The 70966-nt window shown below is 36.1% G+C and overlaps 7 protein-coding genes across 11 annotated transcripts; 2 read left to right on the top strand and 5 right to left on the bottom strand.

Annotated features, from left to right (window-relative positions):
- Positions 1–3789: 3789 nt before the first annotated feature.
- LOC125217584 (60S ribosomal protein L19-1) lies at positions 3790–5474 on the top strand. Its single transcript, XM_048119104.1, has 5 exons — positions 3790–3957; positions 4397–4519; positions 4658–4971; positions 5052–5116; positions 5199–5474. The coding sequence occupies exons 1-5, from the start codon at positions 3846–3848 to the stop codon at positions 5221–5223; spliced, it is 639 nt and encodes a 212-aa protein (XP_047975061.1). The 5' UTR covers positions 3790–3845; the 3' UTR covers positions 5224–5474.
- A 715-nt stretch (positions 5475–6189) lies between these two features.
- Positions 6190–9292, bottom strand: LOC125217583 (probable ethylene response sensor 1). 2 transcript variants are annotated; one of them, XM_048119103.1, is made up of 5 exons: positions 9139–9292; positions 7674–8591; positions 7239–7607; positions 6615–6991; positions 6190–6546 (listed from the first exon to the last, which is right to left on the bottom strand). In XM_048119103.1, exons 2-5 carry the CDS (start codon positions 8571–8573, stop codon positions 6336–6338), a joined length of 1857 nt encoding a protein of 618 aa, XP_047975060.1. In that variant the 5' UTR covers positions 8574–8591; positions 9139–9292; the 3' UTR covers positions 6190–6335. The 2 variants fall into 2 exon arrangements, with proteins under 2 accessions (XP_047975060.1, XP_047975059.1); XM_048119102.1 differs by having other exon boundaries at positions 7674–8582; positions 9139–9290.
- A 12378-nt stretch (positions 9293–21670) lies between these two features.
- Positions 21671–24974, top strand: LOC125219441 (probable polygalacturonase). 2 transcript variants are annotated; one of them, XM_048121418.1, is made up of 6 exons: positions 21671–21905; positions 22722–23020; positions 23236–23356; positions 23460–23631; positions 23721–23791; positions 24081–24974. In XM_048121418.1, the coding sequence occupies exons 1-6, from the start codon at positions 21890–21892 to the stop codon at positions 24752–24754; spliced, it is 1353 nt and encodes a 450-aa protein (XP_047977375.1). In that variant the 5' UTR covers positions 21671–21889; the 3' UTR covers positions 24755–24974. The 2 variants fall into 2 exon arrangements, with proteins under 2 accessions (XP_047977375.1, XP_047977374.1); XM_048121417.1 differs by having other exon boundaries at positions 21672–21901; positions 22718–23020.
- Positions 24975–29857: 4883 nt separating this feature from the next.
- LOC125219803 (nicotinamide adenine dinucleotide transporter 1, chloroplastic-like) lies at positions 29858–33611 on the bottom strand. 2 transcript variants are annotated; one of them, XM_048121881.1, is made up of 10 exons: positions 33507–33611; positions 33088–33412; positions 32741–32836; positions 32452–32558; positions 32306–32354; positions 32047–32159; positions 31094–31188; positions 30879–30967; positions 30668–30762; positions 29858–30438 (listed from the first exon to the last, which is right to left on the bottom strand). In XM_048121881.1, exons 2-10 carry the CDS (start codon positions 33155–33157, stop codon positions 30202–30204), a joined length of 951 nt encoding a protein of 316 aa, XP_047977838.1. In that variant the 5' UTR covers positions 33158–33412; positions 33507–33611; the 3' UTR covers positions 29858–30201. The 2 variants fall into 2 exon arrangements, with proteins under 2 accessions (XP_047977838.1, XP_047977837.1); XM_048121880.1 differs by having other exon boundaries at positions 33088–33598.
- Positions 33612–42230: 8619 nt separating this feature from the next.
- LOC125224069 (protein DEHYDRATION-INDUCED 19 homolog 7-like) lies at positions 42231–45619 on the bottom strand. Of its 2 annotated transcripts, XM_048127415.1 has the most exons (6): positions 45547–45619; positions 45357–45456; positions 45098–45276; positions 44421–44498; positions 44028–44287; positions 42231–42692 (listed from the first exon to the last, which is right to left on the bottom strand). In XM_048127415.1, the coding sequence occupies exons 2-6, from the start codon at positions 45418–45420 to the stop codon at positions 42593–42595; spliced, it is 681 nt and encodes a 226-aa protein (XP_047983372.1). In that variant the 5' UTR covers positions 45421–45456; positions 45547–45619; the 3' UTR covers positions 42231–42592. The 2 variants fall into 2 exon arrangements, with proteins under 2 accessions (XP_047983372.1, XP_047983371.1); XM_048127414.1 differs by having other exon boundaries at positions 45357–45580.
- Positions 45620–47264: 1645 nt separating this feature from the next.
- LOC125224067 (COBRA-like protein 7) lies at positions 47265–50172 on the bottom strand. The gene is made up of 2 exons (XM_048127413.1): positions 49624–50172; positions 47265–48858 (listed from the first exon to the last, which is right to left on the bottom strand). The coding sequence occupies exons 1-2, from the start codon at positions 50168–50170 to the stop codon at positions 47435–47437; spliced, it is 1971 nt and encodes a 656-aa protein (XP_047983370.1). The 5' UTR covers positions 50171–50172; the 3' UTR covers positions 47265–47434.
- A 6161-nt stretch (positions 50173–56333) lies between these two features.
- LOC125224352 lies at positions 56334–56980 on the bottom strand. The gene has a single exon (XM_048127737.1). The coding sequence runs from the start codon at positions 56876–56878 to the stop codon at positions 56447–56449; it is 432 nt and encodes a 143-aa protein (XP_047983694.1). The 5' UTR covers positions 56879–56980; the 3' UTR covers positions 56334–56446.
- Positions 56981–70966: the final 13986 nt, after the last annotated feature.

Raw genomic sequence — 70966 nt, 5'->3', positions numbered from 1 at the left:
CAAAGACATAATATATCAATACAACATGTAAATTTAAATATCAACACAAAGACATAAATTTATCAAATTCTATTGTGCTGATAAATTTATATCTTTATGTTGATAATTTTTACATACAAAATTGATATTAGTTATTAATTATTACTATAACTCAGTTGATAAGAGATATCGTAAAAAGTGGTATAAATCCCATAAATTGTTGAAAGAAAAGATGGTGTCAATATATGATTGTGAATGGCCTTATATAGAATGTACACTAAATTTAAAACAATTAACTTTTTTTTTCCACTTATTGCTCATTTGGAAAGGAAAAACAAAGTGTATATAAAATATATGTATGATTTCGATACATGTTTTGTCCATTATTAAGTGTTAGTGCTACTATGTCCATTATTAAATATTCATTTTTTTTAACTAAAAATGAAACGTTTTTTTATTGTTTTATTAAAAATGATAAATTTTTTTAGATAAAAGTATATTAAACTAATATTTTTTTAATCTATTTTTTTATTTTCTCTCCATTCGGATGTGACTGAATTAGTAGATAGAGACATTTAGAGTGCATTTAATGGCCCAATCAAGTGTTTGATTTGTTGGTTAAATTTTCTGTGTGGCCTGTTGAATTAAGGTTGAAAATGGTTGTGTTTATTATCATGAAATTTTAGTGATTATATTCTATGCAACACTATTTCAATTTTAAATTACTTGGAATTACTAATATAGCCCTCAGTCTTGGAATGTAGGAAAAATCAGTAGATAGTTTTGGAATTTCTTACTCCCTCTGTCCCGCGAATAGGAGGCCCGATTCACTTTTACCATAAACAGTAATAGTGTCCCACCTTCCACTAATTCATTACACACATATTTCATTTAAAACTAACATATATAAGTGATACCTCTATTCCACTAACTTTTTTCCTCCCACTTTTCTTAACATTTTTGGTTTTAAATAAACCAAACTTGTGTTATTAGAGCATCCACAATGGGGCGGAGGATGCGACAGACGATGCACCCTTCGTCCCTTAGTCTGCCACTGCAGCACCACGGACTATGCACATTTTATCCTCCGCGCCATAAGCATCGTCCGCGGACTATGACACGGACGATGCATCCTCCGGCATATCCTGTGTCCCTTAGTCCGCCATTGCAGGGGGTGTGGACTATAGGGCGGAGGATGCACACATTTTTATTTCTTCTAATATATATCACCAATTTTTTTACTTCATTTCACACCTTTCACTCCACTCTCTTCCTCATCTCAATTTCTCTCTAAATTCAATAATGACAATTTTTCATTTTTGCAAGCACAAAAAATAAAAAATAAAAGATAAATATTAACAATAGGATTTGCCTTTAGTGTTTTTATATTTATTCTTGCTAATTAATATGTTTGCAAACTTAAAAAATAAATGTTGTAGTGTTTAAATATTCAAATAATAAATAAAATACTTAGGGCGGGGCTTAAGCGAGCTATAGTCCGTCCCATTGCAGGTTGAAGGGGCGGAGGATAAAATACTGATGTGGCAGCGCATAGGGTGGGGCTTAGGGCGTCGCATCCTCCGCCTCACTGTGGATGCCCTTAGAGCATCTCCAAGGGGAGAAGATATATAGAAAAGATATATTATTATGTATTTACCTTCTTAAAAAGTGAAATATACCCTTCTAAAAAGTACTCCCTAGTCCCTCCATTTCGCCATAGTTGAGTCATTTTACCCTCTCTTACTTTATTCTCTCTACTTTATTCACTTTATACTTTATTCTCTCTACCTTTTTCTCTCTCTTACTTTTTTATCTATTTATTTAACACATCGAACATTCATTTCTAAAACCCCGTGCCCAAAAGTTCCGCCTCGACTATAGCGAAACGGAGGGAATAACACATTTCAAAGGGAAAAGGTATATAGAAAAGTAAATTATTTTTTTAAAATAAAATAACAGTACAAAATGCATTAAAAAAACGTAAAGTGTAATACCTTCTCAAAACCTTTCCCATTGGAAAATGATTTTTCATGAAAATAATGCAAATAAGATAGTTATAAGATTTTACCTCTCCATTGATGGGGAGTTAAAGGTATCTCTTCAAAATGGGAAAAAATATAATACCTTCTCAAATGCTCTCTCTTTGGAGAATGTTTTTTCATGCAAAAAGGTAAATGTGGTAGTTATATTAGTTTACCTCTCCATTTACCTCTCTCGTTGGAGATGCTCTTAAGGCCTATGGATAACATATAATTCATTTAAACACCACAAATAGTAGAAAACCAAGAAAAGCATTGCTGCAAAATGGTTGTATTCTTATCTAAATGAAAAATAAACTTCAATTCAAACACACCCTTAAACTACAAAACAAAACTACATAAAAGACCATAGCGAAAAGCAAACGTTTCATATTTAGACGAGAGAGTATTACATTTCATTTTTATTATTTTTAATAAATAGACTTTATATAGCAATAATTAATTTCATACACATATTACATACATAAAATATATTAGCAGAGCTACTATTTTATTAATTTTCTATTTATTTTTATATTTCATAAAAGTTGTGTTAATGTAATGTGAAATATTTACTGATTAGGAATTAAGGGGGTGTTCGGTTGGCAAGACTAAATCTCATAATTAAATATGTATCATGTTTGGTTCATAAGATTGACCCTCACAACTTAATCCTAGATGGGTAGTCTCATGATTATTAGTCATAGCCTCCCTCTCCAACTAAAATAATCCCATAATTTAATCTTAGATGGATAGTCTCATGATAATTAGTCATAGCAACCGAACGTCACCTAAGTGTAGGGATGTCAATTCAACCCGAAACCCGTGGGCCGGCCCAAACAACTCGGTAATATGAGCAGGTTAGGGCTTAATTTTATTACCCGAATACAAAACGGGCTAAATGGGTTGGCCCGAATGGGTTGACGGGTTAAACGGGTTGGCCCGAACGGGCTGCGGGTCGGCCCGATGGGTTGTGAGTTTTAATTATAAGAAATTAAGTTTTAGGGGTTTTTTTACATTTTTGAATCCTCAATCTTCATTCTACACAATCATCAGTCTTATTCAATCTTCATTCTACACTTTTCCACTCGATCCCACAATATCAGGCTTTCATGTTCCATCTCAACTCATTATTGCACCGACCCATCATCTGCCACTAGTGTCTTACCACCACCAAAGCCAATAAGACAAAATTAAGAACTAACCCATCAAAATCTTAATATATTTATCATTTTAATAATGATTCATGTAAGATATGATTTTTAATTTTCACAAAGAAATAGTTACGAACAATGTCATAATAATGACACGAACACAAGCTTTAATTTATATTGTAGTTGATCGAGATGAAAGGCTTCTTTTCAATGTATTATTGAAGAAAACTATGAAAATTTGAAGATTTTATATGATTCTAAACTAAAAATAAAAAAAGTATCTAAAATTTAAAATCATTTTATAGAAGAAAATTTTGATACAAGAGATTATTTTCGAAAGCTTTTAGGCCCGAATAGTCCGATGGGTTAGCCCAAAACCCGACGGGTTAGGGTTAGGGTTGAAAATTTATGACCCGAAAAATTCATAACCCGAATAGCCCGCACCTAAATAGCCCGACGATCCGAGTGGGCTGGCCCGAACCCAAACGGGTTAGCCCGATTGACATCCCTACCTAAGTGTATGTACGGTAGGATCAGTAATCTATGGAAGCCCAATCAATAAAAAGCCCAGGAAACAAGAAGCCCAATCTTAAAAAACCCTAGGCAACAATCCGTATAAATCTTATCGTCGTCGCCTCTCAATTCATTTCCCATCACATCCACCACCGGCGAAGAGGAGAGGAGAGGAGGAAAGATGGTGACGCTTAAGCTGCAAAAGCGGCTTTCCGCCAGCGTATTGAAGTGCGGCAAGGGGAAGGTTTGGCTCGATCCTAATGAAGTAAACGAAATCTCTATGGCCAACTCCCGTATGTTCTCCTTTCTCCTTTCAACTTTTTCAAGCTACATTAAAAAGGACAAAAATCGGGTGCTCATTGAGAAATTGGATTAATTTGTGTTTGAATAAACTAGTTTCAGATTTGTTTTACTTAGGGCTTGGTTAAGCATTTGTGTGTAATCAGGCCACCTAATTCTCCTAAATTGTTCTGGAATTAATTCTGATAATTGAAGTGATTTGACATAGCTCTGAACTCACTGTTCAATTACACGATTTAAATGTCTATAGCTTGCCTTGACTGTAGAATTTGTCGATAGTCAGAGCCGTGAGGTAGATGAAATACTTAATTTTAACTGTGTATATCACATATCCAGTTCATATATCATCATTATTATTTGTTTTGTTTTGTTTTATTATGTGAATACACTATTATACACATAATTAAATTATGGATATTCTTTTGGATGCAGGACAAAATATTAGGAAGTTGGTTAAGGATGGTTTCATTATCAGGAAGCCAACCAAGATCCACTCACGTTCCCGAGCCCGCCGAATGAAGGAGGCAAAGAGGAAGGGACGCCACTCTGGATATGGTACAGTTCTGCGTGATTTTGCTTTTATTCTGGTTTATTGGAGATAGTTATACGGCTAAGGGGTTTTAAATCTTTTGGTTGTTATTTTTCAATCATATCCTTACCTAGACCTAATTTATTTGTTTTTAATTATTGCAGGTAAGCGCAAGGGTACCAGGGAAGCAAGGTTGCCGACTAAGATTCTGTGGATGAGGAGGATGAGAGTATTGAGGCGTCTGCTGCGCAAGTATCGTGAGGCAAAGAAGATTGACAAACACATGTACCATGACATGTACATGAGGGTCAAAGGAAATGTGTTCAAGAACAAGCGTGTGTTGATGGAGAGCATTCACAAGTCCAAGGCTGAAAAGGCTAGGGAGAAGACCTTGTCCGACCAGTTTGAGGCCAAGAGAGCAAAGAACAAGGCTAGCAGGGAAAGGAAGTTTGCTAGGAGAGAAGAACGTCTTGCTCAGGTATAACTTCAAGACTCTTAAATTGTATAGTAATTTGTTGGATTTGTTAATCCCAACATCCTATTTCATAACCAATGTAGGGACCAGGAGAGAAGGTAGCTCCACCTGCAGCAGCTGCCCCTGCACAGACAGCTCAGCCAGCACAGTAAGTGTATTGCAATTGCACCTCAATTCACTGGCTGCGATTTGAAGTTTTATCATCTGATATTTGGTATATCTTGTTGTAGGCCAATTAAGAAGTCGAAGAAGTGATATACTTGACGAATAGTTTTCACCTACCGGCACTCGGCACCCTGTTTATGGTTTTGCTAGAACTGTACCCCACTTCTTTTACACCCTTAATTTTGAGTTGCTTTTATCATATAACTATGTTTAGTGAAAGGAGTATTGAAATTATTATGTTTCCATAAGTTGATTTATACTCCTATTTGATTTCTTATAAGTTGTGCATGTTCCTAAATGGGGTATAATTTCTGGTTTATCTCATAGTATCTTTGTTATCAGGTGTCTTGTTTTTAGATGTGTTATTTCCCTTGCTTGTAAATTTATTGTCTTGGCTTTAATGTTTTTCAGTTTTGATTATGTTGTCTCTTGGGAAAGTATAAACATTTAGTTTGGCACAGTTTTAATGTATAATTGGTCAAGAAAGTTAAGGGGTAATGTAAGTAGTGTTTATGGATTGTGGGCTCCAAATCATTAGTAGTGTAAGTTGTAAATAAAATTATGTGTAAGGTAATGTGTTGTTTAACTATTTTGAAATTAGTAAATTCATACTTTTCTGGTATGAATTAATAAGGAAACAATTCATACTTTTAAAGTATGTTGCATGTTTGTAGCTTCATTCAGATGTTTTATACTATCTTTAAAAAATGGGCTTTTACATGTATAAGGGATGGTTATGTTTCGAGGTATTTGAGTTGTATTTATATTTGTGGCTTTTCAAGGTATTTGATTCAATTCATTTTTTTAGCAAAAACTTTATTCTCATACTTTACTCTTTTCTTCGTTTTTTCTTACTTTATTCACTCTTGTTTTATTCTCTTCTTCACAACGTATCAATTTCTTAAATTCTGCTAAAAGAATTGCCTCAAGAAATTCTCTCTGCGGAGGGATTACTCTTTTTGGATAGCATGACTCCTCTAGTTGAAGTGATTTTTGATTGATTCATGTTAATACTTATATTTGGAATTAGTTGTGATGAATGAACAACCCAGTCAATATTCGAGGAGCCAACAACTTACATATCTTTATGTATAAATTCATAACAGATCTTTCCTTAAGATCTTTGCCACATGACTTGTCAACTGTATTTCAACATCAACTTTTTCTTTAACTTTTTAACATCACGTAAGTCATACAATCTCCTAAATAAGGCTTGTTGTCCCGTAATGTGAGGCCAATCTGGCGTCGTAGTTGATGAAAGCTTTCTGAATTGTGTTGTCTATGGTTGTAACAATGCAGCCGGCTTTGTTTGCTTTATCGTATTTCCCGAGCCTGACTACGAACGTAACAGTGCTGCCGTGCCCCAACCCTTCGCTTTCAACCCACATATGGCCTCCCATCAAGTTCACAAACCTGTTTACTTCATTGTTCAGTAAAACTGAAAATTGAGTAAAATTAAGTAGAAAAAGACTGATGTGTACCTTTTGCAAATTGGAAGGCCGAGACCGGTACAGGATCGGTTCCGCGTGGGTGAGTTTTGGGGATCGGCAAACTTGGTGAAGAGACGTGGGATGTCAGTTGGGCTGATGCCACAGCCAGAATCTCTCACCTGCACTCTCAAGTAAAAATGGATGTCTGTTGAAGGTGGCGAGCCCCTGATGTTTTCCGGCTTTGCAACGGAGGCCTCAATGGTGATATAGCCTTCCTTTGTGAACTTAACGGCGTTACCAACCACGATCAGTATGATCTGCATCAGCCGTTTCTCATCGCCGGTAGCGTACACAGGCAAGTCAAGACCCACTTTCAAAGTTAGGGACACTTTCTTCACTGATGCAATGGGCCTTATCAACTCCACAACCTGTGCTTCAACACAACAACTCCCAATCAAAAAAAGGCAAGCCACTTACTTAAATGACAACTATGTCAACAACTGTCAACACGAAGACATTTGTATGTCAACTAAATGCAGTTGACATCACATGTCAACGGAAGACATACGTATGTAACTACATTTAGTTAACAGTAGGTTGTTGACATAGTTGTCATTTATCAGTTTAAGATAGTTATCAACCGATCATATCCCTAAAAAAATATATATTCATCACCTCTCCAAAAGTTGCTTGAAGATTGAATAACTCTGATTCTAAATGGAGGCTGCCATCTTCCAGTTTTGAAAGGTCCAAGACGTCGTTGATGAGCGTTTCTAGCACGTTGCCACTCTTGAGTATGGTCTCGATCATGACCCTTTGGTCTGGACCTAGCTCCGCTTCTAAGAGCACTGAACATAGAGATAGGATAGCATGCATTGGTGTTCTCATTTCGTGGTTCATTACAGAAAGGAAGTCATTCCTAGCACGGATGGCCAGCTCTGCCTCTTGCCTAGCTAAATCCAGAGCTACGTTCTGCTGCACCAGCTGATCGTGAGACCTCATCGATTCTTCCAGAATCGCAGCATGAGAGAGCGCTACTGCCACCTAAACGTCGAACCAAGACAAGACAAAATCATTTCATTTCATTTCAAGACAAGAAAAAAAACGAACCTGATCAACGACGACTTCTACAAGCTCAAGCTCATGGTCGCGCCATTGCCTAATTCCGCTAAGAACAAGAACCATCACAGCGTAGCTTTTAGCCGACAGCTGAGGGCAGTTGTTGATATGGAAGTTCGAGAGGTCCAAGAGTGGTACACGAACCGCGACAGATTCAGGAGACATGTATCCACCACGGACAGGCTTAATATTTGCCAAAGGGCATGTGTGTGGAATATGGATTGCCTCAGCCCGACTAAAGATTTCGTTGACAATTGGAAGACTGGTGGGCACAGTGGATCCAACCGGTATCAGATTCGTCAAAGTGTGGGATAACTGCAGATTCAATCCTCGTTGAGACGGCATCCACAGGGCACATTCTTCCAAATCCAAGGTCCTCCCAAGCTCAACAAGAGTAGTTTTCAGAATAGTGTGTCTATCGAGTGTGCTTCTGATCTCGTGAGTTAGCATCCGGACATGCCTACTCGTCTCTTCCTGCTTTATGATAAGTCCCATCTCTCTGTCTAGCTCTTCGGCCTTGTTTTTCAGAAACGACTCCCGTGTTTTGACACTGAGCAGTTCGGGGATGATGTGAACGAGCATCAGTGCTGTGACACACGACACAGCAGCAGTGGAAACTTTTGCTATGGTCATTACAAGTGCAACGGTTTTCGAATGAAGAGTGAATGTCCAGAGATTGATTAGATGAGTTGCTCCACAGAGAATGATGAAAGCACCAAACTGTATCAGCACCCATCTGTATGGAAAGAATGAAGACTTCTGGACAAAGTAGATGAGCTCAAGAGGAATGGAGAAGTACGCAATTGCGATGAGGAAATCGGATATGTATTGATATTTCACCAGGACTCCATCAGCGGGCCAGTGACTCTCGACGCAGTCGCATGACTCCATTAGAGGAACCTATCCCAACTCCAATTACATTACAATTGCTTCAACATCATTAGCTTTTTGGGAAATTTCAAAAACAAACAATTTCAACAAAATCTTTCAGTTTCTTATTTCAGGTTTTTTAGTCTGTAGATTATAACTGATACTACCTTGCATTCATCCTAATAAAACATAGTAGTATCGATTTTTAACACAATATTGAAATCCAAATTAATGATCCATAAAATTGATTTATCAGATAACTAACTAAAAGTTGTTAGTTATTAATGAATAGCAATGAACCAGACATTCTTCACCACTTATACATTCATGTGCCTCTTCATAAAATTCCATTTTACTAACATCAATTGATCTTATTAAAATCAGCTTCTAATCCAACAATTCATCACACATTATTATTTCTATTATTGGAGCATTTGTTTAATAGATTAGCAAGAGGAGAAGAAGCCAAAAAAAAGTGACAAATTCTACTCATCCATTACCAAACAAGGTAGAGATCGGATCATACATAACTTACTTCAATCAAAAAAGCAACTTTTATTTAAATACAACAGTACTATAGTTTTACCTGATGAAGAAAATTACATGAAGCCAATCAATCCTAGAACATGGATTCAGTTGGCTAAGTCTGATTTGAGAAGGGAAAATGGTTGGATTGTTTTGAGGAAGAGAGTCATGAAAAAGTAAGGTGGAGGGAAAATAAAATGAAAAAACATTTATAGCTATGATTTGAGGCATCGCATTCACGGAGATGAAAGAGACTAGCAGAGCTGTGGTTCAATGAACTTGGGCACACGTGTGACAACTGCATTGGATCCATCCCCAGCTTGCACGTGTGACGCCCGCATTTTATTGGCCGGCCTAAATAACATAATAAAGGAGCTCTCTTTTCCCAAACCTAATTTATAAATCTATACTTGGAAATGGAAAATGATTCAAGCAGTGAGCAATTATTTTGTACAGATCCATTTAGTAATTGAATTCGAAATAATGATAATGATCACTTTGCTAGCGGTTAAGCGCATTCATAATAGGACGTATTAACCAATAGTCTATCACTAGAATAACTAAAAACGTCTCCTGCAACGTCACTAGGACATCTCACGGCCTGTCACATAAATTGAAAAATACGATTAATTCATTCTAATTGTTGGTGTTTATCAATTATTAAAAAATAAAGTGCAATAAGTTGTAAATATAGAGTATAAATAAAAAAAACTAAAAATAAAATAAAAAAATCGCCTAGCCTATCGGTGTCCACGCAATAGCGGACTAGCGATCGGCTAACGGTTTAAGTCCGCGGATGAGAGCTCGTCCTACTTTGGGACGTCCGTCGCGTTAGGCTAACGCAATAGTGAACATCCTCACGCCCTAACCGTTAGTCCGTGCTCTAGTCCACTATTCTAAGCATTTACATTTGGTGCTAGTGCCATATCTTTTGAAGTCTTTGAACTACTCCCTTAGTCACATTAAATGGATGTGACATATTCTTTTTGGGCACAAGTTTTTAGGTAGTGGTGTTCAGTGGTTAAATGAAAAGAGAATAAAGTAATAATGATAAAAAAAAGTAGAATAGATGAAAAAGTAAGAGAGATTGAGAGTTGTTTTTTTTGCTATAAAAGAAAATGTATCAGTTATAATGGGACAATCCAAAAAGGAATACGTCTCAGTTATATATTGGGATAAATGGACAAAGGGAGTATGTTGGTATTTTTAATTTATCGGAGTATTTTTTAATTTGAAAATCTAGTGGGTGAAGGGAAGAGGTATCCAGTGGGTGAACATTGGAACAATTGTGGATTCGCAAATTTCTATTTGGAATTGCAAGTAAACAAAGATAGGTATATGGCATACAATATATACATCAAATTGAGGACTGACCTAATATGGTTAGGCAAAACATATTTTATAATCTTGTTCAGAAATACTCTTCACGTCTCTCTATAAGTGAATCATTTTTCTTTTTGAGATGTCACACTCTAAATGATAAATTTCTAAAAATAAAAATATCCCTCTCTCTATTTTTTCCTTCTATCTTACTTTATTCTATCCACTTAACTCACAAAATAACACTATATAAAATCTGATATCAAAATAAAAATGTTCCATTTAAAGTGGGACGGAGGGAGTACGAGAGTTAGCAAAGAACGTAGAAGTATGACGATTGACGACATTGTTAGCCCACCGAAACATATTAAGCCATCAGCTGCATATTCACGTCTCAAAGGGTCAAATAATACAATCGTGGCAGACGTATTATCTGAATTTAATATTTAGGTTCCGAGCATCATGTTAGATAGTCCTCCACATCACATTATTTAGGTTTAAATGTACCAAAGAAAGAAGATGGTTGTGCATCATGTTAAACTACTAAATAAGGATACAACAATGTTCTAGGAAATAACAGAATAGGGAAAGAAGTGCAACATCAGAAGAAATCTCATACTCCTCCGTCCCAAGAAAGTTGAGTCGTAGTAAATTTTTTTGTTTGTCCCAATACAGTTGAGTCATTTCTTTTTTTGGTAAAAACTTTATTCCATCTCTTATTTTATTCTTTCTACATCTCTACTATTTTATTTTCTCTCTTACTTTCCTCTCTCCACTTTAACCTTTAACAAATCAATTTCTTAAATCTTGCTGGAGCCAAATCCGATGGGCTGATCCAAATAAGTCATCAAAATTGAAGGGTTAGGATTAAAAAATCAAACAATGTTAAAACTCTTAAATCTTGTCACACATCGACTTGATGATGATCCTAGCTCATCTATATAAGTATGGATAGTTACTCTCCCCCTTATAAGACCTTTTAAGAGGTGAGTGACTCATTTCTAATACCTTATAAAATAATCGGTTCATTCCAACGAGTTATAGCAAATAAGTGTTTTCAATTGATTGGCGATGCAACCCATTCGTGGAGCCTAAATTTCGAATTCTCAATATACTTGATTCACTAATTCACTCCATCCGTCCACAAAAAATAGGGCAATTGGTGTATGGCACAGGTTTCAAGAGAGAAGGAAAAAAGTAAGAGATGAGAAGAAAAAGTAAATGAGAAGTAGTGTTAGTGGAATGATGTGTAGGATTATTATTTGTTGAAAACTTTCCATAAATGAATGTGCTCTATTTTTTTTTGGACGCATTGAGTATTACTTTTAGTGTCACAATTAAGAAAGAAAATTAATACAGTACCTATTAGGAGAGTGTTATATTTCTAACTCAATACTTAATTGCTAACTACAATTAAACAATAGTCATTAGATATTCAAATCAAGGGCCTAGATCATCAGCTCCGGAATGACAATATTCAGTACGATAAAAAAAAAAGGTTACGTTCGGTTAACATGACAAAATAATATGGGGATTAAGTATGGGATAAATCTAGATTGAATATTGGATAAATAAAAAGTGTTCGGTTGATTTGACATTCTTCCTATGCTTTAAAATATATTTAATTTATATAATTACTTAACACGTATTTACTAAGATATCCCTTCATATCCCTCCGTCCATAAATTATTTCCGCACCAGCTTCTCCCTCACCGCCGGCTCAGCACGGCGGCACCACCAGCAAAAAACCATCCAAACCACCGCATGCTTTGATTGGAGAGCCCTCAATCATCCCAATCACGTCCCTCCCCCCTCCCCTCCCCGATTTGATTTGCGATCGAACAGCGATCTCAGCCACTCCATCACCTCAGTGTCTCCGCCGGCGAAAATCACCAATTTGCTGGTGCAGCACCGCCGTCACCGCCTGAGACATGGGAATCGATACAGTAATAGAGTTTTCCGAGGCGGCAAAATCTAGATCTGACCGGTGTAGTTGACGATGAAGGAGACGATAGGGGGGCAAAAATGGAACTAAAGTTTAATCATTCCCCATACTGTTTTTGTCGCAGGGGTACGGCTGCGACTCATAATGGGGAGATTATCCATCTAAGATAATATCATGGATTAATTAGTTGTCCAATTTTACTAACCGAACGTAGAATTAAATAGTGCACATTCTACGGTTGCACCAACCCACAAAGTGTATTAATGTCAATTTACAACAAATTAGTAATAACTAACTTTTGAAAAATATCTCATAACTTGAAAACGCATATAACTTTCTCGATTTAAATTATGTTTTTGCACAACATATATCAAATTAAAGATAATTTCATAAGGATTCTAACGAGATCTCACTTGCATATATTCCGATGTCAAAATTTGAAATTTTCTTTGAAATTTTGAAATTTTTTCGTACAGCAACAAATGTCAACATAGTATATAAAATATATCAATATAATACATGTAGAATGTCAATATAAGCAATGTGTTAACATTCTCAGAGCATTGTGTTGATATTTTTGAAACACTATGTTGGCATTTTCATTCAATACCCTAATTTGGTAGGATTTTTTTTTTTTTTTATCTTTTTGGATTTAATTAATAAAAACAAAAATTACACGCGGAAAATTTAAACTACAATATTTCTAAAATCCTATGGCCTTAAATTAGTTGTAGTTAGCAATTAAATGATGAGTGATGCACTTTTTACACTAAAACTACATGCAAGTATATAGGATAGATCTAGTATAGCTAAAGGTAAGTACCAGGATATTGAACACGGAGAATATAATTGCAACTGACTATTATATACTAAGTGTCAAATACTATCTAGAGAAACAAGAGAAACTTTGGGTTTAAATAAATAAAGCAAGTAAATTAGGCAGATAAACAACTAATTGCAATTAAATCACAAAGATAGAGTATGAGAGATAAGAGAATTCCCCGTGTGTTCACAATTTTGGTTATACGAATTCCAACTATAATACCCTAGCACAGTTTATATTTCGATAGAACGAGTCACCTAGCTTATGCTCATGCGTACAAATGTTGATTACTAACATTAGGGTTGTCAATCCTAACACGTAACTCCATAAAGCTCCTAAGACCCTTAAAAAGTCCCCACTCTCAATTAACAGTGTCGTTTTAAGGGAAGCTAATTGTAGTGTCTACTAAGTGGACCTAACTCGCTATAACTCTCTCACCGTTAAGAAACAAGTTATATTTGATCATGCACGATTGTGTCACTCAATCATGAAGCTTCCAGGACAACTTAGGGAAGAAACAAAGTAAAAACAAAACGGATATTAAATAGAAAAAGGAATTGTATAAACCAATAAAGTTACTAGCACATCCAAAAGAATCCTATGAATTTAGTTAAACATAATTGAATAAGCTAAAAACATAGATTGAAGTGAAGACAAATTGAACATAAGTGTTAAAGTAAATAAAATCCAAAGGTTGAATCCTTGTAGCTCTTTAATGATCTCTTGCTTCTTGCTTCAACCCCTTGCACAATGAAGAACTCTCATATTTATGCTATGGAATTAATTGATAAAAAGAAGATCTAGATGAATGAATAGGGTTGGAGGAGGATCCATGAAGGCTCCCCTTTTCGGGACTATGGAAGGGTGAATTCTATGAATTAGGTTATGAGGTATATATAGGCTTAAGAAAGATTTAAATTTGGTAAAAAGTCGCCTCCAAGCAATATGAAAAATGGAATTTTCGTTACCCATAGTAGAAGGAAAGATTAGGCTTCACAAGGTAATGACTTCTTTCCTACTTTCGCCGGACGCTACCTGAAGCTCCATATTTTCTACTTTCGCGTTTTGACACCCTTTTTAGGCTCAACTATGCACATTTATCACAAAACATGTCAAAATACCAAAATAGATAAAATATGCAAATATTGAACATGTAATGCAACTTTAACATTAAAGATGGACCAAATAATGGGTTTAAAATAGTGCAAAATTCGAGCGTATCCATGAGTTAGCAATTGATCACTCCTCATACATATTATTTATGTAAGGATCATTATTGAGGACTTCATATTATTTTTTGCAAATATTTTTTTTATAAATTTCAGTAATACTCAAATCCTTTTCAAACCAAATAAAGTTAAAATGCACCATAATATATTCTGCACCCATTATGCAATATTTCCTGCAGCTTAAATATACATCATCGACTGATTAATCATATATATACAACATAACGAATTTATATTGGATTCAAAATATTTCAATCACAATTCATGCTTTTAAGCTATTTTTTTGTCTAAAATTTACGAGGATTTTAATATTTTATTGCCCAATTTCTAGACATTAACTTAAATTCACAATATTAATGTTATTGCTTTTCACAAATCCTACTAAATGTGAATCATATATTTCAAATTCTTATATTTAATTTATTCTAAAGGTTTTTAGAATACGTACTTCTCCTTCTCACTAAAAACAGGGGAGCTCCTTCCACCAAATTTATATTAAAAGAAAATTTGGAATTATATAATTTCAAATATCTATAAATGTATATAGTTAGTGGGGAGTGTTATATTGATAACTAAATATTTAATTGCTCACTACAATTAAATAATAGCAATTAGATATTAAAATCAAGGGCTTAAATCATCAGCCTGGAATGTCAATACGATCAACAAAAAACTGCTAAAGTCCAGGCGAAAGAGAAGGCGACAACGTCTGCATCATCTGCACCGCAAGGTCTGCTCGTGGCCGAAGCGCTCCAGGAGTTCAGTGGCTTTCGTCAGAGTTACGACATGAAGTTGCTACTTGACATGACCACCGCCCGTGACAACTCCTCTGACCCGACCACACGACAAATGTACGAAAATATGATTGAGAGGGTGAAGAAGAATTTAGGTTTTGATTAGAGTAGTATAGGTGTGTTTTAAATTTAGTAATGTAGGTTTTTTTAATTAAGTAATGTACTTAAAATTAAGTAATATAGGTTTTTTGTTTAAATTTGCTGTGTATAATATATTATATTTTGGTTTTATTAATTGAAAATAAAAAAAAATAAAAAAAAAATATAAAATTGGCACTAGTCAAGCAACTAGTCCGCAACACTGCAGGAGACTAGTCCGGACTAAGAATTATTAATGTTGCGGACTATAATTCGGCCACTAGTCCGCACCTTGTGGATGCTCTAAATGGTTGTAACCCAACAATCACTTCTCCCTCTATCCTAGACAACTTGTCACATTTTTTCATTTCCGTCCGTTGCACAAAGTTTGTCGAATTTTATTTTTTACCTTTTTTTATAGTCGACCTTATTTTCCACTATCTTATTCTCACTCACATTTTATTATAAAACTAATATATAAAAGTAGGACTCACATTCCACTAACTTTTTCAACTCATTTTTCATTACATTTCTTAAAACCCGTGTCCGGTCAAAATGTGACAAAATTTATGGGACGGAGGAAATAATAATCATTTATTTATTTGAAATACATGAAAACCTTAATGTTCAATCTATCTAATCTAAAACCATTAATTTTTCATTTGGTCCTTTAATATTGTTTATAGCATCATAATCCAAAACTAAGACTAAATCTACACCATTAGATTTTGAGATGAGTGGATGAAATTAAATCTTACAAATTTATATAAATAGTAGACAAAATATCAACAAAGGGGTAAGATCGTCATTCTGTTATCATATCATAATTTTCGTGGTTTTTTTTATATCAACATAGTGTATTACAAATATCAACACAATGACATGAGAATTTCAACACAAGTACACGAAAATATCAACACAGTTTTATTGATATTTTGCATGCATTATATTGAATTTTTTTTATGCATTTGTTGATATAAAAAAACTGGAACAAAAATTACTCCCTCCGTCCCACTCAAGATGGCTACATTCTTGAGTTGCATGAGATTTTAGGAAGTGTTGTTAGGTGGAATAAAGTAGAGAGGAAAAATGTAGTTGAATATTTAAAATTTTTAATGAGAGAGGAGATTATATCTAAAATTGGAAAGTGACTATCTTGATTGGGACAAAACAATAAAGGAAATGTGACCATCTTGAATGAGACGAAGGGAGTATTAAATTTCATCATTCGACGTTGTCAGAACATATGCAATTGAGATCTCGCTACAATTCTAATAAAATTACCTTTAAGTTGATATATTTTTTGAAAAAAGATAATTTAAATCAAAAGAATTATGTAATTTCAAGTTTTTATATAATTTTTGATGAAAGAGAAAATGGTTAAGCATTAATACTCTTTGAATTCATTTACTAATTATTTAAACTTTAATTATAATACACGTGGTCTTATTTCAAACCTCTAAATCTTTTAATATAATTAAAAAATGAGTCACAGTTTGAAATTGCTAACTAATGACAACTTAATTTTTATTATATTTATATTTATATGTTTTAGAGGTATGTGTGCTGCAAAAAATTATCCGCCGTAATTTATCCTTCCTCGTAAAAAATTTCAATAAAACAAAGGGAAATTGGTCTCTAAAACCATAAACTTTGCCTAAAATTTGGTATTTCTCATGAACTTTGAAATTGGTACATAATATCACGAACTTTGCATTTTGTTTGGTATTTCCCGAACTCACTCAAATAAGATATTTTCATCAAAATCTTATTTAACATAGGCAACCGTGATATGTTTTATAATATTTGAAATCACTTTTTAAGTTCATAACATGTAGCATAAAAAGTCACGTTGAAAATCACGTTGATTTAATTGTGTTAAGTATGATAAAAGCCTCGTAAGTTAGTCAAATATAGTAATAAACATGTCGTGGGAAATACCAAACAAAATGCAAAGTTCGTGATATTATATACCAATTTCAAAGTTCATGGGAAATACCAAACTTTAGGCAAAGTTCATGGTTTTAAAGACCAATTTCCCTAAAACAAAATAGGTGGAACTGTGATTTGGTGTCTGATCTGGCAAACATTGTGATGCGAGCCTAACTTTTACCATAAATAATATCCATTCCATATTAGTGGAGTTATTTTGTCATTTTGATAGATTCTATAATAATGAAGTTATTTTTCTTTTTAATAAAAGTTAACGCATTTCTTCTTAGTTACTTTACTCTCTTATTTTATTCTCTCTTCATCTCTCTACCTTTACATTTCCGACTTTATTTTTTCTTTATCTAATTCACTTAAATCGTGTGCTGAAAAAATATGTCTCCACTACTATAAAATGTAGAGAGTATATCCATATCCTCTAACCACATGCCAACCTTCCCATGCATAAATATTATTTTCTTCATGTCATATTTTGCTTTTTGTTTTATTCCATTAAAATGTCATATTTTTCATTTTATAATTTTTATTTTTAGGTATGGAACAGCAGAAACTCCTTGAGCCAGCTATCCTACCATTAAAATAGTAAAATTGGATAGAAGTAAAAAAAATATATTATAATATTATTAATGAAGAATGACACTCATCTCATAAAAAATAAAAAAAATTACTAAAAGTAAAAGAGGACTATTTTTGTTGGGCTGACTAAAATAAAAAAGAGTATTACTATTATTATAGGACGGATAGAGTATTTTCTTCGTTCTATGATATTTAAAAATGGTATTAAAAAAATTAAATAGAACGATAATGAAATAAAAAAATAAAAAGAAAATAGAATAAAAAAATAATGAAGAAAAAAAATGTTATTTTTGTAATAAAAGAAAATAACTTAGTTAGATTGTAAAAAAGAATATTTATGGTGGGATTAAAGGAATACAGTTTACATACAATTAAAAAAAAAACATAACATCAGTTTGTTGTTCCTTATATGCCTGTCAAATCGGGTATTCGCGGATATCCAATCTCAAATTTCTCAAATTTCCCAAAAATTGATATCCAATCTGAAACTGATTTTGAGTACCCGGATACCAGAGTCGGGTATCTCATCTCGATTTTGAATTTTTTTTTTCTTCAGAAAATTAAGTATAAACACATACTGGTAGTTCGAATTTGATACAAACTTGAAGTAGTTCGAATTTAAGAAAAAATAACTATACTAACTTTTGAAATACAAAAGTCTAATTGGAATTGGTCATGGACTCATTTAAAACACATATATATATATACAAGTAGGACCCATATTCCACTAATTTTTTTCTACTCACTTTTTTTAATATCTTTTAAAATCCGTGTCGTCAAGAAATGAAACTCCTAACGGCGGACGAAGGGAGTAGGTACTGAAGTCTAAATAAAGCAATTCTTGTTTATCCTTAACTTAAATAAATGTATCAACATGACAATACATTATAGCAACACGATATTGTCAATGTACTCCGGATTAAATTGGTTATGGACTCATGGAACTTTCTCCGTTCCATGGTAGTTGAGCCATTTCATTTTTTGCACTTATTTTAGAAAAATGATAATAAATAGTAAGTAAATATGGTAAAGTGAAAAAGAAAATTATGTAAAGAAGAGTCTTATCTACATTATCATCTCTCTTACTTTACTCTTTCAACACTTAAACTATTTATTACTCCCTCCGTCCGCGAATAAGAGTTTCGTTTTTTCATTTTAGTTCGTCCGTAAATAGGAGTCCCCGTTCACTTTTACCATAGATGGTAATAGAGTCTCACATTCCACTAACTCATCACACTCACATTTCATTTAAAACAATACATACAAGTGAGACTCGGGGCATCCACATCGCGGATCGTCGCCATCTCGATCTCGTCTCTCCGAGACGATAGCGTTGCAAGCTCCATCTCGTCCCGAAGTGACGAGCTAGCTCGTCGCGCTTCTCGCACGAACGCACACTCCATCGAGACAGCGCGCCACGCGCCTAAGCCATGTGGCGCACTCTGCGGCTAGGCGTGACGCCCACTCGCCGGCCCGCGAGGGGCGTCGTAATTATGACATCATAATTCTTTTTTTTTAAATAAAATTGATTTTTAGAAAATAAATAAATAAATAAAATTGTAAAACGGTAATATGACCGTTCAAAGATCGAATTTTTTTTTTATTCTATAAATACTCCTCTTTCCTCTTTCATTCTTCATTTTACACACAACACACATCTCCAAACCATCTCTCAAACCATCTCTCTTTCTTTCTTCTCCAATTTTTGAAAAAATGTCCGGTGATGGAAACTCCGGCGGGTTCGACTTGAACGCGTTTGGCGACTGGGGGGCATGTACAACGTTTTGGGTGGTACCGGTTTCGGTTCCGTTTCATCTCTCGGCACCGCAGGCTCGTCGACGCCGACGGCGTACCAACCACCACATTTTGATGTGGATGCATACTATCGTCCCTCTCCCCCAGAGGTACGGGCAAACGCAGGGATTGTTCCAAATTCGGGAGAATTTTCCGGTTGAATACCCTCAAGAAAACATTCTAATAGGAGGAGGACAAGGCAGCTCTGGCTCCGGCAGTCGCGACGTCGATGCCGAGGAAGGGGAGGAAGAGGGCGAGGAGGAGGAGGATCTAGGTCGTCATCTATACAGCCGCAAGGAGACCAAGGCTTTGTACGACGCTTGGATCAGCGTCTCGTACGATCCCATCGTCGGGAATCAACAAACCCGATTGTGTATTTGGGAAAAGGTCACCGAAGCTTACAACTCGACAAGGCCGACGTCCGCCGCCGCAACGTGGCGATGCTCTGCAGTCATTTTGACCGATGCGACAGAGATGTCAAAAAATTTTGCTCGATCTACAGGAATGAAGCGGTGAATTACCAAATCGGAGCCAATGGAGCCGACATTCTGAGAGCGGCGTTGCGAGTCTTTAAAGACGACACCAACAAAGATTTCAAACATGTCGATGTGTGATCGTCGGTTAAAGACCTTGAAAGGTGGGCTGGCGATGTCCCGTCTTGCACGGGGTCGAACTCGAAACGCACGAAGCACACGGCGGGTAGCCAATACTCGTCTAGCGAGGGGGGCGGATCAGGCAACACCTCACAAGAGGTTGAGGGAAGGGCCACCGATGCAGGGGGCTCCTCCGGTTTACGACGTCGGCCGCAAGGGACCAAGGCGGTGAAGGCGGCTAGAGGGAGGGGGAGGGGCCGAGGCGAATCAAGCCAGGCGGGTTCGGTCTCGGGCACGGGCTCTAACACCATAATGTCAATGTACCTGCTCGCCACGATGGCTGACACTTCCCGCATGACGCCTCCCCAATATGAAGCCCATCTTGACGGCATTGAGCATCTGAGAAGTCAACTTGGTATTCAGCCTCGATCTAACTTGGGTGCACCGCCACCGACTTCGGAGGATGATTCGCCTGCGGAGTAGTTTTTAAAATTTAAGTGTTTTTAATTTCTAGTATTCTAAATTATGTCTTTTTTATTTTATTTTTAGATGTTAGTTATGCATTTTTTTATTTTTTTAGGATTTTAAATTGTAATTTTATTTTATTTAATGAAGTGTGTTTTTATTAATTGAATTTGTTGGAAAGAAAAATAAAAAATGAAATTAAGATGAATAGTTAAGGGATGAGATGGTTAAGAGATGGATGATGCATGTGTTATCTCTTAGTTAAGAGATGGGGTGAAAACTACAGTGGGACCCATGAATAGTGAAGAGATGAGGTGGTTATGAGATGCATAAGAGATAGGGATGTGGATGGCCTCATATTCCACTCACTTTTTTCCATTCACTTTTCTTAACATTTCTTAAAACTCGTGTCATCAAGAAGTGAAACTTCTAATGATGGACGGATGAAGTATCATTTTTCTAAAACGAGTTTAGAAAATGAAATGATTCAACTGCCTTAAAACATAGGAATATATGATATCCCCATTTTAATTTTACATAACGTGAATTTTTTAAATTCTAAAAATCGCATGATATCCATTTTTAAATTTCAATTATAAGATATTCCCACTTCAATACTCTAGATTAATTATTTAACTTTTATAAATCAGAATAAATACATAATTTATTAAATTAAAAAATAGGTAATTCAGATATATCTTCGGATTTGGGTTACCCGATATCCATTTTGATATGGGTTACCCGATATCCATTTTGATAGGCATATTCTCTTCTTATTCAACTCGTTAGTTTATGTTTAAGCTTTCCTAATCATTCTTGTTACATTACTTTATTATGCCAGAAATGAAACAATATTAAGATAAATGAATTTCTTTTATTGTCGGCGGCAATACCAGTACAACAGAAAATCACGGAAGTGATTACTAATTCTTGAGATTAAAACGATTTCACCCTCCTTCAACCATCTTTTTTTCAATTTATATGGTTAAATAAGAGCTAGACGAATGAGTCTTTTTCTTATTCTGTGTGTTGTCCCTTTCATTTACCATCCATTTTTATTTTCATTTTTTTTTCTTGTTACGAAATTTGTTTCCTCCTTAATTGCCACTCATCAACATTCAATCACTCCCTTTTTTCTTGTTATTCTTGTTTTGCTCCCTTCTTCTTGGTTTTAGTTTTGTGTGAAGTCAAACTTATACACAAGAGGTGGATTCTTGACGTGAAATTGAAGAAGAAGAAGAAAACATGAAGAGGCTAGTAAGTACGTTTAATCACTTTTTTAATAATTTCATTGCTGTGATAAGTAGCTTAGCATTCTTGTTGGAACAAAATTGGGTGTTTTTCTTTCGTGGGCTTGCATAAAAATTGAATCTTTGATCGTAAGTACCATTGTTGTCACTTGTTTGAATGTTTGAGCTTCATTTCAGTCAAGATGTCTTTTTTGTCTTCTTTTTATTCTTGTTTAAGACAGTGATTTGTTGTTGTTGCAGGGGTTAAGTTTGATTTGATCTTTCATTTCTCACATTTGCCCACATTGTCTGATTATTCCAACTATTTTTCGGTTTGTAGATCTGAAATTATGATGTTTGAGTGTGAGAGTTTCAGTTAAAGTTTGAAGCTTTATTCTCTGTGCTAATGCTGGATTGTATCATTGGCTGTCTGGTTCAATAAGGCAAGTAGTAATAGAGATCTATTTTGTGCTTTATTTTATTATGTTAGTTTGAATGCTGTTTCTTTTTGGCAAAACAATTCGTTTTTCACTATAATCTCTCATCAATTTTGTTGCTAAACATCGTGTCCAAATGCACATGTTCATACTTTTGATCAGATTGAATAAGCTGTTTGTAGCAATTGGGATTTCTTTTCTTGTTGAGATTGTGAAATTTCCTTAAGATGCTGATTTAGTGCTAATTATGGAAAAAAGAGTTCATTTTTCACTATAAAATTGAAGAACATGCTAGTATAAATCGGATGTTTTCTCTTCTTGTTGAGACTTGAGAGTGAAAATTTGCATAACATTTAGTGTAATATGCATTTTTTTATAATGTGCTATACTTTTTCCTTATGTGCTAGGTAGTTTTTGTTTTGCTCGTTGCGTTGAGCAATGCTGAAGAGTACAATGGGGTGTGCGAGTCCAATTGGCCACTGACCCCTCGGCCTCACAGTGTGTCTGTCTCAGAATTTGGGGCGGTGGGAGATGGGAAAACATTGAATACCGTAGCATTTCAGAATGCAGTTTTCTATCTCAAGTCGTTTGCAGATAAGGGCGGAGCTCAGCTCTATGTTCCACCAGGCAAGTGGCTCACTGGGTGCATCACCCTTACCAGCCACCTCACGCTTTTCCTTGAAAAAGACGCTGTGATTCTCGGCTCTCAGGTACATGATGAAGCTCTATTCTGTTGATTTGAAGACTAAATGATTTCCATATTTTGTTTTCCCCTATATTCATTTCAAGAAAACGAAATTGACAGTTCTTGAATAGTTTACATTATTACTATTTATCATTCTGCAATATTAGACTTTCATCTTGAATGTTTATTGTTGTTCTGTCAAAACTCAATGCCAAATTCATATGAAATCTTATTATGCAGGATATTTTGCATTGGGATGTTGTCGATCCGTTACCTTCATATGGCCGCGGCCTTGAGGTGCCTGGTCGAAGATATCAGAGCTTAATCAATGGGGAAAACTTAACTGATGTTGTTGTCACAGGTAGGGACTTTTTTTAATATTTCGATTTTGTTAGTCCTCTTTCGTTCACTTATCTCACCCCCTTAAAATATTTCCTTATCGTGTAATTTTCGTTGTTGTGCAGGAAATAATGGAACTATTGATGGACAGGCTTCTATTTGGTGGGAACAATTTACGGATCATTCTTTAAATTACAGCAGACCGCATCTAGTCGAATTTCTGTGGTCGAACAACATTGTTGTGTCAAACTTCTTCTTAAATGCACCTGCGTGGAACATACACCCGGCCTACTGCAGGTGCTGTCTCATTATCTATTCGCAGTTTCTTCTCTTTGTTATCTATACAGCAGTATAGTAGTGTAACTTCATTTTCCTGTCGGTTGCAGTAAAATGCTTGTCCAGAACATAACGGCTTATGCTCCACCCGACTCCCCCAACACTAGTGGAATCGTCCCAGGTTTGTTGAAATTGGGATTTTTCGTAATATTATGTCTCAAGTTTGTTCTTCTGAATGATATCTAGCCGATATTTTGTGCTCGATGTTTTCTTCTACCCCCGGGGGTGGCCTAAATTCCCCTAGCGGCCGACTCTCGCCTCTAGGTTGAAATATTGCACTCTCCTATGTTAGTCGTGGCCGTGGATAAAAAGAATAAACACACTTGATTGTTTGTTGTCTTCGTAAATTAGGTTTATCATGCGATTCGTTCCATTTCGTCACTCTAAAGCTCGGACTCGTGTAATTTCAGATTCGTCAGAGTATGTTTGCATTGAAAACAGCAACATCAGCACGGGGTATGATGCTGTGGTGCTGAAAAGTGGTTGGGATGAATACGGGCTTAGCTACAACAAACCAACCAGCAAGGTCCACGTTAGGAAGACGCGGTTACAATCTTCTTCCGGTTCTGGACTTGCGTTCGGAAGTGAGATGTCTGGCGGGATGTCCGACGTGCTGGCCGAGCATCTTCATGTGTACAACTCGGTGAATGGCATCGAGCTGAAGACAGCGAAGGGGAGGGGCGCATACATCAAAGACATATTCCTATCGGATGTCTACATGGAAAACGTGCAGCGAGGAATCAAGGCAACTGGTCAGTTCACAAATCACCCTGATGATAAATATGACCCCAGTGTCCTCCCAGTCATCGCCGACATAAGCTTTAGTGATATCGTTGGCGTAAATATCACCAAAGCCGGGGTATTCTCCGGTATAGACAAGTCCCCGTTCGCATCCATATGCCTCTCCAACGTCTCCCTCACTGCTTCGTATGACCCACCCTCGTCTTGGATGTGCACTTATGTTGAGGGGTTGTCTGTAAATGTGTTGCCCGAGCCTTGCCCGGAGCTCCAAGTGTCGTGGTCTAGCCCCTCCTCCAATTGCTTCATCTTCTTGAATCCAAACAGCCAAGTTGCAGCCTTGTGAAATTCTTCTCATAGCCATTCTTTCATTGAATATCATCGTCCCGGGTGGTTGATTATGTGTACAGTATCAGTTCTTTCATTCATGTGTAAGAAAAGTTTTGGTAGTGTAGGATTCTTAAATGTATGTCTGTCTTGAAATTCGTTTCCATATTTATTTTTGGTCATTTTTTATTCACATTTATACATTCTTTTCAACTGAAGATTTGTGGGATTGCATTGCATTCATTATTGTTGGAAGTTGCAAATAAAATTTCACGCTTTGTGCATTATTTTCCTACCATATCTTTTTTGTCATTAAAATTTTTAAGGTAGCGTGACAACGAACTTGCTCGGAATACCTTTTAGTTTAGGTACTTTCTCCGTCCAAAAAAAATAGATTCATTTATGGGCACACGAGTTTTAATAAAAAATTACTAGTAAGGTATAAAAGAATGAGAAAAAGTGAGTAAAGATAGAGAGAAACAGAAAAAAATAGATAAATTATAAGAGTATCCTCATCCATGCTCTTGCCTGGACCCACTTTTATTCATTTTTTACTCCATGCTCTTTGGCAAGAGCACAACACCCTCATCCATGCTCAATGGTCCCACCATTCTATTATTCAATTTAAATAAAACATTTCCACAATATTAAAATGCATTAAAAATACACAAAATGCTATTACTAATTACTAAAAAATTAAAAATTACATAATTAAAATTCTAAAAATTAAAAATTACATAATTAAAATTAAAAATTAAAAATTACATAATAAAATTCATAAAATTAAAAAAAATCCAATACTCGTGGCCGAATTTTGGAAAAATGTGAATGAGAGATAATTTGATGTGAAAAATGGATGAATGAATGTGTGTATTTATAGATGATTTTGGGATTAAGATAATTTTTTTAAAAATCAATTAAAAACAAATAAGATCGAACACAAAAATTGTATGCACTTATACAAAACAAATAAATTCAATGCTGATATTATCATCACAAGAAAAAATGGAAGAGTAGACACAAGTTTTAGTCATTTAAAAGTGAAAACCCATTTAATGTTGAGCTTTAAAACAAAATATTTAATTCTTATATTCCGTCCCTTTAGTTAAACTTTTTCCCAAATAATTGACAACTATCTTAATTCCACGCATCGTGATTTTACTAATTGAATGCGTAGTTGATCTTGATGACGAATTTGTCTGTCTATACCAAAAATACATAAATTGGAGTTTGAAATTTAAATTTTACAAAATATGCATATTAATTGGCTCTTAATTTCACCAATCCTCCTCCAATCAATACAACCCAATGAAATAAATACAATCTTATTTTCTCTTCCTCCATCTTCCTCAATTCTCCTTCCTTAAGACCTTAACAGAGCTTTTGTACAACACTAATAAACAAATATTACTTACTTTGTATACTTTGTTTGTCGTTGATATTTACATGTCACCCCGGTCGCAGTCAATTTCCTCTCCGGAACGTCGCAAAATAATATTTTTGGCTCCTTGCTCGTGTTTTCATCGTTGCCGAAAAGCAGAAAGAGTCGGATAAAGAAAAATGAGAAGATTATAGTAGATGGGAGAGATATCCATAGGAGAAGGATGAAAGTTTATTCGATGTAGTTCCTTTTTTTTTCGTGTCTCAACATTACATGAAGTTGGCGATGCCCAATGTTGTCAAGTAGAACAACATCTTTTGGTACCACCTCTTGAAGTCAGCTCCTCTAAATTTAGGTGGTTTTTCGGCGGGTGGCATCATTCTTGGTGCCAAAGGTGCCGCACTTGGTCCTTGGAAGGAACCAATTCCGTTGCCCCCGAAGGAGCCAACAACATGGTTGGGCATAGAGCCCCCACCATTCATGTTGGGCGTAGAGCCCGCCATGGTCGCATTGGTCCCGAAGGAGCCAAAACCCGTGTTGAACCCGAAGGTTCCAACACTCGCATGAGACCCGAAGGCCCCAGCAGTCGCGTGAGACTCGAAGGTCCCCGCATTCGTGTGAGACCCGAAGGCCCCAACACTCGATCCATTAAAGGATCCGAAGGAACCACTAAAAGTGGAACCAACCGATCCACTAGAGGTGGATCCACCAGTGAGCCCCTGGGTATTAGTATGCACCCAAGGGGTTGTTGATGAAGATGGATAGAGCCCGGGGGTTGGCATCATCGTGGTGGATGCCATAGTGGAGGAAATGATGGCGGCGGTGGTGGCCGGAGTGGTGGCGGCGATGGTGTTGGACTCAGTCGACATCTCCAAGTAAAGGTATTAGGTTTCGAAAGGTTTAGTTTCAGTTTTAGATGTCCAAATTCCTTCAAAGGCAAGTTATATCTCGTCTTGCGATTATTGGAGATTTAATGGAAATTACAAGAGATAACCGGGCGTAATACAACCCAAGAGGGAATACAGAAAAAGAATTGAAACAAAAAATACAAACGGAAATCGAAACTGTAAACCGTAGAACAGGAAATAGCCGAGTCGAGGAGGCCTCTTTCCGCAAGACGAGATACGCCCCGGTAGTGCTCTTCGGATTGGCGTTTCGTCCCCAAAGATAAAACGGCTACGTCTGTGGTGAAGCGGCACCGCTATCAACAGAGCTCCGGCGAACTGGATGGAGGAGAGGGCAGAGCTTTCGACAGAAAAACAATGCAGAGAGGGAGAGAGCTTATGATGCAGAATGCTTTCTAGTGTTTGATGTGTATAGAATGCATGGAATGACTAGCCTATTTATAGGCTCAGTCCACTGCAGGGGTCAACACAGCCTTGATGGCTGTCATCAATGCTAGACCGTAACGGTCGTCGGTTACGAGGCGTTACAAGCCGTTACAGAGCTGAGAGTCTGAATCTAGAAGCTTCTAGATTCGTTCATGACGTGGACTGTCACGTGTCAGCCACGTTGGCTTACCGCGTCATACTGACGAGGTGTCATCCCGATTGGCTCGCTGACGTGGAAACGGTGGTGGTCTAAAAAGAAATAGACCCACTAGCCATGGGCCAAGCCCACAACTAGGCCCAAGCACCAAGCCCATGAACAAGCCCAAAGACCAATTGCCAAGATCCAGATCCAAGGACAAGGACAAGGACACGTGCACGTGCACGAGCACGAGCACGGGCGCGGGCCTCGAGGCTCGCGGCACGCGGCGGGGCGGGCGGCGCGCGCGTGTGGGCTCTTACAACCCATCTTAGTCCACTATAATTATTACATGTAATAATCCTTCTTATTAAATACTAGTTTAATAAGGTGGTAACTTTCAATGTGGGATAATTAACTCTCTTAATCATTCCATAAGCTTCTCTCATAGCTCATTAAGTTTGCAATTTTGCACAACTTTAATCAATTATTTCTCACTCACCAGGAATCGGATTTGAGAAAATAAATATACCACGATCATCTACTCCGAACGTAGATCGACGCTATATCATTTAATTTTACAAAATTAAATGTCTCGTTGAAATTATAATTGATCAAAGTTCATTGACCGGACATACATTCCAACAAATTTATGGTTTATGACTATGAAGTCTTTATTTCATTTTATTTTATTATAATATTCATAATGACAGTTTTCTCAATCGCGCATGGGGCGATTGGGAATCACCGCCCAATCAGGAGACTCCACTTTTAATCACATGTTTTTAGCTTTATACATTTTTAATTTAATATAATTTTTAAATTAAATGGCAATCCTGTAAATTTCCAAAACTCTCCTTTTATATATTGTATAGATGTGAGTGTAATAAGTTAGTAGAAAGTGAAGTTCACTTACCGAAAATGAAAAAAGTACTCCCTCCGTTTCATTCAAGATGTCCACTTTTTATATTTAGAAATAAATCTCTCTCTCTTCTTTCTATATTAAAATATTGAATTATTAAAATGTGGACATCTTGAATGGGACGGAGGAAGTAAATGTGAACATTATTTTATAGACGAACCAAATATACTAAGACAAGTATTTGTTGCACGCAAGGGTTCACCATGCACTAAGAGCACTCCCAATGGTGCCGGCTAAAAGTCGGCGTTTTTTCACCGTCTATCGCCAAGTTATCGCCAACCAATGGGAGAGGTCGGCGATAATTCGGCGATTTTTCCTCCCGTTTTATCGCCGGATTATTGCCGAATTATCGCCGACCACTGTGGACGATAATTCGGCGATAAATATATTTTTTGTTTTTTTTTTTTTTTAAATTTCCCCCCTATAAATACACACCTTCTCTTCATTCTCTCCCCATCCTCATCCCTTTTCTCTCTTCATTCTCTCCTCATCCTCATCCCTTTTACCCGTGTTTAATACAACGAACTTTATTACTATTATTTGTTTTGTCTTATAAATTAAATTAGCTAGCTTTATTATATACAAAAATAAAACAATTAAATTAGTGATGATGTAAAAATGAAATGTTGAGTTAGGGAGAAACCATTGGAGCAGTTGACTAAAAGTTGGCTAAAAATTGGGGATAAATTATGGTGCTGATGTGGTAGGAGTTAGGGAGAAATAAGGGAGGTTTTGTTGGGAATGCTCTTAAACCAATATAAGCAATTCAAGATATTTGCTAAGTGTATAAGTCACCATTATATAGGCTCAGTACAAGAACTCCTCAAATTCTCACACTAAGAAATAATCTCTTCGACTTATAAAAATATAGATTTTAGGAAAGACACGAGTTTTACTATGAAATTGGTAAGATATAAAAAGATAGAAAAAATATTAAAGTATTGTTAGTGAATGAATAAGGACCACCTTATAGGAGACAATAAATTACCTCTCAACTAATTTCGTAAGATGGATGGACTATTCATTTTAACTAAGATCATCACCAAATATTAAAACCTGAAACAGAGTATGCAAATAGTTCTAATAGCAGTGCAAAACATCTCATTTTTAGTTTTTTACACTTTTAGTTTTACACTCAAATTAATTCAAACCATTTTTTCTCAAATTTTGTTAGTATAAAAAGTGAGTGTATAAAGAATATTCTTTTAAATTTTAGTTTAATGTAACTAGTTGAAGTAAAATCACCATTTAATGTAACATTTACACTTAAATGAGTTTAAGTTTTATGTAAATGATAAGATTTTCTAACAGACAACATATACTATGAGTGAGAATGTATTTATTCAAATAACAACGTAGAAAAAACATTATATTTACAAGCGTCCAAGAATGAAATAAAATGAATTTGGTATGATACTTTTAAGACATACTACTATATAGGAGAAAAAATGTTTGTCTCACCATATCTAAAGATGTTACAATTCCCTAGAATTAAAATGGAAAAAATTAATAAGGTGTCCCTGTATCATAAGAATTTATCATCATCATCAATCACTCTCTTACCTAAAAACTAGAATTCGGCATGATTAGGAGAGAAGGGAGTTTATTATAAGGCAAGACAAACTCATGTATATGGCAGATTTGCCTTTTGGACCGTATAACTGCTTCTTGAAACCGGCTCAGTCAAGCTTCAACCTCACATCGCTTGATGGTGTGGGCTGGGAGGGAACACAGTGACAAGAAACCGATGAATCATTTCAAAACTGGTGAATGTGATTACGGCAGCTGGGGTAGTCCTCAGCAGGTTAGTGGCACAGCCACGATAAAAGCCAGGGACACCTTCGCTTTGATATACTTTCTTGACACAATCCACCACACCAGAATACCGTTTCTCTGAGTGGTGTCCTTGTTCTTGAAGCCTTGAACGCACAACCTGCATTACGTGGCCAGAAGTGCAATCGTGACGTTGTTTAGAATGGATTCCACAAACATAGAAAGGAATTATTATGATTTTGGCAATGCGTATTCATCCCGGCTGCATATCTAAAAGTACAAGACTGTATGTAGATCACATTGAATACTCCACTACTAAAAGAAGGTAAGTATTTATTTTGCATCAACAGATTACACAGAAAAAGAATTATCTGGCTTTTGCACCGTACCTCATGGGGATATGTCAAGGTGGAAGCAAATACTTTTGAAACTGAGGAAGCAAGAGCAACATCGCTAGCGCCGAGTTTATCTGTGGTGGTGTTATCTATCACAATTGCAAGAAGTTCGTATTATTTTATTTCAGAGTGGAAAATAAATCTCTGTAAGAAGAAACAAGAATAGGATTGATGCCACTTAAGGTGGAAATTAGTCACAACATACGTTGATCGGCAAAGTAACTTTTTATCTTCTCATATGTAGGAAACTGAATAGCAACATGACTGATACCAGCCAAAGCTGGCACAAGACCACTGAGCACCAAAAAAGAACATCAGAGAAAATATTAGAAATCAAACCTTCAACCAAAAATAAATGTATATATATTGACAGACTTATCCAAAATACACTATCTCCATGATTCTGAGAGAGAAAACAACCTATATAGTCCACGAATACCCTCCTCGAGTGCGATTCTTCTTAAGGCCGAAAATGTCCCTCTATAAGGAACCACCCCTGGTCTAATTCCTTGAGTCTGCAGAGAAGATAAAGCAAAACATCACTCTTAAATTTATACTACTGATTATGAGATGGCTATTTAACCACTTGTTACTATACACTCTTTACATCTAAAAGAGAATTAGTTTTTTAGTTCAATACCAAAAGTTTGGCAGTCCATAATTTAGGTAAAATGCTGCCAAAAGCTCACAAAAGTTGAGAGTGTCGGACAATTGGCAAATCTCATTTTTTTGGCCTTCTCTTGGCCAAAAATGAGCCGTTCTTGAGCCCTATTAATAGTTTATTTTTTGGTTTCTGCGAATATAACCGCTGATACTAAGTACATCAGTGACTAATTTATAATGCTCTAAATTGCTGAATATAACGACATACACAAGATATAATCTTGTCCATCCAAATTTGATCCAAAGGATTATTTTTGGTCTTTGTTATTCACTATACATATATTTACATTGCAGTAACTAAGACGTAAAATGGGCCAAAAAGAACCATATAAAACCAAGTTGATTCACTTCTTTGAGTCTAGCATCTAACAGCTTAATGCCTGTATATTTGGAAAGATCCTAAACTTGAAAAAACGAAAAATTAAAATTGAGTTGCTCTGCTTCTTAGAGCCAAGCATCAACAATTTCAATTCGTCTTCATACTCCATTTTAGACAGATCTGCATTCTCCCAGATTTTCCAGAGTTGGGCAGATTAGAAAAAAGATTAAGATGAAATCAGAGTAGCTTCACTTCTTTGAGTAAAGCATCTACAGAATTTAATCACCTAGATGGGCTGCATTTTACCCGCATTACGATTACATCAGATTCAGATAAAACAATATTTTCAAAGAGAATAGAAAATGTGACTATAGTTATAATATAAACATACTTGAAACCTTGTCTTGACAACCCATAGAGGATTAGTGACGATCGTAGTCGCAGCCCCAGCACCAGAAGCAGCAATCATGTTCGCACCAATTGAGAGCTGATGATGATTTACATCTACAATTTCCGGGAATATAATGCATGAAAGTAATATATGGAACTAACAAAAAGGTCCATTTGAACATTCATCTAAACTGAAACACCGAGAAGGTTCCTTATTCTTTGTTCAAAAGCCAACAGAGAAAAGCAAGTAATTAACTAACCATCAGCACCAAGCGAACTCTTTAATTGATCATAAATTGTAAAATACACCTGCAAAATGGTACTGTCAGTTACTTCTCACTAAACTTTCTAATGCAGCATCATGGTAAGAACCACAACAAAAAGTAAAGAAAGCATAATGACTTACTGCCCAATTTGGAAGCAACGCAAGCACAGTAGGCGAAAGCCCACGGTACATGCCACGCAACCCGTCCTTTCGAAATATCTGTTCTAAGCTGCCAAATATGACACTACCTAGATTTTAAAGATATAAATATCTGTAAATGTTACACAGAAAACAAAAACACTAGCTTAAACTTCACAACTCAGATATAAGATCTTTCAACTATGACAATAGTGAAAAAAGTTTAAACCATGTTCCGTTGTGTACTAAATTCACAAAACGATTACCAGTTCTGGGAAGAGGGTAATCTGACCTTTGATATTAGTATTAGTGAGCTGCGGCAGCCCATGGACCTGCAGCCTTGTCTTAATAACATCAAGTGGACACACAAAAGTAGCTGCAATCACTCCTGTCAAGAACATAAGAGTACACACATTTGGATTTTTGTTTACAGAACGAAATATATCTCATTAAGTGTATCAACAATTAACGCTATAAAACTCTGAAATCCAAAAACAGTTCATGTTCTTAAATTTTAGATAGCTATGAATATCCAAATTTCGCTTAACATTTGAATCATTTACGAAATTGAGCACGAAAGAAGGAGTTGAATCAATTTTTAAAAGCTGTACTCATAACAAGAAGTATCAACGGATTTACCAGCTGCGGCACCGGCGCCAGCATTGCACATCAGCCCCCTCGAGCTAGGCACGTGCGTATCAACGGTCATCGTGATATCTACAACAATCGGCTGATTCGAAAAAAAATAACACCTCGATAGGTGGCGGCGGCGATGGTGGTGGAGGAGTCCTCTCTCAAGAGGCCGATCATCGTCGCATGGCCAATCCAATCCGTACAGATCAAATCGTTCGATTCAACCGAATCAACGGAGAATTCAAATGTATCTCAGCAATCCAAGGGTTCAGGAATGTAATATAGCTCCGATTATTAATTTCAATTTTGAGCGCGAATGCGGCGACTTAATCTCAACAAAAGATTATACGGTGATCGGCAAAAGCAAAAAAAGAAAAACGCAGTATAGAGAGAGAGAGGAATATGAAGGGTCGAACAGAATTTACTTGATTATTAGGAGCGCAAATGCAAATTCGCAATCCGGGACCAACGATGCAACGGAAATTTGGAGTAATAACCAAAGGCATATTTGAAGTGGAATTATAATATTATTAACATTGTGATAAGAAAAATGGGTTTAGAATGTACCCAAAAAAAGGGTAAGATTTAGTCGACTGACTTTAGAATGTGAAAAGACGAATCGGTGATTGAAGCAGGCCCCAGTTGAAACGTTTTTAAACTCAAGCCAAGGATCAGGGCCATTTGAAACTTAGGCTAGGCCTCTGACCCGCCTAAATCCAAGATCATATCAACACATGACTCACAACTACTTATTCTATATTTGATCATAGAATAGTGATATAGGGCAAGTACCCATTAAGTACATAACTAGAGAACAAATCATCGCCACAAGATCAAGAAAATCAAGGGCTAGATAAAATAATCAAAGGTTATTTTTTACAGTTCATTGCATACACAATTTACTTCAACACATGGGTATTTACGTCATTTCATAATTAGGGTAAAAAATTAGAGTTCACATATTACAAAAAATCAACTCATTCACATTCCGCCTCCCCACCTCTTCTTCTCTCAAAACCTCTCTGAAAAAGCAATGATTCTTCATCTTCATTCATCATCTCCTATCGATTAAACTGAAATCGACGATAACCATCTCCGATTCAGTATCTAAATCTGCCGATTCAGCATCTTCATCTCCGCGGTACAGACATCGTTGCCGGCGTGAGGCGGCATGTGCTGCTACCAGACTCTCACGGCTGTCGCACCCCTTCAGCGTCGTCACCTCACCATAGCCGCTGTCGGTGTGCCATTGTTGCAGATTTGTCGCCGCGACCACTGTCGGTTTGCGCTCGGAGTTTTCTAACTCCACCGCTGCCTATGTCCGCTTGAAGCTACATCATCTTCATCTCCTTCGTGCTGCCTCTGCTCACCGTGTTTGTTTCTGCTGCCAAGTCACCACCTTGGACAGATGCGCCTTGCCATTGTTGCTGAGTGCAATTAACTCTTGAATACTGAATTGAAAACAATACTTGGTTAAAAAATGCGATGAGCAAGTGAGATTTGTGCGGAAAAGCTGATGCATTTTGTTTGATTACTCAATCCATTTGTTCAATAATTGGGGGTAGTTATGATTTTCTGAAGCTGAAGGCTCTTCCGTGGACACTGCAGAAATGAAGTACAATGTTAGAAGCATTTGAAGTCCTATTATTATGAAGTAAAAACATAGTCCAATGAAGTAATAATATTTTTGAATGAAGTAATTAATCTATTTGAATAAATTGAATTTTTACACTAAATAAAGTAAAAACCTTATTCAGTGAATTCGAATAAAACATGTGTTGAATTAATCTGAAAACCTACTGGAATGAACTAAAAACCTATTTGAATTAGGGATGGGTAAACGATTTTCGGTTATTCAGTTAACCGAGAACCAAACCGGAACCGGTCGGTTATCGGTTAACCGATAACCGAAATTTACGGTGTTCGGGTCGGTACCGGTTCTACATTTTGCTCCAAGTCGGTTATCGGTTATCGGTTACCGATAACTGAAATTAAATTAATTTTTATTTCAATTATATATTTATTTATTACTAGAAAAAATTGTAATTGATTCACTTGGATTTTACATGACTTTAGAGGGTTGTTTTACTTGGTTTTGATCATATATTGTGTACTTTGAGACATGGTTATAGCTACTCCTCTATTATGTTGGTATTTTGACCATTTTGTGAAGAATGTGTAGAAAAATGTACAAAATATGTGGATGTGCAGTTGCTCAATGTTTGAGGCAGCTTATCTAGAGATTTTGAAGTCTGATTCGTATATAATGCATACCATTCTCTTCGTCTTCGAAAGAGCTTCGCGTGGATATCTTAAACGTCTCAATCGGAGTTCGGTAGAAGAAGTTATGGTCATTTTACCAAGACTGCGCAGAGCAGTGACATAGCTGGCGACCCGCCAAGTTCGCATGCAAACGAACCTGGCGACCCGCCAGCAAAAAAATACCGTAAGCAGCTGGCGACTCGCCAGCTTCAACGCACACCCAACCTGGTGACCCGCCAGCTTCGTTCGACAGTTTATTTTGGGCCCAAAGTCAACCCTAGGTATATATATGCCTAGGAAACGCCTCCAAACAAAATTTACACGCCTCCAACCCCAAAAATACCACTTTTTCACCTAGAAAGAAGAGAAGAACGAGCAGAGGACGAGTATTCATCGCAAGATTGAAGACGAGGCCTCCAATCCGCCCAATCCAATTCTAGGAGTTTCTACTTTTAGTTTTATTCTTGTTCAAACAATGTTTTTGAATATTTCTTTGAATATTTCTTTGACTTTTGTGTTGAACATGAGTAGCTAAATACTTCGTAGAGTTCTACGGGGGAGATATAATGATTCTTATGTTTAATTGGTTTCCTTTTTCTATGCCTTGGCTCATGTGGTTATTTTGATTTCTTCTGTGCTTATACATTTATTTGACTGATCACCTTATAAATGCATGTGGATTTTACTAAAAGAATTGAGAAGTGAGTAGTTTAATTTGAAAGAGAAGAAATTGACGTCTTTGCCAATATAATCGACAGATTTGAGCCTTTGAATGAAGCTAAGTATCTTAGGAGCTTTTAGGAGTTGTTATCTTAGTTCTAGGAAGGACACTTCGGTTCTAGGTAGCAATCTACAAATTATATGCTTTGAGAAAAGATATAGTTTTACCTTAATGATAGCTTAATAACCCTTTAGACCCTTTGTTGGCATAGTTAAGAAGTTAGTTGAGCGTAGGATAGTTGTTATCGATCCCGTAGGATTCTACCCTTCTCATCCTTGATCTACATTTGTTTTCTTATTTGCTTTCAGTTCTCTAGTTGTTTTTAATTGTATTTATCTTGCTTTTAAGTAGATTTAGAAAACCCAAACTTTCCGATTCATCTAGATAGTAGTCGAGGTTGGTTCGTGGTAATTAGGTTGACACTGATTGTCTCTGTGGATACGATACTCTTTGCTTACTATTTGCTACATTAGCCCCCTACACTTGCGGGTATAATTGTGTTAAAATAAGTTGAGTCAGTAATTTACTTTCAAACTTTGTCACAATGGAAGAAATTGTAATTTGTATCTAAATGTTGTCAAAGTCTCGTATTGCAATGTCAAAAAAGTCCATTTTAATTTGTGTCATAATCAATTATAGTATTATATTTAAAAATTTATATCTCAAAGTCAATAATGCTCTTAAGCATTACTATTTTAAAAATAGAATATCCCTTCACTTCTTATTGGAGAAAAGTTTTTAAATTAAATATCATGTAAAGTTTAAGTGTTTTAAAATGCATAAACAATTTATGTATTACTTGTAAATAGGAGTATAATAATAATAATAATAATAATAATAATAATAATAATAATAATAATAATAATAATAATAATAAAAAAGTAGATGAAATGTTAAAAGTTAAAACCATAAACAATTTTAATTTCAATTATATTTTTAGTTAATAATAGAAGAAATTGTAATTTACTTTTAAACTTCGTCACAATAGAAAAATTTGTAATTTACTTCCAAATTTTGTGAAAGTCTCATACTGCAATGTCAAAAAAGTCTATTTTAATTTGTATCACTATTAGTTATACTTATACTATCTCAAAGTTTATAAAGTTTATAACTATTTTAAAAATAAGATCTCTCAAAGCCAATAAAGTGCTTAAGCATTACTACTATTTAAAAATAGGATAATCCTTTACTTATTATTGGATAAAAGTTTTTAAAAAATTTAGATCATTTAAAGTTTAACTCTTTTAAAGTGTCTAAACAATTTATTTATTATTTGTAAATAGAAATAATAATAATAATAATAATAATAATAATAATAATAATAATGATAATAATATTAATAGTACTCCCTCCGTCCCCCATTAGGAGTAGCACTTTGACCGGGCACGAGTTTTAAGAAATGTAAAGAAAAGTTGGTTGAAAAAGTTAGTAGAATGTGGGACCCACTTTTTTATATTGGTTTTATAATAAAATGTGAGTGAAGTGAGTTATTGGAATGTGGGACCTACTTACCATTTATGGTAAAAATGTAGTGCTACTCTTAATTGAGGACGGACCAAAATAGAAATAAGTACTCCCTCCGTCCCGGAGTATTAGACTCACTTCTTTTGGGCACATGATTTAAGGAATTGATATTTAAATAGTTAAAGTGGAGAGAGTAAAGTATGAGAGAGGGAAAAAGTAGGAGAGATAAGAGAGAAAAAAGTAGGTGGAGAATAAAATAAGATAAATGCTTTTTGCTAAAAAAGGAAACGAGTCTAATATGTTGGGACATCCCAAAAAGGAAAGTTGGTCTAATACCTTGGGACGGAGGGAGTAACTCTTATTCGGGGACGGAGGGAGTAATAAAGTTGATAAAGTTAAAACCATAAACAATTTTAATTTTAATTCGGTTAGTTCGGTTATAACCGATAACCGACCGATTCTAACCGAGTCGGTTAATTAAGTAACCGAACTTGAGATCGGGTCGGTTCCGGTTAGTTTTTTTATGAAATTTTGGGGTCGGTTAACCGACCGAATAACCACCCCTAATTTGAATGAAGTAACGACCCATTTGAATGAAGTAATAAACCTACTTGAATGAAGTAATACCTACTAGAATGAAGTAAAAATATATTTATTCGATGATTGATATATTGGAATGAAGTAACGACCCATTTGAATAAAATCTGATTTGGTTTCTAGTTTGGTCTTTAAAATTGGTTCGACATTGATCAAAACTCCCATTATATACAAATCCACCCCTTGGTGCAGAACTAGTGACCAAATTAGGGCCCTTAGATCTAGTTTTTTATTGATGAAATGAGAAAATTGAGTGAAAATTTCCATCCTTCATCAAATAGCCACATTACTTCACTGAGGGTCTTTTTTTGTCAAATTATATTAATAGTTTATTATTTCATTCTAGTAGGTTTATTACTTCATTACAGTAGTCAATTACTTCATTTTAGTATTTTAGTACTCCCTCCGTCCCAAGAAAGTTGATACAAAACTTTTGGATACGGAGATTAAGAAATTATATTAAATAAATAGGAGAAATGAAAAAAGTAGGAACGATAAGAGAGAGTAAAGTAAATGATGGAATAAAGTAAGAGTGATTAGATAAAGTAAATGATGGAATAAAGTAAGAGTGATTAGATGTTTTGTCTTTTGTTAAAAAAAGGAAATGACTCAACTTTGTTAGGACGGACTAAAAAAGAATACGACTCAACATTCTTGGGACGGAGGGAGTACTTCATTTTAGTAATAAACCCTACTGTATAAACAGAAAATTTATATTACTTCATTATCATAATTTATTACTTCATCTTATCAATTTACTACTTCATTAAAAAGAATATGTAGTTCATTTTGATGTTGAAAGAACACAACAGTTAATATAATGAGAGTTTATGAATTAAACCCATTAGTTTCTCTGTGAGGGTAATATTCTGCACTAGAGCCTTCAATTTCTTGTCCTCTGCATATAGCACAGTTTGTATGTTCATTCATATGTGCATTAACATGAATGAAGTAATAAAGTGTATGAATGAAGTAACATGAAACATGAACGAAGTAATAAAGTGTATGAATGAAGTAACAAGGAACATGAATGAAGTGATAAAGTGTATGAATGAAGTACTTGCCTAAGTAATTTGAGAGAGTTTCCAAAGAAATACTCGCATTCATCTTCTTTTTAGAGGAATTTTCATCTATACATAAGAATACAGAATAAATTTACAACATATCATATATAATTATAGATAGTTCACTTAGAATACTATGTTACTTCATTTAATGTGATTTTCACTTAAAGACACAACTAACTTCATTATATCAATTTACTACTTCATCAAAAAGAATATGTAGTTTATTTTAATGTGCAAACAACACAACAGTTAAAGATGTTACTTCATTTATTACTTCATTTTAGTAATAAAACCTACTGTATAAACAGATCATTTATATTACTTCATTATCATGACTTATAATTCATTATATGAATTCAATACTTCACAACAACTAGATTATAGTTAATAGGAAAACAGATCAGTTGCATTGCTTCATCACATAAAATATGTAGTTCATTTGAATAAAGCAGTTAAATAATTCACACCTATAGTGTACCCAAAATAAGTATACTATCCATTTTCTCCTACATTTTCTTCATTAGGAGCAGTCCTCACTTCGCCTCGTTACCCCAACAAACCTTTTGGAAGCCGTACAATGAAGACTCTAGGCCACTCTTTCACCTTGACACCAAAATTAATCATAACTATCGACGATGATGAAGACGACGACAAGCCAGAGCTACACCATCATAGCAAAGAGAAGATGGACGAACCTAACGTGGAACTCATCTCAGATATCCAAGGACCTCAACAGATGGGAACATCATCTTCCAATTGTGTCTATGTAATATTACACACACGGGTACAAGGTGAATACAGAATTCACCTCTCAGCTCAGAAATCAAAATAATCCTCCGACGATCGTATCGAAATTGAATCCATGTGATCAGGAAATTCGGATGTCACTGATCAATCACGCTGGAGAAATGAATCATGGCTGATCAATTGCAATGGAGGAATGAATTGTGATTAATGAATCAGAAAATATCGCGCTGGAGGAACAAATCGTGGGTGATCAATCGCGTTGGACGATTCACGATGAAGACGATCAGAAATCTGAAATAAAGTGAGATTAATCATCTAGGAATCATGCAATTTACGATGAAGAACAAATCTGGACGATTCATGATGAAGAACAATTTTGAATTTCATATTTTTGGAAGAAATCGTAAGTTGAATTTGTTTGAGATTGTACAAATTGCGCAGAAGACAATTCATGTTGATACATCTGAGATATCGAATTACCAAATGCCCTTGAACAAGTGTTTTTTCATAAAAATATGAAAATTTGTTTAAGTCATAGGATTAATTTGGTGTACCAATATGTATGGCTGAGATTTGTTGTCTAATTATATGCTTACAATTAGTTAGACCTAGATCACTTCTCTTTGATCATATCCACATATGACTCGCAACTACTTATTCTATATTATAAATATCTTTCACCTTATTTTAAAATACTTTTACTTATATTTATATTAAATTTATATATGAAATTATTTTTTAAAAAATTCATCTTTATAGTTGAATTTTGAAGAAATAGTTGTAATAAGATAAATTTGAACTATAATTAAAAATATACTTTCTCTGCCTCATAAAATAGAGACATTTAGGATAGTTGAGTATATTGCATAATTGGTAAAGTATGATACAAATAAGAAGAAAAAATTATTACATTGTATTAGTAGAGAATGAGACTCGCTTCACTAGAGGGAAAGAAGTTACCAAAAATAGTCCCGGATATTGAACTCAGGGAATAGTTTCACATACTGGCTACCATATACTGAATTTCATATACTATTCGGACAAACGGAATTTTGGTTTGAAAACACTAGTAAACTAATTAAAAGCAATTGAATAGCATAGCAGTTAAAAGCAGAGATTTGACTTGGGAGAAAACAGATGAGACAAGAGAATTTCAAAAATAAGATTTGATTACTTCAGTTTATTTAAACACAATTATGATATTCAAACAACCACTTGAGGGTTACTAGGGTGAGTCACCTAATTACCGCAGCTGACCTAACAATGTGGATTACTGCATTAAGAATGTGAATCTTAGCTAATAAATCTTTAAGCACAATTAGACTTTTGTAAAGCTCGCACTCTTAGAATTACCTTTTTTGGGATATCAAGTATAGTGTCGTCAATCTGAAACTAACATAGGAATCATTTCTCGATTCTCCCACGTGCTAATAAATCAACAAGATGTATCACTCAACTTGAAGCATTATAGAACAGAATTGAACAAAGTAACTATAAGTCTTGTATATCAAAAATAGGAATCAAATAAACATGAAGAGGTAACACAATCCAAAAAAAAACAAGAAAGCGTAAAAATTATCTATGACAAAACACGAGGGTAGAATCTTGATGGCTCTAGTCTTCTCTTTATCCTCTTGCTCCAACATCCAAGTGCAAAATGCTCATTGATTTCTCATAAATGAATCTGTTGGAGAGGAATTCTTGGAGAGCCATGATAATCTGGTACAATGAAAGTAGCCTAGTTGCTTCCCTTTTTGGATCTAGTTTTAAAGACTTTCTAGCTTTGCTTTTCCTTTGAATTTTGTTTTTCAATTTGATAGATTAACATCAACATTGGCAATCCTTGGAATAAAATGAAATCAAGCATTTATAGTTTCATATCATCACAATGAATCAAAATTCAGACTCTAATTTCAGAACCCAAATGTGACTCCAGTTTTGCGATTAGCGACTCTTGATTATTGACATATCAAACAGTAACTCTTTTTAGTTTCAAAGAATAGGATTATAGGAGTATAAAACAAATCAGTTTCCAAGTTCTAACAAATAAAGTTTGATCAATCAGAGTCCAAAACAACAGAGAAAGGAAGGGAAGTGGAATGGATGTTTAAGATACCGTTTGCGGATTTGATTTGGTGGTATTTGATGAAATTTGCTGTTTTTTTTTTAAAAAAAAAAAAAAAAAAAAAAAAAAAAACAAAACAGACAGAGAAAGGAAACTTTAGATTCCCAAACGCAAAAAATCAAAAGATTGCCAAATGCTTCTTTGATTATAAGATCAAACACTCGAGTGAACAAGAATACAAGACAATGCTTTATCAATAACACATGTCGATCACAAATTCGAAATTAACTTGTGAAAATGTATAATGATGAAGCAGGTAACATAGAATTGACCATGGTCTTGTCACAATACATTAGCTGCCTATATTTAACACTATACACTAACAGCTAAGGACAATTCCACCCGAGCGAATCAAATAAGGAGCGGCATGTAACTGATCACTGAAACTGTTGTCTCCGATCATGATCAATTGCACAGGAAAGATAGGGTTTAAATTATGAGCCGGGTCAGTGCACGAGTTCAACAATCGCCTCCTTTTGTCAATAATTAGGCATCAAAAAAGTGAAGCTTTGGGCATACCCGGCTGTTTTACAAGTCATCAAGTATGGTGGATAACAGCAAGCCCTGTACGAACTCAGACCTTCTGGCCATCTCGATGTTCCTGTCTGTTGACAGAGACGGTGGAAATCTGCAATGACAAGCACATAAGAAAATATGTTACGAGTTCTAAAATCAGAGTTCTTGCAGAATACGAGATGGGTATATAATATGCTAATGCTGATTGCAATATCCTCTTTGTTTATGGAAACAATGAAGGTGAACGGACTAATGAAAATTAAGTGAAGAGGACTGTTATAGCAACACTTTGTTCAATAGTTTAGATTTAAATAAGATATGCCCAATCCCACCACTACAGACCGACAAAACTTTGCCCTGCCCAACCATCATATGAAAATAACTTCACTACTATGACGAAATACACATAAATCTGTGATTAAAAGCAATAGAGAACAAAAAAGATGATCACGAATCAACTACATGCAAGTAGTTGCACCTACTGGCATGCTTTTAAACAAAAAAATAGGTTGCATGTCCCAACACGACAAGGATACTCATCAACACTAGTTCTCAAGCAAGACCAAGATAAGAAACTGTCAGCAACGGAGATAGAACTTAGTAGGTTTCTGGAGGCCATTTCACCAGTATCTTACTCTTCTATATATATTCATTTTATTGTCATAGAATTAGAGGGATAAAGGTCAATGAACAAAATTGTTTACATTCTCACTGAAGCAGGTAGATGGAATGGTGCAAAATACTACCTATGACCTATAATGCCAACTGCTCCTACTTCCCCTAGAAGTTTTACTACTTCGCATTAACAGAGAGCTTATTGATAGGATTACATTTTAAAATCCATACCTAACTATATGTAGAATATATTCAACACCACCAATCGCACACCTACTTTTCAAACTACAAATCCTTTTCGATTCAATCGCAGTCCCAATCTCATACAATGGCAAGATACTATCGCAAACAGATGAATTTGACAGCATCTTAAACATTATAAAACATACTCCCTCCGTCCAATAAAAATATGGACATTTGGGACGGCACGGGTTTTAATGCACAATTGGTATAGTAAGAGAGAGATAGAAAGAACAAGTAATTGCCAAAAACGGGCCCCACCTTATTAGAGAGTAAGAAGTTACCAAAAATAGAAGGGGCTATTTTTATGGGACTGCTCAAAATGGAAAAAGTCCATATTTTTATGGGACGGAAGGAGTATCAATTACTAATCAAGCATCATAAGCTCCATGTTCCACATTCCATTGTTTTATCAGTAAACACTAAACTGGGGATTTATGGATATCTAAGATCATATTCACATTTTATGGTATCAGCTTATGTCCCATTTAGTTGTTCTCATGTTATCCTCTTTCACGGGAAAAGAGCACATTGCTCATATGCATTGAGTTCACCAAAAAATATAAATTTGAGAGAGAGTGTATTGGCTTACCTCTCAGCAGAGTCATCATAAGAACTTTTTCCTGACAAGCTTGCTTCAGATGGAGTAGCAGCTTCAGTTATTTGGGGCCTGTAAGCTGGTTGAGGACTATTGACAAACGACAAAAGCATGGAATCAGCTGCTGCATTAGAGGACGAACCAACAGTGGGAGACTCCTTAACAGCGCGTAAATGTTTCTCCTGCAATTCCTTCCTCAGAAGATATATTGATGAACGGGAGCGAGTGCTACGATGCTTCTTATTGCAGAGAGCGTATAAGTAAGTTAAAGGTAAATCTTTTTTCATAATGAGTAAATCTTCATAAATAACACAACAAAAGACATTCAAGCGTGATAAAAAAGAAAAAAGAATGTAACTCATTCTTTAAAAAAAAATCAAAGGATATCTTCAATATACTCTCGTGATGAGTAATCACATGTGAAGCCATGTTTACCCGGACCTTCACAGCACAAACAGGGCAAATCTGGAAACAAAAGAAACAATATCTAAGATACAATAGAGATTCCTCTTAGCACTAAAAGGTAAAGACAGCAAACTTTGCATGACCCAAACTTCCAACTAATATTCAGCAAGCAAGAAACACACTTTCAACAAAAAAAAAGTGTTTTTTACATCTATCAACTATTTGTAAGAAGCCCCCTGTTCTCCGAAACAAAGAAATATCACGTACTTCCACCATTGGCAGCTAGAAAAAGCCACTGTGTCTATTAGCTCTCTTCCATCTCAAACTATCTGCTATCAATTCATCGAATTCAAACACCTTCCGACTGTCCTCCTCACCACTCAAATTAGAAACCAGCCTTATGATTAATCCTCAAAATATATATCCAACTCAAAAAAACACACACCACTAAGCCAACTAAGCTGTTTCTGCAACTAACAATGAACCAAATCACCCCTTTAAGCATTTGAAAATTTTCTAAATACACATTAAACACAACAATGCAGCAATTTAGCTCCAAAAAACTCACTGCTGCTGCTTCTACTACTACTAGTTTTTATCATCACAACTAAAATACCCCTACGTAGCAAAACCGAAAAAGGTGAAGAACGTCAAATTACCCCTGGTTTAACCTCCATACGGTGGTCGGCATCAATGTGGCAGCACAAACCTAAAACATCAAAATCCTCCGAGCAAAAAGGGCAAGCTAATTCCTCCGATTTCCCCTCAATTTCGACACCGTTGACCTCTTCCCCCTCATACTCTTCCTCGCTCTCCTCGTCCTCTTCATTGTAATCATCTAAAAAAATTACAAAAAACAAAATCAATCAGACCCGATAATCATCGCGAAGATACTGAACCTCGATTCGCAAAGCTCACCGTTGCACGGGGTGGAAAAAGAGGAGAGCGCAATCTCCAAATCACGGTATAATCGATCGGCCATATCGAATTAAAATGAATCGAATTATTTTTGTCGGAGCTGAAAAATTAGGAAACTCTACAAGAATTATACACGATTTATATGTACGCGACAAAATCGGAAAATTGCAAACAAGGGGAGGAATTATACGCCTGTATAGTAGGGTTTGGGGATGGTTTATTGGCTTTATCACTTTCTAGCTGCAAGAAAATTCAGGGAAAGGAAAAGATTAAAAAAAAAAAGGGGTAAAAAGGAGAAATGACGTGGAAATTAGGACGCGGATTGGTCTTCAAACTCCCGCCTCATTCAATAATCAGCTGCGACCTTTTGTTTGGTAGAATTCTTCCAACTCTTTTCTAATGTGGAGCTAGTAATGTTGAAGAGGAATGAGCCCGGATTATTTATAAACGAGTACTCCCTCCGTTTCATAAAGTTTGTCCTAGTTTGACTCGATGCGGATTTTAAAAAATTGTTTGACTTTGTATTAAATAGAAGTGTGTAGTGAATCTATTTTTGAAAAGATTCCAATTAGAACAAATTTTATGAGACGCACAAAAATGGTAAAATGAGACAAACTTTGTGGAACGGAAAAAGTATTAGATAGCCAATCAATATTATGTTACTGCAGTGGCTAATAATACTATATCCGTCGTATAATAAGAGTCATATTTTGACATTTCAATCTGTCCCATAATAAGAGTCACATTTTTCTATTTTGATCCGTCACATAATAAGAGTTACATTTCACTTTTACCATAAATGACAAGTAAACTCTCATTCCACCAACTTATTCCACTCACATTATAAAATTAATATACTCCCACAAGAATATGCGCTCTTTCCTTTTTAGTTCGTCCCACAAGAATATGCATTTTCCAATTTTGGTAACATTTTTCTCTCTAATATGGTGGGACCCATATCCCACTAACAATACTTTAATTACTTTTTGGTAACTCTTTTCTCTCTAATAAGGTGGGGCCCATATCCCACTAACAATACTTTAATTACTTTTTGGTAACTCTTTTCTCTCTAATAAGGTGGGACCCATACCCACTAACAATACTTTAATTACTTTTTCTCTTTATCTCTATCTTACTTTACCAATTTTAAATAAAAATCGCGTCGAACCCAAAATGCATATTTTTTGGGAAGGAGGGAGTATATAAGTGGGACACATAGTCCACTAATTTATTCAACCCATTTTTCTTTATATATTTCTTAAAATCTGTGCTTACACCAAATGTGACTCCTATTGTGGGACGATGAGAGTAATATTTTGTTGAGATTGTATTAAATTGAGGCTAAATTTAATTAGTACTCCATCCGTCTCCTATTAAGAGTATCATTTTGCCATTTTCGTCTCTCCATTAAGAGTTCTATTTCACTTTTATCATAAATTAAGTAGTTCTATATTCCACTAACTTAATATACACACATTTTAATATAAATGAGACTCATATTCTATTAACTTATCAATATACCTTCTTTACGTTTCTTAAAACACGTGTCGAAATTAAATAGGACTCTTATTAAGAGATGAGAGAATAGACGACAGATTTGGCCCAACTACAACATTCATATATACCCAATGACCATTATAGCTATATATATAAAAGTAGATCAAGAAAAAAAAATTATACCTGATTAACATAAAATTTCATGCTCACAGTAAAGGAGTAAATGGAGATTTTCTTCGGTTCTAATAAATAGAGCTGAATGCACCGGGGCTACTTTAGCGCTTAAGACAAGCTCCGTAATATTGTGCTACGTGCCCAAAATGTAATATTTATGTGAAAATTTAGGGACATACACTTAATTATAATAAACAATACTAATCGGCCAAAATAATTAACAAACAAGAACACACTTATATATATAATCATGCCCAACAAAAATAGGGTTGGCAGTTTTTCCATGAACTAAAAAAATATGTATCTAATCCAGCCTGCACTACATGGTCAATATATAAATCTCAAATAACAATTAATATTCATAACAAATAATTTAATTTCTTAACACTGATCATGATGTACCGAATCTACTTCCAAACAAAAATGAAAACCAGAATTAGTGAGAGAAAGCTGCTTAACACAAGAGAAGCAGCAATCTCTCTTGGAGCATTACTAGGCAGCATTGTCGGAAGAGAGCATTCTTCTCCATTGAAGTAAACTTTCGTTGGAAATCCATCTCCGCGGGCGACTTGAATTGACGGCGTCTGCTTCTTCGTGAACGATATCACCGTTTGTTGCGATCCAGGAACCGGCGGATCCTTCCTCGGGTTCGACCCGTTCCTTTCCGCGATGAGATAGTTCAAACCCGGCAACCCCTGAAGGAAGAGTGTGTCGTTGTTGGGAAACGACAATACTCTCCCGTCCATGGAGTAGACTTTCTCATAGCCTGGCATGGCCCGGCCTAGCTCAACAGAGGCGAACCAGTCAACTATATCTGTTTCGCCCCAGTTGAAAAGGGTGACTCTTGAAGTCCACCCTTTCTTGAAATCCGAGACAAGATGCCAGTTAATGCTGACCCCACAATTGTCGGGACAAGGTAGTGGATTAGGGAGTTTGCGGTTTTTTATGTCCGCAAACTCTTTAATGAATTTTGTCCTGTTGTGGAATGGAACTAGTTGGGCCTCAGCTGGAAGGAGGACTGCTGGCTCCGTGGCACTACACGTGTCACCCGCAGACGCGGAACAGCCACATGCACAAGTGTTGCAGGGGACAATAGAGTCGTTGAAAAAGGACGAAAAAGTCACGCAGCATGTTGACTTTTTCGTTGTCGTCACTGTGGCATTGCAAACCACCTGCCACGTGGCCAGGGCTGCCGTCTGCGACGACAGGCCTGACGCGTCCGGAAACAAAGACGGCGCGACACGGACGGGCTGGCCGCATTGGTAATCCGGCCCGACCGTGCTATTGATTCGCCAGTTCAGAGGAGGCGCAAGCTCGGTCTTGTTGATGTCCGGGGGCATTTTGTACACTTCGAGGCGGAACAAAGACTTGGACCTCTCGGGATCTATCTCGGACGACAAAATGCTCCCGTTTCGGCAGCAGAAAGGGATCAACCCTAACTCGGAATCGTTAGCTTTAGAGAGAGGGAGATCGATGATGGTTGGCCTCGTTGCGCAGCTCAGAACCTTGGAGAAGTCGAATTGTTTGTAGTATTGGGCTTGGCGGCCGAAGATGCAGTCGCCGGCGTCGATGATTTGTGGGAGAGCTCCACGCATTGAGTTGATGAATTCGCCTTGCATCCATTCCCAACTAAGGTTCCAATTGTCGAGACGGCCAAATGGATTGTGATTGGAGATTGTGACTTGAGCCCAATAGTTAGGATCGTTTGTTGATAATACATCATACATTATTGTGACGTCGCCTGTCTCGAGGGGTGAGAATCCTTGCTCCGATGTAATGTTTGTCTTTGTGTTCGCGTCTGGTGTGCAGCAAGTGGTCATCGTATTGTTACCTACATCCACAATTATATCAAATTCCTTAAAAATTTCGCCACTTAAATAGTGACATTGGCTTGGTCATGTAGTGTCTCTATATATTGGTTTAAAAGAAGACAAAGAATTATTCAATTAAATAACGATTCTATTTTAATTCACCCATACACCAAACTTCCTTAAAAATATAGTACTACTAACTTACATAGACTAAATCAACCAATTCATAATATCCGAACCAGAAACGCTTTCTTCAAAATTCAAAAACCATTCATTTTAATATGGCGAAGATAGAAATAATTATAAAAACAATAAAAGATTTATATAATATATCTATTTTTTAAAAGTAGGTTTTGTCCTTATATGGGACTAAGAAGCTTTATGATTTAATGAATTATATAAGCAAAATATTATCAATACTAAAAATCTTTTGATTTAAATAATTAGTACTATATTACTTCCTTATTTCTTCAATATGTGTCCAACTTTGATCCGACGACATGAGATTTAAGATTGTAGTAATAGAAAACAAGTTGAAAAAATTATGAAATGATCATATTTTTATATAGGAGTATTAGTTTTTTATAATAAAACGAGAGTGAGAATGAGAGTGAGAATGAATTAGTGGAATGAGAGGTCCACTATAAAAAATGGTAAAAATATAGTGCGACAATTTATATGGGACGGACCTAAATGAAAACCGGGAGACAAAATGGGAACATGGGAGTACTAGCTACTTTTAAATTTTAAATTGCAAAAGTATTTTCTTAATTCACGATTATTACCCGTTATGGTGAGATTCTGACACAAGTAGCCGTCATTAGCGAGAGTAATATTTCCCGGCAACGGAACGTCGGGAGGCGCCACCCCGAACTCCGTCCCCAACAACTCTACCACCACCTGCATCTGGTCAATATCTCCAGCGGTCTGGATCGCAGTTTTCAGGTCAGTCACAGAGCTGCCGGAGAGAACAGCGCCACCGCTGACGTTGGCCGGAAGAAAGGCGGCGTTGGCGAGCACAGCGTTCGTGGCGGACACGAGAAGCTCACCGTGCTCGAACCCGACGAATACCCGCCAATTCTTCAGCTCCTTCAGTCCATTGTTGAGAACCGTCAGCGTCGAGTTGAACCGGTATGGCTGGTCGAACCGGTTTAACGGAAAAAGAAACGGGGCGATTCGCTCGGCCGTGTCGTGGTTGTACGTGATCAAAACGCCGTCGTTGCATGAAGGCTGAGCTATGGTGGTGGGGAGGTAGCAAAAAAGCGAGAAAATTGCTAAGGCCGAGAGCAGCGCCGGAGTGGAACTAGGGAATGAAGGAGTGGACATTTTCATTTGTTTTGTCAGAGAAAGAGAGAGAGATGGAATGGTTATAATTACTACGTAGGAAAGAAAACATAGGGAAAGATGTTTGAAAAATTCTTGTTGCAATATAGTATAAAATTGGTTGATCGAGTAAAAATTGAAATAGTATTTTAATTAATGGAGTTGGCGTGCCGGCTTTGATTGAATGAGTCTCTAAGCATAGAGGCGAAGTAAGCATGAGCTGAAAATATGAATAAGCATGGCCTTATTTTGGTTTCATGTTTCTCTTCAACTCGTTTCCTTTTCATAGTATTTAATCCTTATACGTTCTTCTTGGCTTTGTGTGAATTGTCGTGACTTTATATGAAAGAATATATTTTTATCTGTTTTGGGTGGAGGGAAGGTTGTATAATACTAGTCAATCCTTGTCTCTCAACCTCACTCTAACTTAAGGTTGGTTTTTATCTTAAAAAATTAAATTAAATAGTTAAATAAGTCTTAGAAGATTGTAATCGAAAGATAAGAGATTGAAAGCGTAAACATGTTTCTTGTGTATTGTTTAGGTTTACTGTGTGTCTTTGTATACAGAGAGCTATACATGTAACTAGGAAAATATCACCTAATCTAGGACTGAATCAATTACAAATAATTTTCTTTGACAATAATTGATTCTAGACAATTTTCCTCTGATTGTGTAGTTGTTTCCATATTCAAAAACTCCCCACAAGCTGAGCAACAGTATCTCCAATCTTCAACTTGCCCAATATCTATTTTTTTTTCTCTTCCAATATCTATTTGAAGACTCCAAGATTCACGGTCTTGATCATAAGTCAGCAAGCTGCTTCTCGGATCAAACAAATGGAAATCCTATAATCCCTATTATTACGAGTACTCTATTTTATCGGATCAAACAAATGGAAATCCTATAATCCCTATTATTACGAGTACTCTATTTTATAGGTGAAGTGAAATCAACGAAACTTGGATTTTGTCATTCAATTAAAAAAAATCCAAATGGAGCAAATTTGCAGTTAGTTGTTTGTTCATGTTTTCCCTCTTACTTGTATACATTAAGCCATCCACAACCCTGACCCGGATTCAGGCCCCAAGTCCCCTCCATGTCATCATTCCTCTATATTTAAGTCCTAGGCCACAATTATTAAATTGCGCTATTCACAACTCCAACCTATTTTACTCGTAAAATAGAATACGTTGAACAATTAAAATCTGGAAAATTCATTGTTCAGTCGAAAAAAAGAAAATTACAAATCCTAGAAAATAAAAATAGAAGTCATAAAAATTTTAAAAAAAATTAAAAAACTTCTTCTTCTTCTTCATTTGTGTGCGAAGGTAGGCGATCATCTCATGGTGCAACTCGAGCTCGAACTTCGACATTGTCGAGGTATCCCTCGATGTCAACTCCGTCAGCTGGCCCATCAGCAAGGTAATACTTATATCCGACATAGAGTCGGATATCTTATTCAGAGTAGGATTGGGCAGCGGCGGCAGCATAGTGGGGTAGCTCATAGCAGTTGCCTTCCCCTTCGCTTTCCCCTTTGCCGCCTTTGTGCCCATCGAACGGCTTTGAATACCAGGGGATGATAAGAAGACGTCGTCGTCTGTCACGTTGAGGTCGATTGGCGGATCTCCTTCGCTCGAAGAGTAGTGTCCGGCGGCGGAAACTTTGGTTCTCTTCGGCGCCCCACTTGCGCGGGTTCTGCCCCACTGGTGTACTGCGGGCTCTTCTAGACAAGCTTCCAAACGTCGAAGTACTTGAAGTGCTTCTTCCCGTTAGAGTAAAATTCCTCCTTGGCCTTCGCCACGAGGTCCATCTCGTTGTTTCCACTCGGCCACATCCGGACTACATTAGTCCACTTTCCATTCCACTTGTTCATCTCCTTCTGGATCCAATCCCAATGCTTGCGTAGCTTCACGTAGCTACGCTCGAACGACCCTCTAGGTCGACCAGCGTTGTACTTTTGGGCAATTCGCTCCCAGAACACTTTGCCGCTCTGCTGGTTGCCATGATAGGATCCCAGGAGACGTCGACGGAGTTCTTGGCCAACCACAATGTCTTCTGCGTACTATACTTCTTTGGCCCCTCATCATCCGCCACCGCAGCCTTGCCCTTGCCCCTCCCTTCAGCGGGTTCCATATCACTGATATCGTACTCATCAGTGCTAACTGGCGATGGTATTTCCAGAGGGAGTATGATATATGTAGAACTTTTTTACAATAACAAATTTTAATGTATTAGAATCAAACTAAATAGATAAATCGAAACGAACAACGCTAAATGTGTGTCAAACGAGAGTGGTGTTCACACAAGGTACTCTCTCCATTCCATAGTAATAGAGTCATTTTGCCATTTTGGTAATAGAGTTCCATAGTAATAGAGTCATTTCCATTTTTAGTAAAAGTCAACACATTTTTCCACACCTACTTTACTCTCTCTTATTTTATTCTGTCTTCATCTCTCTATCTTTTTCATTTTCCACTTTATTCTTTCTTTACTTTTCGAACTCAGAACTCAGCTGTGGAGGATGTGTAACTGAACCACTGGACTATAGAGGCTTTTTGTTGAGATCATTTCAATAAATAGTAATTAGTATTCTATTTTGAGGGTACAGTTGTACTCCCTTATTCTAAGGTGGATATACCACTGCCTTCAATGGTACATAACTACATACTGATATATACTGATTTTCGACTCCCATATAGCTGCATGCTATATTAATTTTTATCTGAGATGATACACATTTACGTAGCTGTCAGAAAATGAATGACAATATAAAAATGTTAAAAGGCTTCTAGAACTTTATTGATCTAAAGTTAAATCGAAATAGAAAATAGAGTGAACTACAAAAATAGTCCCTGGACTATGCGTTTATCTCGCCAATGAACCCTGGATTTTAAAAACATCCCCAGACAATCCTGGACTAAGCGTTTATCTCGAAAATGGTCCTTTTCACTGTTTCGTGACAAAAATACCCTTTTAGGGGGTTTTGGAGAGTTTGAGCAATTTGGTCTTTTTGCATTTTAAATCTGACATTATTTCAGTTATGTACTAAATCTGATATTATTTCAAAATTGTCATTCTTCTTCCCTTTTGTCATCCTTCACTTTGTTTCTTTATTTCAATATTATATTTAATTTTATAAAATTAAATTTTAAATTTCGATTTTTAAATATCAATAATTATTTTTAATTATTAAAATTACTATTAAATAATAAATTAATAGTTTTAATCAATATTTGATAGTGTCTAATATTTAATCAATAAGGTACGGCGACGCCTTAGTTTTAATCAATACTCCTATTTAATAGTTTTAATCATAAATAGATCATATAACACGATTTAGTCAACTTCATAATATTTTTAGTCAAATTCTCCTATATATTAGATGCATATTTATTTCGGAATAAATCGTGTTATATGATCTATTTATGATTAAAACTATTAAATATTGATTAAATCTAAGGTGCCGTCGTACCTTATTGATTAACTATTAGACACTATCAAATATTGATTAAAACTATTAATTTGTTATTTAATAGTAATTTTAATAATTAAAAAAATTTATTGATATTTAAAAAATGAAATTTAAAATTATAAATCTAATATTGAAATAAAGAAACAAAGTGAAGGATGGCAAAAGGGAAGAAGAATGATAATTTTGAAATAATATCAGATTTAGTACATAACTAAAATAATATCAGATTTAAAATGTAAAAAGACCAAATTGTCCAAACCCTCTAAAACCCCCTAAAAGGGTATTTTCGTCACGAAACAGTGAAAAAGGACCATTTTCGAGATAAACGCTTAGTCCAGGGTTGTCTGGGGATATTTTTAAAGTCCAGGGTTTATTGGCGAGATAAACGCATAGTCCAGGGACTATTTTTGTAGTTCACTCTAGAAAATAAAATAAATTAATTAAAACTGTCAACCAGAACACGAACACGACCTGCCACCTTCAAACCCGAACATGATTCGCACCCAACACGAACTAGCTAACGACATGATATAACATGGGTTGACATGGCATGATAACGACCAGAACTTGATATAATACGATTAAACTTGGTTTTCAAAACTTAACTAACACGATAAAAATCCTTGTTACTCTCTTCGTCCCTAAAAGTATGAACATTTAATTTGACATAGATTTTAATGCATAATTCGAAAAGAAGAGCGAGATAGATAGAAAGAGTTTTTTAAAGTATTGTTAGTGGAAAATGGGTTTCACCTCATTAGAGGAGAAAGAGTTTCCAAAATTAGAATGTCGATATTTTTATGGACGGACTAAAAAGGAAAGAGTTCATAATTTTTAGGAACGGAGGAAGTACTAAATTTAAACTTGATTTTAAAAAAATTAAAACAATTAAAGTAAAGCAAAACATTTTTTAAAATAATAAAATAAAGAAAATAATACTCCCTCCTAGAGATGCCACGGTTCCAGAACCGACGGTTACGGTTTTGGAAATTGTCGAACCGGAAACAAACTGCGAGGGTGTTTTGCGGTTATGGACCAGGTTCCAAAACCACGAGTTTCATATGGTTTTTTGCGGTTCCGACTTGGTTTCACGGTTTGCCATCAGTTTTTCACAGTTCCGGTTTGGAACCGCCCAAAATCGATGGTTTCCAGAATTTTGGAACCTGAACAGGCCCACGGTTCTAAAAGTGACGGTTCGATTTCTTTAAATCTCACGGTTTCGCGGTTAACCATCCGAACCGTAAACCTTGGTCATCTCTACTCCATCCTTCCCACTCTAAGTGACATTTTTACTTTTTGGGATGTTCACTCTTTCTACTTTTTCCCTCACTTTTACTTTATTCTCTCCACTTTACTTAAAAAACAACATTACATAAAATCTTGTGCCACATTAGAAATGCTCCACTTAGAGTGGGACGGAGAGAGTAATTATTTATTAATGGGTTATGCGTATCTAACCCCCATTCTACCAGAACCCAATCCGAAATGATTGGACGGGTCAACCTGATAAGAACACGAATACAATAAGGGTTGACCAAATCCCATTAATTTTGTACGAATTCATGTCGAATTATTGTATCGTGTTAAAAATTGTCAATCCCAGATAAAATGCACTGAACTTGAGATTTTATTGTCTAAAGTTAAATACTCCTTCTGTTCCCTCATAGTTGAATCATTTTTCCATTTCGAGAAGTTCATTCATAGTTGAGTCATTTCCACATATAGTAACTTTTTTTCTCTTTCCTACTTTACTCTCTACTTTATTCATTTTCTACTTTATTCTTTCTACTTTTTACTTTCTCTTACTTTTTTAATCTATTTATAACACATTCAACATCTCATTCTTAAACTCTATACCGAAAAGTTTTTCTTAGTTATGAGGGAACGGAGGGAGTACTTCTTCTTACACCCTTCTCTAAATAGAAGATAAGAAGATAAGGAGAAAAGAAAATTGACATTTGACAGGGATGAAGGTTTATAAGTGTTAATTGTTCCACCAAGAATTCACTTATCCATTTCATAATAATGCGTTAGCAAATATTTCCTCCATCTTATAAGAATATGCATACTTCTTTTTTAATCCGTTGTACTCGTTCCATTTTTGAATAAAAGTCGTGTTTTGTCATTTTTGTCCGTCCCTGAATAAGAGTCATATTTCACATTCCAACAACTTATTCAACTCACTTTTCTTTATATTTCTTAAAACCTGAAGCTTAACCAAGTAAGACTCTTATTTCGGGACTGAGGGAGTACTTTCTAATTAAAAAAAAAAAATTCTCTCTACTGCGATATGATTAATTCTCTACTAACAATACTTTAATTAATTTTTTATTTCTATCTCTTTTTTACTTTACCAAATTAAAACTTATACTCCTTCCGTCTCATTAAATATGACTTACTTTCTTTTTTGGTTTGTCTCAATCAAGATGACACATTACTAAAAATAGAGACACTTTTCTTTCTACTTTATAATTATACCCTCTCTTACTTTACTCTCGCCACTTCACACACAAAATATAATTGCATAAATTCTTGTGGCGCCTAAGGAAGAGGTCATCTTTCGAGATGGAGTGAGTACATAGTAAAAATGTATATACTCCATATGTTTGATGGAGGGAGTACATCGTTAGAGTGGGATGAAAGAGTAACTCGGAATTAGTCAGAAAATAAATAACCAAAAACAAAACGAAAATGTTAGATGAGAGTGAGGTAGAGATGTTTATTGATTTGAAATCGGAATAGATACATAAACACTACAGCTCACAGAATGTTTTCCCCGAGGAAAAAAAAAGAAAAAGAAAAAAAAAGGTAATCACCGTGTGCAGGTAATTTCAGAGCAAATCCACGCTGCGTCGCGGGGAACCAATTGGCCCTGCGCCACCACAATTGATTTGTAGATCTCAACAATCATTTTCCTATCGTACTCCTTGCTCCGCTGCATTCCGAATCCGCTCACTCCGTCGCCGGAGAATCCGCTCCCGATCATCCTCGTGCTCGCGATCTTCATCATCATTCCCATGTACGCATCCCGCAGCCCCAGCAGCAGCTTCTTAGGCGAGAATCGCAGCTTCAGCTTCAGCCGCGGCGGCGTCAGCTTAATCCTCCACGGCCTCCGCCTCGGAGCCGCACCGCCGCCGCCTAGCTCGACGACTCGCGGCTTGGCCTTGGCGTCGAGCCGCTCATAGCCCTTGCGGCGCCAGTAGCCTTTGATTCCTTTGTAGACGGTGGCGGAAACGCCTTCCATTTTGTGTGATTGGAGGCTCTCAGGAGAAGCTAGCTAGATTTAAATGGAAATCATGTTGGGGTAGAAATAGAGGGTGGTGAATTAATTGATTAAAGGGAAGGGAATTAGGTTGGAGAGTGGTGAGTAGTAAATGCAGGTTATTCAATTTGGTTGGGATGGGAAACACAATATAACTACTACGGACTACCTGCTGACCTGCATCCATCCGTATTAATGTCACACGCATATATTAATACCTCTACTATCCTTTTAATTAAATGTTATGTCTCGTGAATTATAGTACTCTCGTTCACACTTTGATCCAAAATATGAATTTTAAAAAATATAAAAAAATGTTGATTAAAGTTAATAGAATGTCAGTTCAACTTTTAAATTATAATAATATATGTAATTAAAAGAAAATTAGTGAATGTAATTCCAAAAATAAAAAAAATCATTTGAGACAATGCATAACAGATGAACTAAATTAGAAAATTGAAATACACAACGAAAGACGAAGAAAGTATTAAATACTATCATTATATTGTAAGAAATTATTCAAACCAAAACTCATTTTTATATCAAAACTAATGCCAAATTAGTCAAAAGATTAGAATGATCAACCGTCTATCTTTTTGTAGTTATGGAATACCGATGATGTTGTATATTCATTTAAATGATGTCCTTGATGCATTGTCGTGATGTTGTCATTTTCTTTTTATAATAAAAATTGCATATCACTTTTAACGACAGTTGACAATTCTTAAAAAAAATTAAAAAATTTAGATTTTTATCTCTTGATTTAAATTTTTTTTTACCAAACATATATATACTCCCTTCGTCCACTGTTAGAGGTCTCATTTCTTAGCAATACGTGTTTTAAGAAATGTTAAGAAAAATACGTGGAAAAAAATTAGTGAAATATGAGTCTCACTTGCATATATTAACTATAAATAAATTGAGAGTGCAATGAGTTAGTGGAATTTGAGATCTTATTATCATTTATAGTAAAAATGAATCGAAACTCTCCTTGACGAGATGACTAGAATGAATTAAACGAACTTCTATTTGCATATGTTCTAATAGTACGTCTTCAATAATTTGATTTTTCGCAAACAACGGATTCTATATCAAGAATACAATTGGAAATGTTTTATTATTAGTTATGAATATCTTGTATTGATTCACTTGTATTGATGTGAATGTAATGACTACTTAATCAATAAAATAATTTAGAAGTAAATCTTTAAATATAAATTATTCAAGCATAGTTTAAGTTAATTTTTTTTATAGATAATACTCCTCCGCCTCTAAAAAGTATGAACTATTTTCTTATTAATATATATCTAATATGAATTTTTTAACTTAAAAATAATTAAACAACACAATATCTCTATATATCATTTTATTTACAACTTATATCATTACACTACACTACTAACACTATTTAATTTTACTTTATTAATTATAGAATAAAACTTAGCAAACTGAATGTAGTGCTTCTTAGAGATGGAGGAAGCTAATAGTTTAAAATTAACTTTTCAAACAATTGAAACTCGAGAACAATATAAAAATATTATTTCAATTGTTTTAACATAACGGAGAAGATAATATAAATCAAAAAAATTAATTATTTAACAAATACAAAAGAAAAAAATAGTAAAGTGCATCATAAGAATCGACCTAAACTATGGACCACCGATGTTTTACCTCAAAAAATCTCAAGTATATACTTTATTCGTCCAACCAAATATTATTCACTTTCTTTTTAGCTTCACTTAAAATAAACTATTATTAAAAATAAAAGATTGAAGTCGAAATTTGGTCCTTTACATTTGCTCTAAAACAATTTTAAGTCCTTTACATTAAGTTTGTTATCTTTTGGTCCCAAAAAATATGTTTTGGTTCAAAGTAAACCTTTTCCGTTAAACTTAACCATCAAATATGATTCAACCAAATTAGTGACTTAATTATGAATCTTACTAGTCAGATTAATCTGATTAATTTAATATTAAAATTTATAAATATTTTTTTACCTATAATAAAAATAAACTTAAAATTTATAAAATATTTTATAAAAATAAAATTAGACTTTAGAAAATATTTTACCTATAATAAAAATTAAATTTGATAATATTTTATATATTTTATTTTTATTATTGATAAAAGAATAGATTATGAATTTTAATAATATTCAATTTTTGAATATTTATACATTTTAATACAATTTTATTTTTATTATAGGTAAAAAAAATAGTGTATAATAATTTTAATATTTTTTTATTATATGTAGTAAAATATTTTATGAATATTAATATAGTTTGATATAGGTCAAAAATATTTTTAAATTTTATTATTGAATTAGTTAGGCTAATCGATTAATTAGATTTATAATTAAGTCAATAATTTGGTCAAATCACGTTTGACCATTAAATTTAACTGAAAATGTTAACTTTGGACCAAAATATTTTGTTGGGGCCAAAAGGTAACAAACTTAGTGTAAAAGACCAGAAAGTTTTTTTGAGCAAATGTAAAGGACCAAATTTGGACTTTAGTCAAAATAAAACAATATTTGAAGATATGTCATACTCCTCCTCCAATGTGGATTATACTATTAATTAACCCGTCCTATTTGTTCAGAAATTATATTCTTACTTATGATGTACTCCCCCGTCTCAATTAATACGAAATATTTGGTTTTCGGCACGTGATTTTATGTAGTGTTGTTTTGTGAGTTAATGAAGAGAAAGTAAAGTAAGAGAAAGGAAAAAGTAGAGATGATATTGTTTCTATTTTAGGAAACATTTCATTTTTAACAGGACAACCAAAAAAGAAAATATTTCATTTTTAATGGGACAAATATTAATGTATAATTTTTATTATATTTTAATATGTAAATTAATGATGAAAGTGTATAATTTTTATTGTGGATGAGTATATGCTAAGTAGATTATTTGGACTATATATTGTATTTGACTTTCCAAAGCATTGGATTACTACACATGATTTTCTTGGAGTGCACACGTTTATACTCTTATGATGTACTCCACAGTCCTCCATCCCAATAAGTATGAAATATTTGGTTTTTGGCACAGTTGTTTTGTGAGTTAATAAAGAGAGAGTAAAGTAAGAGAGAAAAAAAAAATAGATATGGTACTATTTCTATTTTAGGAAACATTTTATTTATAATGGACAGCGCGAGTATTAATGTATAAATTTTTATTATATTTTAATATGTAAATTAATGATGAAAGTGTATAATTTTAATTATGGAAGAGTATATGCCAAGTAGATTATTTGGACTATATACTGTATTTGACTATACAAAACAATGGATTATTACACATGATTTTCATGCAGTGCATACGTTTTTTTAGTTCATGTGTGCATATACTGTGGAGTATCAATTGATGAGGGGTGTGATTATTTACTAACTTTCTTAAATTGTTAACTCTGTTAATTCACCAACACAGTGTATTAAAAATGTCAACATGATGATATTAAAATGTCAACACATAATATCAACACAATATATTCATCGTGTTGAAATTTTTAGTACACTGTGTTGACGAGTTAGCAAAGTTAGCATAAAAGTTAGCAATATAACACACCCCCAATTAATGATATAAGCGACATTAAATCTTATGTGCAACTGCATTTGGTAGCTTCATTGTATATAAAGCTATTTGGTGATACCAAATATTCTTAACTTTTAAATCTAATGGTTTCGCGGTTCAGAATCGATGGTTCCTACACAGTTTCGGTTCCATTTTTTCCGAACCGTAACCGGCTCGCATCCTTCAAACTCACGGTTCTGATTCTACATTCTTCTCACGGTTTTGGCACCGAACCGTAATCGGCAGTTCCGGTTCAAGGAACCTTGGGCATCTCTATTTGAGTCTTTTCGAATATAATTTCACTTGGTATAATACATATATTTGTGGCTTCTTTCTACTGGCATGCAATAAATTCGTGTGGAGTAAGGTTGGTTAGGTGAGAGTCAACAAGAATATGTCGGGGTCCTTGTTGTGCTAACTGAGGCTGATATTCAACTAGTAACTCATTTTGACATGTTCGAATAGCAGATGCAAACATATCCCTCATACGTGCTTTGCAAAGTCAAATGTCCATAAATAAATCCATTACCCAAATAAATAGTGCGCTTCCATAACAAAGTAATCTTATTCTCATTAATATTGATTACGATACAATCACAAATTTTGTTAACAAACTCATTGTATGCAACCAAGTTATCCAACAAACGGTATGCATTTGCCATAGGTGGATCATAAGAAAACCTAATTCCACCCGTCATTTCAAATAAATACGTGACATTATTGCTATAAGATGCCCATTCGCACAATTTAATTTTCACTCCTCTTCAATTATCTCTGTCTCTCACTCACACAAAACATATCATCCAATTTTCATTTTCTGTAGGCGAGAATGGCAACAGTCGGAGCATTTCGCGAGAGCGAGGGATCAACTAACAGCCTTGAAATCGATGCTCTTGCTCGTTTCGCCATCGACGATCACAACAAGAAGCAGGTATTTTTTTTCTCTCTCATCGCTCCTCTTTTGTTTTTTGGAGTGATTTTGATTGCATTTCTATTCCATTTCTCTATTTTACGGACTGTTAATCATCTCACACCAACATCTACTACTACTACTACTACTACTACCTCGCTCATTCTTCCCTAATTTTGAGAAATTCACACATCTAGGCTGTCTATCATGATTTGACATTTGTACCCTTAAAATAAGGGTGTCTTTGAATTCTCTCTCCTCTGTCCTACTTCTTGCACCGCCTGCCTCTTCTGATGATTCTCCTTGACCAATTCGGCATTTTCACTCCTTTCTGCTCAATCTGCATCTACTTGGTAAGCTAGCGACTCAGCAGCTGCCTGCACACCTAAACTCAAATTTTGCACGTTATCTCCCTAAGAGCATATAAATTTACCCAATAACCAATGCTCGAAACAAGCCATATCACATCCTAATAGAAAAAATACATACAAAATATGTATCAAATCTTGCAGTACGTACATATATTTATCTCAATATTTGAACAATTTAAAATACACCATATACAAAACCCTAAAATTAAGTAATGTTAACAACACATCAAATATACCTTAGTGTTTTGGAAGATTAGTCAAGATTTCCCTTGTTTTTTGCCAAAATAGGTAAAATTTGGAGGTATTTCTCGAAATGAGACTGTCTACCTTAAATGCGGTACGCATTTTAAGTATGCGTGTTTGGTTACACTTTCAAAGAATGTGTAACACCTTTTTTTTTAGAAGTAAAAAAATGTGTCTCATCTAGGGACATAATTTTACATACACGCCTATTTTGAGAATTTTTCCCACCGATAGGATGCCCCTGTTCACTGGAAGGAGACGCTTGCAACGCGTCTCCCCCGTACTCATCTCACCAAGACGAAACTCACTCGTAATGGCTCGCCCATTGTGGATGTTTTATTATATTGCATTGGAGGCTCAAACTTATAGAGTTAATAATTATGCACGAAGGTAGAAGATAGGCTTCATGGAGAAGAATAGTGTGTAGAAAAGTAGTCCATGTTTGGCAATGGCAGGGTCTTTTTGTGTTAGTACTGTAATGACAAACAACACCTTATTGTAATCATACTAATTGTTTTCATTTATATTGGATTCATGTGATTTACTAAAGTTCGTTGCAATAGGGATTTTAGACTAACTATTTGGAGTTACATGCATGTAGTGTCTGACCAACTCCCTACATGCAATTACCTTATTTTTTGTCCAAGAGGAAACTTAGAATAGTCGTGGGATTGGTTATAGTAACCTTTGAAGTTAATAATTGGATATTAATTAGTAAATTAAAGTAGTGAAATTTATTCTGGAATCCCTTTTTTGTCTAATTAAACTCATGTGTATTTTTGTTTTATTTTAAAATTTAGTTGTTTCTGTATTATTTTCTAAAAATCAAATTGAAGCCCCCATTTCTCCGAATAGTAAATGACACTCACTTATACTGATATAGCAGGTTTTCGGTGTTGTGTTAATGCAAAGGTGTATCCAACTGATCAGGATGAAAATTCCAACCTAGCTGAGTCGTTGGCATGATGATCGGAACCTGGTATCAATAAAATTCCTCAACCCACTTCTACTGGCTAGTATAGTGGAGATAAGGGTCGAATTCCACAGAGATGGATACGTTAGGATAATCGTGGTGATAATCTGGAAGCTTTTGGTTAGCTACCACGCTTGGGGTTGAGACTCTACCTAGACTGGAATTAAATGTGGTACTCTACTGACTGGTGGGTGTGAAAGTGATAGAAATGTAGTTGTGTATTGATACGCTCGGATTTTGCACTATTTTAAGGACATTATTTGGTCCATTATTTGCATATTTTGTCTATTTTGGTATGTTGACGTGTTTTGTGAAAAACGTGCATAATTGAGCCGAAAAAGGGAGCCAAAACACAAAGTCTGGAAATCTGGAGTCAGATGGCGACCGGCGCCCGCTGCGCATGTGTGCGGCGACCGCCGGCGCCCGGCGGGTAGATCAATGCAGCGGTCCGCCTCGGAAAAATATGCTTGGAAGAGAAGTTTCGTCCGGCGACCGCCGGAATTCGTGCGGCGGTCCGCCGCCGAGGGAACAGACTCTCTGAGTCCAACGCGGTGACCGCCGGCCAAGGTGGGCGGCCCGCCAGAGAAAGGCGGCGACTCCGAGAAGCCCTAGATTTGCGCCCAGATTTACCATATTTTGGAGATCTTTTCCTTCTACAACAAGGATTGACTTTTCCCTATAAATAAGACCTCAAGCTTCATCAAAAGAGAGAGCTTCTACTTGCAAAATAATTCATAGAGATCAAGAGCTAGAGTACTTCACTTGTGCAAGGAGTTGGAGAAGGATTTCAAGAACATCAAGAACGACAAGGATTCAACATACGGGTTTTATTTGCTTTAGTTTTGTGTTCAAATTATCTTCCATTCAATCTATGTGTTTAGCTTATTCAATTATGTGTAACTAAACTCATAGGATTCTAGGGATGTGTTAGTAACGACTTTGGTTATACAAATTCATTTTTCTATTTAATATCTGTTTTGTTTGTACTTTGTTTCTTCCCTAAGTGGTTCTTATGCTGCATGATTGAGTGACACAATCTTGTATGATTTAATATAACTTGCGTCATAACTGTGACAGAGTTCTAGCGAGTTAGATTCACTTAGTAGACACTACAGTTAGCTTCCCTTAAAACGGCACTGTTAATTGAGAGTGGGGACTTTTCAAGGGTCTTTTGGAGTTACGTGTTAGGATTGACAACCCTAACTTTGTAATCAACGTTTGTATCGCATGAGCATAAGCTAGGTGACTCATCCTTTCAAAGTATAAACTGTGCTAGGGTATTGTAGTTGGAATTTGTATAACCATAATTGTGAACGCACATCCCTGGGATTCCCTTATCTCTATCGTCTATCTCCGTGTTTTATTTGCTCTTAGTTGTTTTATTGTTTTTATTGTTTCTAGTTTTCAAAAGGTTTCCAAAACCTACTTGCTTTTCCAGATAGTAATTGAGTCTTAGTAGAGGATAGACACTTTGTTTTTGCCTTCCCCGTGTTCGATATCCGGTACTATCCTTTAGCTATACTATATATACTCTGTATACTTGCAGGTTTATTTAGTGCTAATAAAAAATGAATCAAGTTTTTGGCGCCGTTGCCGGAGAAGACAATTCACTTTGGAGTGATATCTTCAAACGGATAATTTTGCTACTTTGGAATTTAATTGTGTTCAGTTTTTATTTTTAGTTCTTTAATTTGTTTTTGTTTTAGATTTTTGCAGGTTTTGTATGCGAACGCGCTCTGGGAAGGACAACCTAGAACCGCTCGATTTAGAACTTGAAAGAACTCGTAGGAAAATAAGAAGTGAAAAAGGATCAGGAACAATGGGTGACCGAACAGACATCGAAAAGCTACAAGAAATGGTGAAGTTGCCGATGGATGAGAGAGATGCGGAAAGGGCAGCCCGCGAGGCTTTGGAGAAGAAGAATCAGGAAATACAACCCGTGATGAACATGTTCAATCATGGGAATATGATTACCTTTCCCGAAGGACCTCGTATTGACGCTAACAATTTTGAGTTACGCATGCCCCTTATTCAAAGGGTCGAGCAAACTCCTTTTGCAGGTAGGTCTACAGAGGATACCAATCGCCATCTCTCCAAATTTGTGGAGATCTCAAACACTCTCAAGTTAAACGGTGTCGATGATGATTCCATAAGGGTAAGACTCTTCCCCTTTTCATTAACTGATTCTGCTAAAGAGTGGTTTGAATGCATGCCCAGAGAAAAGGTCTCCACATGGAAGGACATTGTAGCTGCCTTCCTCGACAAGTACTATCCGCCGGGCACAATCTTGAAGCTCAAAAGCGAAATCTTCCAGTTCATCCAAAGCCATGACGAGCCTCTCTACGAGGCGTTTGCTCGTTTCATAGCTCTTCTCCGAAAGTTCCCTAACCATGATTTCACCGTGGACCATCAGGTAGGAATTCTCTATAATTGGTTTAACGAGAAGATTTGTGCTATGCTTGATTCAGGTGCAAATGGAGGATTCTTAAGGAAGTCAGGTGAGGAAGCCATGACGGTAATAGAGGAATTCGCCACCAACAGCAGAGGGTGGTCGAAAGAAAGGCATAACGTGAAGAGGATGGCTGCAATTGAAGAGGCCAAGGAAAGTTCTTTTGCGAAGGAGTTGGCCGAGCTTAGAGTTAGGGTGGACCAAATGGATACATCAAGGAAGGAGGACCCGATTCCACCGACCTCCATCATAGCGGTCTCTAAACCCGTAGTTGCTCCCTATGCCCATTTTCAAGACTCGGGTCGCTGATCCGCCCAATTAGTGGGCCACTTCAAGTCGAGCTAACGACTAAAAACAAAAGCGCTTGTTGGGAGGCAACCCAATCTCTTTAATTTTGCTCTTTTCTTTGTTTTCGTTCTTTTTAAAAAAAAAATAATAATAATTAATGCGTGGCGGTCGCCGCACTTAACTCGGCGGTCGCCGCACGTGTTTTCACATGTGCAGGATAGGTTGGGCTTAGGACAGGCTTAGGGCGGGCCGGAGGAACCGCTGAACGGGCCACGGCGGCCCGCCAGGAATCGCTATTTTAAACGCCCCGTGCGGCGGTCCGCCGCGCGCAGTCCAGAGATGGGAATGCAGTTTTAAAAAGTAAGTTTTCCATTCTTTTTCTCATTCCTTCTCAAATTCCTTCCTTGCACACTACCTCTACCTTTATAAATCACCAATTTCACACACCCACACTATCATTCTTTCAATTCTCTCCAAGTTTAGAGTTCTTCTTCCCCAATTATCAATCAACATAAGGTATGAATCATAGCTAAATTTCTGAGGTTTTTTTTTTACTTCTTTCATTGATTTAAGCATGTTTTGGATGAATTATTCGGTGAAAACTCTTATTTTACGATGGGGGATGATTGTGTATACTTATTTGTGGATTTCCATGGTGATATTGTGTTTTGGTGATAGTTTAAAGCTTGGTGAATAGTGATTCCTTCTTGTTTATACTTGTTCATATGTTGCAATCATTTTCATAGCATTGTGAGGCTATTATTATTTCCATGAATTGCAATACTTGAGTATCCTATAGAGATTGTTGATATGTATTGATTTATTGTTGATACGTCTCTACATGGGGGATGAATTCACGTTGGGGGATGGATTTGTGTTTCCTAGCTTGGATGTTTATGTTATACATGTTTCCATGCTACCATCTAGGAAGTTTTGAACACCTAAGCTTGCACTTATATGTTGATTCTTTGGTATTGCTTTTAAGAGTGCAAGTTTGGGGGAACTTTTGATTTTTCATTGTTGGTATACTTTGTAAGTGTTGTACTTTTCGTTTGTAGGAAAATGGGATCAAAGGGAAAGCTCGAGAATGCGAAGAACTATGGCATTAGCCTTGCCTCGGACGAGCATAAGGCTATGTGGAAGAAGTTGTCGGTGCAAGAGACGGCGCCCTCGAGATACCCCCATGATTACCCTCTCCAAACTTTGGGGATCGCGAAGGACTTTTGGGCGTTGTGTGACGATGGTGACGGGAACGGCCTTCGATACATGTTCGAGAGGAAGTGACCGTCTTTTAGGAAGTATACTCTTGAGTTCCTAAGCTCGTTGAAGGTCACCAAGGACCGCCGACAAAACATCCCACTTAGCATCGATTTCCGCCTAGGCAACCTATGGCACTCGCTCACCATGGAGGATCTTTGCAGAATCTTCCATTGCTTCGACCCCAACCCCGAGACCGATAATGATTATGACTTTGATGAGGTTTGGGGTGCGATGACGAATGAGCACGAGCACGCCGAGGGCTACGCCAAGTCTTCTTCAATCCGCAACCCGGTGTTGAGGTACCTCCACCGAGCTATGACCCAATTTATGTTTGCTAGGGTCGATGGGGGAAGTGTCTCCCAAACAGAGTTGAATGTGATATGGTGCCTCCTCAACAAGAAGAGATTCGACTATGGAACCCTTTTTACAATCTATGTGGACCGTATCACGAAGAAGGATGACGGCGTTATTTGTTGTGGGGGTTTGATCACGGCGATCGACGAGCACTTGGAGGTTTCTTTTGTCGGTTTGACGGAAGATGGCGGTGAGCGCTTTATCACCTATGAGGTGCTCTTCTCAGTGGGGTTATTGAAGACCGACTATTGGGGTCAAGGATTTTTCCTACAAATGGCGGGGGATCACTTCCCGTTCCTATCCCGCAGTTGACGAAGGTCGATGTATGGGCTAACCAAGTCAATTGGAAGCTCAACACCCCGGCGCACCGAAGAGCCTTTGAGGCTAACCCCATCAACAGGGAGTTTAGGAAGAAGAACATCCCGACTCGCATACCCATCTTTGAGGCCGATGAGGACTCCGCCTTCGATGCTATCGATCACTACACCGAAGAAGGGGAGCACTCGCACACCCAAGAGAGTCAAGTGCCGCCGCCACCGCTGCCCCAAAGCCGCCAAGAAGAAGAAGAAGATGAGGAAGTAGAGGGACATCGCCGCCGGACTAGAGTAAACCGCCGCCGCGGAAGGCCGAACCCCGATGAGGAGTTTCAAGCAAACACCTCCGCCCAACTAGGAGATATCTACTCCTACATGCAAAACGTGTCCAACACTTGGGACACCCGGTGGGCGGAGCAACAAAGGGAGAACGCCTACAACCGCCAAGGATGGACGGCTCAAGGCGATTGGCGCACGGTGGAGCAACAAAGGCTTGAAGACGTGCATCGCCGTCGTGAGATTGAAGAGCTCCATCGAATGGCCACCGAGGCTCGACAAGAGCGCCAAACAATGAGTGACGACATCGCCTATCTTATTGATGCATTCGACGACCTCAACGCCCGTTTCCCTCCTCCTCCTCAAGATTGAAGAAGTAAAGCTCAATGACTTTAAATGAACATTTGTACCATGTTTTTGGACACTTTGAGATAATTTATTTTTATATGTTTGATAATTTTTGCTTTAATTTTAAGTATTTTTTGTTTTAGTTTAATTTTTGTGTGTTGAAAATTTTTCGCAGGTTCTGACCTCTTCGTGGCGACCGCCGCCTGCTCGCTGGAACAATCTGTTGTTGCGCGGCGACCGCTGGACATGTCGCGGCGGGCCGCCGCCTGGGCGCAATTTCCAGTGTGATTTTTTGAAATTTTTCGAATTTTCGCCCAGTCAAGCCTCGACGCGAAATTTTTCAAGGTACTTTTTTTCAGTAGTTTACTCACGTCCCTACGAACTCTACAAACTTATTTTACACTTTGTTGTAAATAAGTTTGGGGGGTTGAAGTGGTGGACCGTGAGTTTAGGTTTTTATTTTAGGGTTTTCTTTTTGTTTTAAAGTTTTTGCTTTTGTTTTTCAAAACCCCATAGGAGAATTTTGTGTAATAAAAAATGTTTTCTTGAATCCATGTCGTGAACTGAATATGAAGAACTTAGAAACACGCTTGCTTAGGGACACACTTTAGACTGAGTTGCCAATGATAATACATTCCATCTATGTTTAAGTGTGGCTTATCGTCTTGATTTGATGGTTTGGTGAAAAGGTGCATAATTAGTGAATTGCTTGTTCGCCTTGAATCATGCTTTATACCTTGTGAGGATTTGAGCCTAATTTCTTTCTTATGTGATTTATTTGCATTCATGTATATGTTTCTAGAACTTGCTTCTAGTCTTGCCTAAGTCTACATAGTGTTTAAGTTGATTTAGGAGGATGATTGACCATCTTTTCTAGCCTACTTTTATCCAAAAGTTTTGACCTTCTCAAAAATTTAAATAATTTTTCCAATTGGAGCCAATTTTGAGCCTTTAAGCCTTTTCTTTGGAAGCCAACGTAATGGGGACAATTCCTTGGGTTAGTTAGTTTTTACTATCTTATTTTGTAAAGGAATTGGATAGATAAGGTGAAAGTATAAAAAGTAGTGTGCTTAATGCAAAGAAAGTAAAAGTTGTGAAATTGAGAAAAATTCCAAATATGTGCTTGATTTTAGAAAAGAAAGGAAAGGATGTGTAAGAAAGAAAAAGAAAAGAAAAAAGAAAAAGAAAAAAATGTGAAAGGTTGTGAAAATAAAAGAAAATAAAAGGTTTGGAAAGTGGGTTGAAGGAGAAATTCAATAAGTTAAAAGTGTCTTGGGCCTACATTACAACCAAAGATAAAGACCTTTCGGACTTTTGATGCTTAATCACAACTAGTAGAGGAGAGATTAGACTTTGAGCAAGCCTATGGTAAACTTTGCATGATACATGATTTGAGTGCTTATATACACATTACCTTCATATACTTATACAGTGAGAGAACACTTCCCATCTTTGGAAGTTTGCCACATGTGAGGGCTTGAATTCAAGGTGTTCCACAAGTTAGTAATGAAAGTGCACTAATAAGCTTTGCTGGATTTGATTGCGTTAATACATGCTTAATCTATTCTTTCATCTATTGAGGAAATTATGACGTCTAGTCCTTATGCAATCCATGCGCCTATTCTTGTGTCTTTATTGTTTTGTTCGAGGATAAACAAAAATATAAGTTTGGGGGAGTTGATACGCTCGAATTTTGCACTATTTTAAGGCCATTATTTGATCCGTTTTTTATGTCAAAGTCACTCTACACGTCCATTATTTGCATATTTTGTCTATTTTGGTATTTTGACGTGTTTTGTGAGAAACGTGCATAATTGAGCCGAAAAAGGGAGCCAAAACGCAAAGTCTGGAAATCTGAGTCAGACGGCGACCGGCTACCGCCGTGGATGTGTCGGCGACCGCCGGCGCCCGGCGGGCAGATCAATGCAGCGGTCCGCCTCGGAAAAATACGCTTGGAAGAGAAGTCTCGTCCGGTGACCGCCGGAAGTCGTGCGGCGGTCCGCCGCTGAGAGGAACAGACTTTCTGGAGTCCAACGCGGCGACCGCCGGCCAAGGTGCGGCCCGGCCCGCCGGAGAAAGGCGGCGAATCCGAGAAGCCCTAGATTTGCGCCCAGATTTACCATATTTTGGAGATCTTTTCTTTCTACAACAAGGATTGGCTTCTCCCTATAAATAAGATCTCAAACTTCACCAAATGAGAGAGCTTCTACTTGCAAAATAATTCATAGAGATCAAGAGCTAGAGTACTTCTCTTTGTGCAAGGAGTTGGAGAAGGATTTCAAGAACATCAAGAACGACAAGGATTCAACATACGGGTTTTATTTTCTTTAGTTTTGTGTTCAAATTATCTTTCCTTCAATCTATGTGTTTAGCTTATTCAATTATGTGTAACTAAACTCATAGGATTCTAGGGATGTGTTAGTAACGACTTTGGTTATACAAATTCCTTTTTCTATTTAATATCTGTTTTGTTTTTACTTTGTTTCTTCCCTAAGTGGTTCTTATGCTGCATGATTGAGTGACACAATCTTGTATGATTTAATATAACTTGTTTCATAACTGTGACAGAGTTCTAGCGAGTTAGATTCACTTAGTATACACTACGGTTAGCTTTCCTTAAAACGGCACTGTTAATTGAGAGTGAGGACTTTTCAAGGGTCTTAGGAGCTTTTTGGAGTTACGCGTTAGGATTGACAACTCTAACTT

The sequence above is a fragment of the Salvia hispanica genome, chromosome 4 (genome assembly GCF_023119035.1).
Source record: "Salvia hispanica cultivar TCC Black 2014 chromosome 4, UniMelb_Shisp_WGS_1.0, whole genome shotgun sequence".
NCBI lineage: Eukaryota > Viridiplantae > Streptophyta > Magnoliopsida > Lamiales > Lamiaceae > Salvia > Salvia hispanica.
This window is presented reverse-complemented; position numbering and strand designations above follow the sequence as displayed.

Excerpts from the sequence above, each read along its gene's own strand:
- LOC125217584 (XM_048119104.1), top strand. The coding sequence starts at position 3,846 with ATGGTGACGCTTAAGCTGCAAAAGCGGCTTTCCGCCAGCGTATTGAAG. Across the intron at positions 4,520-4,657 it reads GGGACGCCACTCTGGATATG|GTAAGCGCAAGGGTACCAGG; the intron begins GTACAGTTCTGC and ends TAATTATTGCAG. Across the intron at positions 5,117-5,198 it reads CAGACAGCTCAGCCAGCACA|GCCAATTAAGAAGTCGAAGA; the intron begins GTAAGTGTATTG and ends ATCTTGTTGTAG.
- LOC125217583 (XM_048119103.1), bottom strand. The coding sequence starts at position 8,573 with ATGGAGTCATGCGACTGCGTCGAGAGTCACTGGCCCGCTGATGGAGTC. Across the intron at positions 7,608-7,673 it reads TAGAAGTCGTCGTTGATCAG|GTGGCAGTAGCGCTCTCTCA; the intron begins GTTCGTTTTTTT and ends TTCGACGTTTAG. Across the intron at positions 6,992-7,238 it reads TTCAAGCAACTTTTGGAGAG|GTTGTGGAGTTGATAAGGCC; the intron begins GTGATGAATATA and ends GTTGAAGCACAG.
- LOC125219441 (XM_048121418.1), top strand. Across the intron at positions 23,021-23,235 it reads CTGTGATTCTCGGCTCTCAG|GATATTTTGCATTGGGATGT; the intron begins GTACATGATGAA and ends CTTATTATGCAG. Across the intron at positions 23,792-24,080 it reads CACTAGTGGAATCGTCCCAG|ATTCGTCAGAGTATGTTTGC; the intron begins GTTTGTTGAAAT and ends GTGTAATTTCAG.
- LOC125219803 (XM_048121881.1), bottom strand. The coding sequence starts at position 33,157 with ATGACCGTTGATACGCACGTGCCTAGCTCGAGGGGGCTGATGTGCAAT. Across the intron at positions 32,355-32,451 it reads CGTTGCTTCCAAATTGGGCA|GTGTATTTTACAATTTATGA; the intron begins GTAAGTCATTAT and ends ACCATTTTGCAG. Across the intron at positions 30,763-30,878 it reads AAGTTACTTTGCCGATCAAC|ATAACACCACCACAGATAAA; the intron begins GTATGTTGTGAC and ends CAATTGTGATAG.
- LOC125224069 (XM_048127415.1), bottom strand. The coding sequence starts at position 45,420 with ATGGCCGATCGATTATACCGTGATTTGGAGATTGCGCTCTCCTCTTTT. Across the intron at positions 45,277-45,356 it reads TTTTTCCACCCCGTGCAACG|ATGATTACAATGAAGAGGAC; the intron begins GTGAGCTTTGCG and ends TAATTTTTTTAG. Across the intron at positions 44,499-45,097 it reads GTATGGAGGTTAAACCAGGG|ATTTGCCCTGTTTGTGCTGT; the intron begins GTAATTTGACGT and ends TTTTGTTTCCAG.
- LOC125224067 (XM_048127413.1), bottom strand. The coding sequence starts at position 50,170 with ATGAAAATGTCCACTCCTTCATTCCCTAGTTCCACTCCGGCGCTGCTC. Across the intron at positions 48,859-49,623 it reads TCAGAATCTCACCATAACGG|GTAACAATACGATGACCACT; the intron begins GTAATAATCGTG and ends TTGTGGATGTAG.
- LOC125224352 (XM_048127737.1), bottom strand. The coding sequence starts at position 56,878 with ATGGAAGGCGTTTCCGCCACCGTCTACAAAGGAATCAAAGGCTACTGG.